At 29.8% G+C, this 62,226-nt stretch overlaps 4 protein-coding genes across 8 annotated transcripts; 3 read left to right on the top strand and 1 right to left on the bottom strand.

The window, feature by feature from the left end:
* The first annotated feature begins 2,725 nt into the window (after window positions 1–2,725).
* Window positions 2,726–4,880, top strand: LOC118035035 (F-box protein At1g80960). The gene is made up of 4 exons (XM_035040508.1): window positions 2,726–3,640; window positions 3,825–3,935; window positions 4,052–4,348; window positions 4,782–4,880. The coding sequence occupies exons 1-4, from the start codon at window positions 2,726–2,728 to the stop codon at window positions 4,878–4,880; spliced, it is 1,422 nt and encodes a 473-aa protein (XP_034896399.1).
* A 3,464-nt stretch (window positions 4,881–8,344) lies between these two features.
* Window positions 8,345–10,407, top strand: LOC118035056 (bifunctional protein FolD 2). Its single transcript, XM_035040540.2, has 5 exons — window positions 8,345–8,596; window positions 8,783–8,966; window positions 9,097–9,254; window positions 9,420–9,632; window positions 9,925–10,407. The coding sequence occupies exons 1-5, from the start codon at window positions 8,483–8,485 to the stop codon at window positions 10,153–10,155; spliced, it is 900 nt and encodes a 299-aa protein (XP_034896431.1). The 5' UTR covers window positions 8,345–8,482; the 3' UTR covers window positions 10,156–10,407.
* Window positions 10,408–19,591: 9,184 nt separating this feature from the next.
* On the bottom strand, window positions 19,592–25,042 carry LOC118035053 (probable ADP-ribosylation factor GTPase-activating protein AGD13). Of its 2 annotated transcripts, XM_035040538.2 has the most exons (10): window positions 24,884–25,042; window positions 24,142–24,231; window positions 22,692–22,773; window positions 22,389–22,464; window positions 21,705–21,868; window positions 21,374–21,512; window positions 21,183–21,299; window positions 20,665–20,760; window positions 19,935–20,212; window positions 19,592–19,736 (listed from the first exon to the last, which is right to left on the bottom strand). In XM_035040538.2, the coding sequence occupies exons 2-10, from the start codon at window positions 24,176–24,178 to the stop codon at window positions 19,730–19,732; spliced, it is 996 nt and encodes a 331-aa protein (XP_034896429.1). In that variant the 5' UTR covers window positions 24,179–24,231; window positions 24,884–25,042; the 3' UTR covers window positions 19,592–19,729. The 2 variants fall into 2 exon arrangements, with proteins under 2 accessions (XP_034896429.1, XP_034896430.1); XM_035040539.2 differs by having other exon boundaries at window positions 19,714–20,212.
* Window positions 25,043–42,020: 16,978 nt separating this feature from the next.
* LOC118035052 (nuclear transcription factor Y subunit A-7) lies at window positions 42,021–48,679 on the top strand. 4 transcript variants are annotated; one of them, XM_073412371.1, is made up of 6 exons: window positions 42,021–42,216; window positions 43,965–44,026; window positions 45,548–45,591; window positions 46,323–46,424; window positions 47,416–47,580; window positions 48,036–48,679. In XM_073412371.1, exons 2-6 carry the CDS (start codon window positions 43,999–44,001, stop codon window positions 48,222–48,224), a joined length of 528 nt encoding a protein of 175 aa, XP_073268472.1. In that variant the 5' UTR covers window positions 42,021–42,216; window positions 43,965–43,998; the 3' UTR covers window positions 48,225–48,679. The 4 variants fall into 4 exon arrangements, with proteins under 4 accessions (XP_073268472.1, XP_073268473.1, XP_034896428.1 ...); XM_035040537.2 differs by lacking the exon at window positions 48,036–48,679 and adding an exon at window positions 47,756–48,029 and having other exon boundaries at window positions 42,033–42,216; window positions 45,548–45,690; XM_035040536.2 differs by having other exon boundaries at window positions 42,036–42,216; window positions 45,548–45,690.
* The last annotated feature ends 13,547 nt before the right edge of the window (window positions 48,680–62,226 follow it).

Below are 62,226 nucleotides of genomic sequence, written 5' to 3'. Positions count from 1 at the left end.
CTTCTATTATTAACTTAAAAATATTATTAAATGCAATTTATCTATCTAGATAGCACAAACTAGATGAGAAGACAAAAACGGATCATTATAAAAACCGGGAAGGTCAACAAAGTGGGAGCACATATACTAGTGAAAGTTTGTCACAGTTGCTCGATGACATTCAATTTATCCCTCAATTCAGCCATCTCAACCCTAAATTGGGTCATCTTAGCTTGAATTTGTTCTCGTATGCACCTGGATGGCGAGTGACTACTAGCTTGATCCGGATTACAGGGTCCAACAGTTAAGATACTATAGCCGCCATCTTTATCCGACCATAATATTGGAGGATACTATAAATCTAATTTCTTATCTGTTCATCAATAAATCCAATCTTCAACAACAAATCCGGATTGAGTTCTAGATGGGTCGAAGGATCCTCAATATATACATCTCTCATGGCAATCAGTTGTTATATGTTTTCTTGAAAAAAAAAAGAGAAAATGTCATCAAATACAAAGAAGAAATGTTCAAATCCTATTTACAATGAGCTTCTCGACTCAGCTATCCATAAGTCACTGCACTTTTTTTTATATGTCCTTTTGTATATTGGTTTAAACAAAAATCTTGGTCGGTCTTAGATTGTGCCCAACCATTGTAGCCTATAAAAGAAAGCTATTGTTAGTTAAAAATTTTCATATAATACAGCAATTTAAAAAAAACATTATCATATAAAACATAAATCTTTATTTTGCTTTACATGTGAAACGAACGGAATGAATCTTCCAATGTGTGTAGTCATGAAAACATGAATCTCATTGGTTTGGTGCTTTGAACCGAGACTATGACTACTCACAAAATGCTCTGACATCACTTGTGTTGGAGATAATAGTCTCAGATAACCTCTGTGACATGTGGAGGTTTCAAATCCTTATACATGACCATGTATTCCCAACCTAAAAGATCTTTATTTTTTTGCATATTTCTTTGCTTTTATTTGGGAATCCTTCTAGAAATCACGCAACTTAGTTCATAAAAAAAAATCCAATAAGATAACAAAACATTAAATTTGAATATTTGTTTATTAAAAAATTCACAATTTGAATTTAATCTTACCTAATGGCCTGTGATTCTCCCACACTCTCTGGTTACATCATTGTCAGCCTCTCCTAATTAAAGTTTTCATTACATGTTAGTTTTCTAAAATAATTAGTTTTTTAAAATTAAAAAACTATATCGGATTGAATATAAAAAAAAAATTGTTTATGTATGTACTAAACCTTAAGCTTTTCGAACCAAGTATCAATCATAGGCTTTTATTGATGATTTCATCACTGAAGTTATTATGTAAGTAGTCTTAATATTTGTAAATCTGAATTTCAATTTGTTCATTAAAATTAATTATTCAAACTTTATTTATTGTTGTTTAATTTCTCTTCGGGCAAGAAAGAAAAACAAACTTACATGTTGTGATCGTGCTTCCACTAAGCAATATACTTGTGTAAACATCTCACTTAGAAGGGACACCCGTTTTGTGAGTCGCACTCACACTCGACAAGCCTATATTGAGAGAGGGTGTTTTGAGGTGTCTCGTCATGGTCGACACCTAAAGACACTATCTACTCATGCTCATTAAAAGCATTGCTAGAAAAACCAATAGCACTCATATTTGGTCTTTTATCTTTACTAACCTTCTTTTTCCTTATCTAAACAAATTTGATGAGGAAAAATAATAACATTATCACTATATTTTAATTTTAAAAAATAAAATTTAGAAGCACATATCCAATATAGTAGCCTACCTAAAATTTTAAAATTTATAAATACACATCAATAACTCATATCGCAAATTAACTGGTTGATTTTTTTTATGAGAATATATTAAACTTATGTATATGTTTAAAAGAAAGAAATTCCACTTGGAATTGGAAAAGAATCCTATTTCCATTCATTCTCAGTGCTTTGAGAACCATATGTATACCCTTACTATTCTAAAAAAAACAAGAAAGACAAATGGGGAAACTTAAAAAAACTAATCTGTGATGCATCTAAAGCAATTCAAGTCATTCAAAATAGAAAGAATTAACCAAAATCTATTGAATGACAAGTCAACAGTTGGCATATTTTTTGGACTCACAATGAGTAGAGGCTGGGCTATCATCATCAATGTCGCTGGAAGAGAAGAGGATGTCGTCGGTCTTCTTTGGCTGGAGCTGCTATCGTTGACTGAAGTTGGACTAATGAGGAAGTTGGCCGTCGTCAGCTGGAGGAGAAAGAGGACATGTAATAAAAAATTTAAATTTAAAAGAGTATATTATTTAAATTTACTCAACTCTATCTATAAACCCATTAAAATTATTTGACTAATTTTGAGCAGTTTACGATCTGACATGTAATAAGGATTTTTTTATGATAGAATAAAATGTAAGGACAAAATAAAGTTTTCAAAACATTGTGGGACCATATTATTTATTAGTGAAAATTCCATGGCGTGAGCATACATGTGCCAATATTTAATTAACAGCTAGATAAAAAAAAAAATTACCTCTTGGAGTTTTGCTCATGTTATGACTCTGGTACTGGTTGGACTCATAAATCTCCAAAGTCATAATAAAGAATAGTAGAAGTTCAGTAAAATTCTACCTCTCGTAGTATTTATCATCCCTTCATTACTCTTTTAAATCCATCCTCAAAATATCGAATCCATATACTTAGGGTTTTTCTTTGTATAATTTGCTTGTCAGCCATGGAGATGGATGTTGAAGGTGTTGATCAAATTAGCAGCCTTCCTGACGCACTTTTATCTCGGATTATCTCACATCTAGGTATCTCAGAAAGCATACGAACAAGCATCTTGTCAAGAAGATGGAAAAACATATGGAAATCTTCGTCCTGCCTTCACTTTGATACAAACTTTCTGACCAAATCCCGCATAGATATTTACGAGAGGGGTGCGAGTTTCAGAAACTATGACAGAAAGAGGCTATATGACGAGATTTCACGAGCCACAGGTTTAGTTGAAAGGGTCATTGATTCTCATGAAACAAAACTTGTATTTTGCAGTATTTCTCACATAGAAGATAATCTTAAATCTGGTCTCGTTGAAAGATTGATCAAAAACCTTAAAGAGAAGAAGCTCATCGAAGAACTCTCCCTCGTGTGCGAAAAACTCTTCGTATCCGATAGGTTTCAGTGCAATTTACCTCCAGGTATATTTTTCTGTAGAACCCTACATGTTTTGGAATTGAAGGGATATAGGCTTAAAGATGCTTCTCCTTTTGAAAGCTGCCGTAATCTTGTCACCTTAAGGCTCGATTCGGTGAATCTTGATGATAAAACCCTCTCTCGGGTTATTTTAAATTGCATGTTCTTGGAGGATTTGTGTCTTTGTTCTTGCACTGGCTTAAAAAAGATAGAGATCCATGATAAGAAGCTCAAGTCTTTGAAACTTAACGACTTGGATTTGGAAGGAGTTGATATCGAGGCCGAGGGCCTCAGCATTCTTGTGCTTAATTCAGTTTCCTGCTCGGTAAATATGAAAATCAATACTCCAACTCTCGTGGAGTTTGGATTTTGTTCTGATGGTACTGGTCGACTCCAAAAAAGCACACAAATCTATTCCAGGATCATAGATATTCTTGAGCGTTGCTGTGGCCTCTTGGTAAGTTTTCCAGGTTCAACTTCATTGATTAATTAATTTGAACTTTTAAGTTTTTAAATATATGGTTTCGTGGATGATGAGAAGAATAATGTTTTTTTTTTTCTTTCTTATTCTTTCTGTTCATTTCAAGCAGCAGCAAAAGCCTAATAATGGTTTTGTGAACTGCTCCAATCCATTTGGGCAGTTGCATACTCTATCTATCAGTTTAGCTTTGGACAGTCAAATGGAACAACACATCTTAGATCACATCTTCAGACTATGCACCCATTTACAGAAACTCTGTATCAGCATTCCAGTAAGTAGGATTTTCTAATGTTCTTTTTTTGTTCTTCGTTTTTTTGGTTACTGGAGAACACACACACACACACACTTGTCCTTACTTCGACGAATCTTTTGTTTCTTTTTCATAAGCCCAACAATACGGGGCCTTCCGACTGGGAACTACCATATCCTACATTCATGTTCTGGGAGAAAAGGGAGCTGCATGATAGCATCACACATAGCCTGAAGTTGGTGAAGATAAAAGGATTCTGTGGGAAAGAGGAGGAGATCGTTTTTGCTAAACATCTCATAAGAAAGGCTCCCATGCTGAGGAGATTTGTGGTTGAATGTGGCGAGAACTGCTCGGAGACAGGAGCAAGGGAAACTTTAGGCTTATCGCTCGAGCCAAGGGCCTCCGTCAATCTCTCTATAGTCTTGAAGCCAGAGGTAGATGGAAGTTTTCAGAATTGGGTGTCAACCTTAAACCAAAATCCCTCTTGTTAATCTGATAGCAGTAGTTTTTCCACTTGAATTTAGAATTCCCTGGATTTTTAATCTCATTAATTTGCTTGAGACAAGAACTTATGAGTGCTGTTGGCATATTGTTTTATTTCGGGTTGTCCCGAAAGAAATCCTGCTCGTTAAACATTTTTCTGTGCATTTTATTCTTAATGTTATTCGTGTGAAAACCCAAGTCCCATATATGCCCTGTTATGACATGGATCATCTAACTCTAGAAGTGAATATTAGGATTGTTTCCCAGTAAATTACTATATTACAATTGAATGTTCACCATTACATATTTGTTAGCTTTGAGACTCCATGACGGTGCGTAAGATCATAAGCTTTTGGGTGATGATGGATTTAGTTCACATCGTAGATGCTTGCTGAAGAGTTTCAATGCCCTCAAATAGATAATGCTACGCAGCTCCGTTCTGCTGTTTTCTTCGCTTCTTATGAACACTCACATAACATGTAACAGTCAAGCTCCTTTTGATATATCTGACGTTTGGAATTTGCTCTTTTAACGTTCAAGTCCATGCCATTGAACTCCGTATTTGTCAAGCTTTGACATGCTATATAGTCCGTTGTCATGTAGCAGTAAATATTCCGGCTAATGTCTAGGTAGCTGTGAGAACTCTCCGGTGTTTCCTGTGTTTAGGTCAGTACTGCCGGTTGTGTTTCTGTGTGATGCAATTCAATTTGTAGAGCTATATTTCTAGCTTGACAACTTTAGATTTTGCCAATTTCCTATTATGAAGGAAAGGAAGAAGAATATTGCATCGGAATCAGCCACGAGAGTCAAAACTAATAGATTCCTGCTAGATACAAGGCTTTCTTCTTTTAGCTTTGGGACATGTTCGTAGCTAGTATCATTAATTCGTTACCTTCATTAACTGTGTTTGTTTTTTCATATAGTTTTTTATAATTCTAATTTAAAAAAAGTAAATTTTAAGAAAATATGGTTATATGTAATTAGTTTGATTTAGATACATGTTTGGTAAAAATTATAATTGAAGTTTATATATAGCAAAAAAAAAAAAAAAATATATATATATATATAATATTTGGTAAAAACATGATTGCAGTTGTTTTTCAAAGTAATTTTTAATTATAAATGCATTAAAATAATATTTTTTATTTTTTAAAAAATTATTTTTAATATCAATCCATCAAAATGATCTGAAAATACCAAAAATATATCAATTTAAAATTTAAAAAAAATAATTTTTTTTTAAAAACGCTTTTAAAACCTAAAAACAAATAGGGTTTCATGAAACTTGGTGAAAAAAACATTTAAAAACTGCTTCACAAAAACTGCAGTTCAAAACAATTTTTTAGCAGGCCACGTATTACAAAACATAATTTGATTTCTCACCAAACACCTTACTGTATTTGTTTCACGACAAACACAAAAACAGATAAAAAACAGCTACAATTTTCAATCATTAACCTGATTTTTGTCACTAGATGCAATTTAATAAATATAAAAAGTACAGATGATATTTTGTTCATGAATGTACATTGAAAGGTGGAGTTACTTCCATTTCTTTTTTCTTCTTTAATTTGATTTTGTTTGGGATTCAAATTTCAGCAGCATAATGGCTGAACTATGAGGAAATATAGCCATGACTTCAATTTTAGAAATGGGACTCAGGATATGTTCTTTATTCAGTTCACGGGAGCTCCTAAAATACATCTTTAATAGTATATGCATATACCTTAAGGATACATAAAAAAAAAAAAAAAAAAAAAAAAAAAAAAAAAAACCAACTAAAAAAACATTTTTTTGAAAAAAAAAACTTCAAAATTAATTCTAATAAATGAAGGTTTTAGTATATAATTGATATATTTTTATTTTCTATAAAAGATGCTCTATTTTGTGTGGACACAGAGCAACTTTTGCCTGACTAAATAACTGTCTGCACTTTGCAGCAGATAAAGTAAAGTTGGAAAAAAAGCAATAAAAATAAATAAATTTTGCAAAAAAATAAATTGTAAAAGGTAATTGCATAAAGAAATAAAGAAGTTGTATATATTAGCATGAATATATTTTCTAGTAATTGAATGACTCATTTATCTTGGTATAGTATTTGAGTTATACCTAAACATATAATTTTAATCCTATCTAGATTGTTTATTTAAAATAAAAGGTTATATATTTAAATTCTAATACAATCTAATTTTTTCTTTATTTATAATTACAGGAATCCTAACTAACCCATAATACTTATCATTTTAATATTTCGAGGAACTTCATTCTAATTGTGATTGAATCTTCTCAACTTCTATAATTAATCACTTTTATTTGGTCGATTATTAATCTTAATTAATTAAAATTCCTTAAATCTTGGTTGACTCAACTATTCATGATCAATTTCAGCTTTTCTTACCCTATTTATATAAGAATAATCACTAATTCATTATGTTTTTTTTGTATTATTATTAACATGGATGTCCGAATCAATTTATGTGTACCTCAACTAATCTCATTAGTCCTAAAGTTAATGACCATATAAGCCTTTAATGATCTTGAGGTTTATAAAACTCAAACCAGTAATTTCTAAAAAACAAATCTAGAACTTAACTAATTAAGTTATAACTTTCGAAGTTCATTCACTATGCTTATTTGATCGCCATGTAGATGTTAAGTTTTAGTACAAAAAATAGCATATGTAACATGAGTTGATTATACATAGATAGTGTTCGTTTACTAGGAATTGTACACCTTGGTTTTCTTGTTTTCCAATGTTTGGCCTTTTTTGTCTTATTTAGAAAAGAGAGGTGGGATGCTCACACTAGTGGGAGCAAAGGATAAAAGGATTTTTATAAGTTAGATATTTTAAAATATTTAATTTTTATTCTTTCAAGTCTTTTTTACTAAAAAGCTACCACAATCTTTATATAGAAAAAAAATAGAAAAGTCTAATGATATTAAATAAGAAAATAAAAATAAATAAAATAAAATTTCAAAACTAAAAAGAAAAAAATTTTATATATATATATTTCTTAAAAAGCTCCTACATCATGTAACTTGTATTAATGTGAATCTACTAGCATTTTTCAAAAATCGAATCCCCTATGCTTTTTAATAAATCAGATCCCATGGTATAAAAAATCCTCAATCAGTCTTTTTTTTCTAAAATCATTATAAAAAAACATTTAATTTATATTTAAGGAGTGTTTATGAGTGTGGTTGTAATTATTTTTTTAAAGTGTTTTTTCTTAGAAATATATCAAGATAATATATATATTTTTTATTTTTTAAAAAAATTATTTTTAACATAAACACATTAAAATGATTCAAAAATATATAAAATAATAATTTTAAGTAGAAGAAAACAAATTTTTTAACCATACAAAATAGGTTAACTAGAAGGGTATTATTAACATATTGGAAGGTCCTGATTAAGAATTTCTGAAATGTGAGAAACTCAATTGAGAAAACATATTCTTTGAGCGTCTAATTGGGCAATTGTGTGTAGGTTGGGGACTAATTCATGGCTAGCTTAAAACTAACTTATTAAACCATATATATGTTAGGAAAATCGAGTAATTAGTGTTATTTTATTAATTAATTTTTAGATTTACATTAAAAATAAAGATAAATACAAAAAAAAAGATAAAACTTATGACCCATAAAAAATGATAAGATCATCTTCACCTAGAATTTATCTCTCCTAATTGTATATATTTATTTTTTAAAATAAATTTATAAAGTAATTAATAAAATATCACTATTTACTCCATAAGTACCATAAAAAAAATTTTATATGCCACAACACACAAGTGAAAACTAATATCATTTAGGGGTGTTTAATCCGTGTTTTAATTAGATTTTTAAAAAAATTTAAATTTTTTTATTTTAAATTAATTTATTTTTTATATTTTTAGATATATGTTTAAAAGTAATTTAAAAAAAATAAAATAAAAAAAAAAACAACCGTTTACAATACCCAAACATCCCCCACCCCTTGTCTCTTCACATCAGCCACCAATCTTCGTGTCAAGCTGATTTCAATTTGCTGATCTTCTACTAGTGAGAAAACCAAGCTCCGACTCCTTTCCAACACTCCTTCAATGGCGTCCCAATCGGAACATAAAGCCACCGTAATCGACGGCAAGCTCATCGCTCAAACAATCCGATCAGAAATCGCCGAGGAAGTCCGTCAACTCTCAGAGAAATACGGCAAGGTTTTCACAAATCTCTTTGCAAAATTTAATTAAAACAGAAATCTGAATGAATTGACACGTATTTTCTACTTTCTTTGCATTTCTAGCTGTAAAAATGTTGCTAAGACTAGTTCCTGTTTTGGGTTTTGTCTGCTTTTCTGTTTATGATGTTAAGAGTTCAATAATTTTATGTTTTGATGTGGTTAGGTTCCTGGGTTAGCTGTAGTAATTGTGGGCAATAGGAAGGATTCTCAAAGCTATGTGGGTATGAAAAGAAAAGCGTGTGCTGAAGTTGGGATTCAGTCCTTTGACATGGACCTTCCGGAGCAAATATCTGAAGATGAACTCGTTTCCAAGGTTCATGAGTTAAACGCAAATCCTGATGTGCATGGTTGGTTTAATCTTCAAGTATTTATTGTTTTGAAAAACTTTTGAAACGTCGCAGAGGTTTTATTGAAGCTGGTTATTGCATCTTTTTGTTACGACGCCACTTTTTGAGCAATCTGTTGTTATATTGGCAGGAATATTGGTTCAGCTGCCACTGCCAAAGCATATAAACGAAGAGAAAGTTTTAAGTGAAATTAGTCTTGCAAAGGATGTAGATGGCTTTCATCCTCTGAACATCGGCAAACTTGCAATGAAAGACAGAGAACCGCTTTTCCAACCCTGCACCCCCAAGGTAATATTATATTTGGTTTTGAACTGCTTTCAATATGTTATATCCAATGTTTATGCATTATGCTATGCGTAAAACTCAATCCTTATACGAGAATGTGTTTGCCAATCGGGCTGATTCTTATAATCCTGTGTTTTCTAAGCAGAACTTTCTTTCCTCTCCCAACAGGGTTGTCTTGAACTTCTACATCGAAGTGGTATAAGTATAAAGGGAAAAAGGGCTGTAGTTGTAGGTCGCAGTAACATAGTTGGATTACCAGTTTCCTTGCTTCTTCTGAAAGCAGATGCCACTGTTACTGTGGTCCATTCACGTTCTAATGATCAAGAAAGCATCATTCGTGAAGCTGACATCATTATTGCAGCAGCAGGGCAACCAATGATGGTAACAGTACTTAATGATTGCTTATAACAACATTGTCAACTTTGAAAATCTCTTCCTGTGATGTTTTTGTTTCCTTTATAAACAATTTGGTTATTAATGCATCTGCTGTGCAGTCAATCAATTTCTGTAAGCTTAGGCTTGTGCCAAGATTACACAAACCATATTCACATGCGAAGCAAATATGATTTATGCTAGCTCATGGTTCCTAGTAGACTAATATGTTGGAATTGGTTTGCTGGCTTTGATTGAGTGAATGTCCTTTTATATGTAAGTTTATTTTCTTAACTTTCAGATAAAAGGAAGTTGGATTAAACCTGGTGCTGCAGTTATTGATGTTGGGACAAATGCTGTAGATGATCCAAGTAGAAAGTCAGGTTATAGGTTAGTGGGAGATGTGGATTTCAAGGAAGCATGTAAGATAGCTGGATGTATTACTCCAGTCCCTGGGGGTGTGGGTCCAATGACTGTTGCAATGCTGCTCAAGAACACTTTGGAAGGTGCAAAGCGGGTTATTGTGCAGTAGTGCTTCAATTTTGTTCAATTATAGTTGATGATTTCGCTCTATCCTAACTCAAGTCTCATAGGAAAACAATGTTTCCGTAAGTTCAGTGGCTAATAAATCATAGCTTTTGTTCTGTATTGTTCTATGTGAGCTTCAGAATTTTCAATCTTTGCAAATTTTTGCAAGAGTATCAAACTGAACAACTTTTATTGTGATTGGGATGAAAATAAATTAAGAAGCTAGTTTTATATGCTAGTGTGATCTTTGCTATCAGTGATTCTCTTAAGTGTTTACAGTATGATATCTTTATCCACTGTAATACTCGGCTTCTGATGCCATCATGAATGTTATCCTTTTGATTTTCCTTTTTACTTTTTGTTATTCTAGCGAACTCTTTTTAGTGCAATGTTGACTTCTATAGGTAACTACTATTGATTTTTATGATATTACTTGCTCCAGCTAAAACCAATCTGAACTAGAAATGGGGCTGTGAGCTGCAGCCCATCCACAGTGTTAAACCCAATTAGTGTTTGTTTGGCATTTTAGCAGTTTTTAATATTGAATTATTTTTTTTTTTACTTCAAATTATTTTTTTGGGTGTTTTTATATCATTTTTTCCGTGTTGATATCAAAAAATAATTTTTTATTAAAAAAATATATATTATTTTAATACAAAACAAAAGGTATTTTAAAAAATAACCAATTCTACACATACTAAATGGGCTCTTAATTTGTTCTAACATGAATGTCATAATACCTTTTAAATGGAAAGCAAGATAAAAAAATATATAAATATAAAAAAAAATAATATTATATGTTCATGGCAAGACAAAAGGTGTAAATAAAAGAAAAAAATAATATTATATGTTCATAATCATAGTGGTGATTATATTAGTTCTAACATAGCTAAAGAATAACAAAGCTAAATTAAAGAAAAATATTGTATATAAAGGATGAGTGCTCTATTAAATTATATTGAAAAATAAAATAAAAAATAAATATTGGTAGATATTATATAGTGAATCATTGGTTTTGCTTGTTAAAAAGTAAGTATTACCTACTTCACCAATAACTAAGGTTCGACCTCAATTATTAATGGGTCTCATATGATGAACCTCTAGTTGGAGAGAAACAAAACACGCTCCACATGTGGTTTACATTAAACATAGAAGCTACCTCATTAACAAATAAGCTCTTAATACCTTGGCCTTTGGAGTTAGAGTGTTAGTGGTGGTGGGAATGGTGAATGTTTTGTTAACAAGTTGGTGGAAATAATGATAATGATAATAGTTATAAGAAGATAATGGTGGCAATAATTGGTAACCAAAAAGTTAATGGTGATGGTGTTTGTTTTCATGAATGAACTTTTGACTAGACGATAATTACTTTTATTCAAAAAAAAAAAAATGAATACTTTTAAAAGCTTCACTATGTAAAGAAAATAAAAAAGTCTCAATAGAGGATAGGTTTATAGGAAACCAAAGTGTAGAAAAATTAAGAGAAAGCAATAAATAAAAAGTTGTAAACAAAACCTTTTTGAAGAAGAAAAACTAGTACACAAATCATTAAAATTGAATAAATAGGGTTGACCATCATTTATAATAGTATCTAGCCCTATTTCTACTATTATAGAGTTTGAATTCTATTTACTTAAGCAATTCTAATTTTATACATATATTTGTATCACACAAAGAGGCCTATTAAATCCTATTACAAGCTAAATTCCTTTTTTAACTATACACATGCGAATCTTACTATAATTTCTAACTTCTTATAAGTTATTATTAGGGATAACAATGGGTATCAACAAGTTAAATTTCTTTGTATTTATACCCATCACATTATCAATCAGGTAAGAAATTTAAGTATTAATAATCTATCTATCGAGATTCGAGTATCTATATGGATATCTATTGTATTATTATTATTTTTTATTCAATAAAAAGTAAAATAGTAATATAAATATTTGAAAAGTGTGTGTGTGTGTGTGTTTATATTAAATGATAAAATTATAAATGTTATACATACATATGTGTATTGTGTCAATATTGAGATATGTATACATTATATTAGATTAAAAAAAAATGAATGTTATATATATCTTGAGTTGGGTTTGGGTTGAGTTTCGAGTTGGGTTTGGTAATATCCATACAACATCCATTACCTATTGGGTAAGGTAACTCGTTCAAAAAAAATTTAAAAATTAGATAGCAACAATGTCCTTAGAAATAATATAAATTTTTTTTTTATCAAAAATCTTTATAATTGTAACTTGTATAAAAGTGCTACTTTGTAGCTTCTCCCTCATCACCCCTTTCACTTCCCTTTCTCCTTCTCCTAAAATATCTTTTAAAATTCAATAAACAATAACTAGATGCTTTGAGCAACAAAAAATTGTATAGCTTTTCCATACATCATTATTATGCATTTTACACCCAACTTAATCCCATTAATCCTCAACTCCATGAGCTTCTTGTAAAAGGAATCCATGTCTTTTTATTTAAAGAAATAAACACTATTAAGTCTAATGCCTTGTCAACCAATGTGTTCATGGATACGAAAAGTGTGATGCTTATAACTTATTTGTAAGATGGAATTGGTTTTCTCTATTTTGTAAGGATAATTGACATGATCAAAATATTAATTTCTTCTCCTAAGTGCAGGAGTGTCGAAGTAATAAATAACCCGGCAAGACCGGGGTCGAACCACAGAAAGGTTAATTGTATAAATTATAAATAACAATAGAACAATAACAAAAACAATAATAACAACAACAATAATAACAATAATAGTAATAGTAATAGTAATAGTAATAATACTCAGTATGTGGCGTTGTTATACCTGAGAATGATCTAAAAGATCGGGTTACAGGTTTCCAGCCTATATATTGAGTTTATGAAAAGATCAAAGAGATATATTATATAATATAAACAGAATGTAAATAGTAGTAGTAGTAGTAGTAGTAGTAGTAGTAGTAGTAGTAGTAGTATTAATAATAAAAAGAAGAGGGGGAAGAAATTAATGAGAACTTTGAGATGGAAGATTAATTTAAAGATTAAACAATGATAAAAACAAATGTCAAGGTTAGAGGATCCACCAATGGTATTTCAAACAAGTATAGTATAAACTCTTATTACTCAATTTGGAAACCACACACGGAGGAGGTTCCAATCGGATGATTTGTCATTAATAGCTCATTATAAATTATTAACATGATCATATTAATTATCTTATTTACATAACACCAAACTTTTAAATATTGTTAGGAATTCATGATGTTAACTGATGTTAACAACAAATCAAGATCCTTTCATAGCCTAGGTGTAGGTAATACCATATGGTTGGGCTATGAGAGTGAGAAGCATTTGTTGTACCAAGTGTTATACAACACAAATCTAGATTAACCATTTAACAAGCAAGGTATTAAGAATTAGTAAGATAAAAAGATAAGACATGTTAATATTAAACATTAAGATCCATGTTGAGTTTATACTATATTTATTCTTACACCATTAGTGTAACATTTTCATCTGGACATAATAAGCTTAGCTAAATATAATGAAGAAGAGAAACATAAATAAACAAAACAAGAACATAAAAAAAATACAAGTTAACTAAGTAAAGGAAAGAAAATGAAAAGCATAAACAAGATATTAATGAAAGCAAAACTTAAAAATTACAAAAAAAATATATAAAGAGAGAAATAAAGAGCATGAACTTGATCTGAACAACCAAGCTCCCAAATATATGGCAAATGCCTCCTTTTATAGGCCAAAATTCGAAATTATTGATTTGATGACTAATTATTGAGTGGGTGGCTAACTATTGACTTTGTGAAAATCCTTATCTTATTGTCTGAATAAAATGAAAAAGCTAACATCATAACTGGGTCCTCTTGAAAACATGAAAGTTGTAGAAAATTGTCTTAACAAATCTGTGTAAAAAGTTAAGGTCATTTGAACTTCTAGAACTCCAGATATGGGCCAAACACTGAACAGTGTTCGGGCTGTAGGACAGATTCGGACTTCTCTATTGTTGCTATCATTTGGACTTGAAAATGGCCTTCTTAGATCTTGATGAAAACATGAAAGTTGTAGGCATATGTCTTACTGAATCTGTGTAAAAATTTGAGGTCATTTGGACATCTATAACTCGAGATATGACCTAATTACCGAACAGTGTTCCAGTTTGGACTGCACCAACATCTCTTTTCTAAGTTTGGCCCTCTCTTTGTCCTTTCAATTTCCATACTTGAGCTCATTAATCAATCCTTTGATTTATGTGATAGGCCTGCATTTAAGATGAACATTTACCATATATTGAGGTATTTTATAGTATTAGACTTGTTATTATAAAACATGCTTTAGTTAAGGAGTTATTGATACTTTAAGTGCAAAATGATGATATAAAGCATTGATAAATATGCATTTTTAAGTACTAATCAATAATCACTTCAATCATGTGGTTTTAAAGGGTTTCTTTGACAATGGAGTTAGGGATTGGAGATGGGTTAAGATTTAGGGTTCTTGTGAAAGAGAAATTTATTCTATAAGTTAAGAGGTATGGGTGATTCAATTTAGAAAAAGAAAAAGGTGTTGGGACCATTGTAATTATTTTTATAATTTTCAAGGCTCTTAGGACATCGACTTTGTAAGCATTGATCCAAGAAAACCTCCCTTCCATGAATTGATTTCAATCACTTAGTAACATGTATAATGGAATCGACATTTTCTCTTTACATATAAAAAGGAACTATATTTAATATTGTAAATATATTTTAAGATCTCATTTAAAAATAAAAATCAGATCTATTTTTTTCTTTAAAATAAAGTTTGGGCATTTGTTGAAAATCTAGGATTTCACATCTACAAGTCCTTTAGCAACGAAAAAGATGAAAAGAAAAAAGGGAAGAAGAAAGGGGAAAGGATTTAAAAAACAAATTAATGTGTGTTTGTGTTATATTGTCTACGAGGGTAAATTTATCATTTTATTTTATTTTAAATTTGAGTTGACCAAGAATGTAAATTGTAATTTAAAAAAAAATAGAGGCAAAATTAAAAAAACAACTAAACTATTTGTTAATTAATATGTTTGTGAGAAGACTACTTAAGATCATAGATAGGGAGGGTGAGCCCAAAGAGATTGAGTTTTAATTTATATTTTTTGTTTAATTTATTTGAATTATTTGTTGAGTTTTATTAATTAGATTGTATTTATGTTAGATGGTTTTATTTAGTGGGTTGAGCCCATTAGTTGGGTTTTTTAGGGTTTATTATTTATTTGTAATATTTTATATTGCGTTTAGTTAATGATGAATTGATAAAAAAAAAAAAAGTTACAAACGTTTGTTTTTTAACCCCTAATTTTTCTCTCTCATTCAACTCATTTCGTTTTCTTTTTTATCTCCTTTTTCTTCTAATTCTTGTCTTTTATTTCTCCCCTCTGACGTCTTCCTAGTTCTCTTTTTTGTCCTGTATCAACACTAGTATCAGAGCACAATCTTTAATTGCTCTTACAATTAAACGATTTATGAGTTTGTTCAAATTATCAAATTTAAAAATCATTCATAAACCCTAGATCTTATGAGAAGCTTTCATGAATAATAATATCAAAAAAAAGTGGTAGTACATAAAAAAAGTGTTTTTTTTCTTTTTACCAATTACAAGCAAGATCTATGTATAAAAAGATCTTGTACCATTCTATTACTATAAGAACAAGAAAATATGCTTTAATAGGATTTGTTTTAAGGTTGTGTACTTTAGTGGGAGACAAAACAAACATTAGTTTAGTGAAATGATGACATAGAAGAACGGCAGTGGCAATGTGACATTATCATGGATGACAATGTGTCTTTTGATTCATATCATTTATTATTGTTTTAATTTTTTGTCAAATTCATTAGAATTATTTTTTGTGTTGCAATTTTTTTCTTTATTCTAATTTAAAAAAATAAGTTAAAAAAGGAGTATAAAAAAGTCAAAAAAATGAAAAGTGATCTTAAGAAAAAAGAGAAAGAGGGGAACTGAAAGTAGTAAAATGAAGTCATTCAAGACATCACGACAACAACTCCATGACATCAATAATAGTGTACATTATCCAAGTAGTCTATCATTAACTTTAAGCAATTTGGTTAGTAAATTACTTAACTCTTTGATTAGTTGAATTTTATTTTTTTTGTAATACATATATTATTCAACTTATCATTAATAGTATTCTTTAGTTCCTAGACCAAAAAAAATCTTGTCTTGCATTACACTCTTATATTTTTGCTCACCTAATATCTTTACGATTAAAATTCAGTCTTTAGTACTTTGTATTAATTGTGAAGCTTATAAAAAACGGTGGAACATTGTAACTTTTATTTGATTAATTGTATGCACTTAAAGGCTCATCATTGCATGCTTACAATTTTTCTCATGTATTCTAGTCTTGCTTAATCTAAAAAAAAAATAGAACTAGTTTTATCTTTTCATCAGATTCCACTTATAAGAATTGAAGTGATCTCATTGAAACTTTACGATAGTGTTACATGTGCTTGTGAATAGTCGTCTAGCATCCAACCTTAAGTTTGCAACTATACCATGTATTTGACCTTGAGTGATATCCTTAGAACCAATTATAAGCAAAATATCATAGTGTTTGGGATAACTAGATTGGATATAGTTAGATGTTTCTTGACACAACCCGAGGGAATTAAAGATTAGAGAAGGAGTAATATTTTTCACGCTTATATTAAATACAAAGATAAAAATTACAAGAAAATTATTGACAATAAGAGTTGTATCAATACAATATCTTCTAGTGTTGTGGCTCGTTTAGGACTAAAACTTGTTTCCCATCATAAGCCATATAGTGTATCATTGGTTAATAATACCTCGATAATAATCTAAGAGACATGTATTTTCCCTTGATGAGATTTGATGTGATGTGATTTTAATGGAAATAGGTCATGTCAATTTGGGTAGGTTATGGACATCTAATTTATATGTCACCATTTCTAGTCAATCAAATTCATATTCTTTCATTTTAAAGGTTGAAAAATCCACCTTATTGAATTACCATCAAGAAATATCAATAAAAACAAGGAAAAAAAAAAGAAAATGAAAGAACAAAGACTTAGTATAATGAGTCCAAATGAGTTTGAGAATGATGTTAAGAAAAAATCTATTATATCTATTAAGTCAAAAAGAAAATTCCAAAAAACTCTCCATTGAAAACACCTAAATAGGTAAATGTGGTTAACACAATAAATCCAAAAGAGTTTGAAAATAAGATTAATAAAAAGGTTATTGAATCTTCTTTAGTTGTAGAAGAAGATTCAATACTCTCTAGTAGAATTGTCTGAAAAAATAAATGTGATGTTGGAAGAGTTTCAAGATAGTTGTCCCTTTAAACTCCATGATTCTTCACACCATGTACTTGACCTCTAGCATGTCATAGATATTAAGCAACCATCTAAGTTCACTAATGTCTTGTCCCCTATATTTGATATCTAACATGTTGTAGATTTTGAGCATTTACTCCATATTCATATAAAGAAGATAAGGATGGCCCTGATTCACTAGATTATATTCAATATATATCCATCCAGGTTTCAAAAAGTGTTAATTCCATTCCACACTCTTAGTTATATGATGTTTATGGTCTTAAACCTAGGATGTCTATAAATCTTCTACCCATGTCTTTTTATATTAGCATGTCTAAATTAACTGAGTTTTTTGCATGTAGAGTTCATGATTTACAAGTTGAGATTTTAAAACGAATTCAAACAAATAATGAACAATGTAAAGTTCAAATTGAATGTTATAATGCATTTAATGTTGAAGATTGTTTTATAATAGATATTAGATATACACGATATTCTCTTGAAACTAGTCAATAATTACGCGAGTAGTAATATACCATATAAAATGTTACAAATATTTATGTCATTAAATTACCATCAAACTTGGTTATTAGCTTTACTTTTAATACAAAGCACTTGATTATATACAAATTGCAACATCATATCCCCAATGAACCTTTTGATACTCCTATCTTATTATCCTTATCATTGGCACAAAAGAAACATATTAATGCTATTTTAGATGTACAAATTTTTTTTACTAAGGATGGTGAGATTCGTGAGTCCTAGTTTACGAGCTAGGTGACTAGATGCAGACTATACTTGAATTATCAAAGAAACATCACAATAGCTTAATCATGATCTTTGAAAGCATTATCGGAGTTGCCTTGAACTACAATCGACAAGGTCGAGTTTCTCCAACCTCAGAAAAGTTGATGAAGACACTAGACTTATGACATAATTTACACACATGTATAATCATAGACAATGAAGGATAACCCAAGAGATTGGGTTTTAGCTTATATTTTTTGTTTAAGTTATTTGAGTTTTATTAATTAGACTTTATTTATGTTAGATATTTTTATTTAATAGGTTAGACTCAATAGTTGATTGTTTTAGAGTTTATTGTTTATATGTAACTTTCTAGACATTATTATCAATTGATGATGAATTAATAAGAAAGAAAAAGTTACGAAACTTTTGTTCTTCGGCTCCTTTCTCTCTCTTCTTCAACTTCTCTTTTTCTAATTCTTGTTTTTTTACTTCTCCCCTCTAACTTCTCTTTTTTTGTCCTAATAAAAGTTTTCTTAAATGAGAAGTGGAAGTAGATCATTTTATTTTGTAATGGATATTTTCAATTTAATCCATATTATTTTATATAAAACCTAAGTTTTTTTTTTAATAAAATTATGTAAATTTATAAACAAACACATAATTTTATGAAATATTTCCTCAAACTACAAGAGCCAACATGAACTTTGGTCCAAGGGAGGAGTGGGGGGCTCCTTCCCTTTATGGGATAGCTCAACAAAAGAGGCATGCGTGGGCTTAAAAAGAAAAAAAATGAAACTATCTAACCTAAATTTTGTTCAGAAATTAAGTGCATACAAATAATTTATTAAGAAATTATTTCTACTTCGTCCAAATAGTTGCAGAGTGGATACTTTTCACCCCTTTTTCAAATTACACCTTCTAAAAATGGGATAACCACTCAAAGCCTCCGAAAATCTAATTGTATTTGATACAAGGTTAAAAATCCCATGAAAAAATATCAAGCGCAACTTTAAGTGTGTAAAAATTGTCAAGGATGAAAATGTGTAAGTATGTTTGGTAATAGTTAATATATATATATATATAAAAAAAAAAACTCCCATCTAATAAAATAATATTAATGGATCTCAATTAAAAAAGTTAAAACATAAGGAGACTTGGGAAATGAGGAGAATAAATAAAAGTGGGACCCATGCTACATTTTTAATTGAAAGGCGATTTTCAACCCTATTCATCTCACCCTCAACTGTTATGTACCAAACAAGAGGAAAGTACCAAACACATCCTTAGTAAGTGTTACCTATACTATGGAATTAAGGAAATAAATAGAAGAGGCCACCATAATTGAAGATAAAATGCTTCCAACTTCAAATCCAAAGATAAATTACAAATATATATGTGTGTGTGTGTGTGTGTGTGTATGAGCACTGAGTTTTCTTTTGTACATGTTGCTCCCTCAATTTTTGAAACAAACATAATTTATACACTGCAAATTTTCAGAGTTAACGAATAAGCTGTTGCCTCTTAGGAGATGTAAGAGGGTAAAAAACAAGGGCAAGAATCAAGGAATAATTGAAAGAAGTTAAATATGCAGTCATTCCATATTAAATAATGGAATCGATATTGCAGGTTTTTATTGAAATGGAAGGGTGGTTTAAAATTTCTGTTTAAAATTTCTACTTACTGGTCAAGAGGCATCCACTCTAGTTCTACTTCTAGTTCACCACACTCAACATTCTGAAGCTTCAATGAGATCTCCTGCATCACCTTCCCATCAACAATGTTTATGATGCTATCATCTACAAGGGCATTGTCATTTGATTTCAGCCATTTCCCAATCTGCATATTTCCAAACATTTCCGGGTCCCCAAATGCCATTGCTGATGTTATCAATGGCTGGATGTCAATCTCTGCTTCCCCCATTATATCATCAGCCGAAAATGTGTCATAATCAAAAACACTCTGCAATCCATAACATCAACAAGAACGACACATAGCTCAGTATGAACCAGTTAAGAAATAACCAGGGATTTGTTCACTAAAGGATAGAGATGAAAAGATTAATCTGGTGAGATGTAGCAAATGAGTTTCAGTAGCAGCAAATTGATAGCAACAGGAAGATATGTATTTTCCTGATTACTCAAGATAACAACAAAAGTAGCTGTGGTTCATAAGAAACCAAAAAGGGCAACAACACAAGTACTTTATCCAATCACTTGTTTTTGTGTTCTAAATGTAACAGCCCTTGCTTAGACATAATATCGGTTAAAAGGAAAAATACTCGGCAAATAATGAATTTTCATCACCATGTAAATAAAGCATCTAAAGAGCTTTACACTTGTAGCTTTGGATCTACAACTGGATGAAAATAAAAGTTGATTGTAACATCATTCAAAAATGAGAAACAAGCTTACCAACTTTATGGGCCCAAAATCCTGTGGAACTGATAGCATGAGTTCTTCATTCCAGACTGGATTCAAGTTGCTCTTCATCACAGTGGTTTGAACAGTCTATTAACTCAAAAACAGATTTTATCATCAGTGACTAGCATAAAAGTCGAAGCAGCCCCTTCACTTGCTTAATAATAATCTCAAATATCTGTTCTATCAATAGAAATTTTTTATATATATATGAAACTCCACACAAGGTGAAAATTACATATATTTGCCACTACAGTAAATAAAGATTTATGAAGCTCCAGTCAAGCTTTGGCAGAGTTCTGACCAGATGGCCAACCAAATGAACCGTATAGTGGTATCAGCCATTTATCAAATGGTGTGATTAGAATTACCCTCAATAAAATTAGAAAGAAAATCTCCACTTGGTGCCAATGATCTACAAATATATACATCATTATATGAACTTGTCTCAACCATGGATTTTGAGAGATAAAATGGGAAAATTTAAAAAGAAAGAGACAAATTCCACTAACCTGTTTCCCAAGAGTAAGGACCACGTAGGGATCACTTGACAACATATCTCTGATAGCTAAATTTGTACCTTTTTTAACTTTAACCTTCACTAATCCAATAAATTCTACCATGCCTTCCTGTAACAATTTTTCAGTATTATCTGCGTATGAAAAGGAAAGTAAGGAAACAAAAAAGGCAAAACAAAACTAACCGAATTCTTTGATACACTCGGAATTCGAAAACTATCAAAAAGCTTCGTGGAAAAACTTGACTTGAGAGAAGATGAGGAAGTCTTCCCTGATGTAATCCGCAAACTAGGTTTCAAAAACTCTTGAAGCTCATACTTTGACCTATGAGAATTGAAATAATAATGTGTAAACACCATTAACATCCAATCTATCAATAATTTTCTTGTGGTGACACCATGCAAGATCTAATCTGCCGTAACAGATTAATCCATCCATGCAAGTGACACATGGTAAGAAAAAAGAATATGAAAAAAAAATGACAGGTTGGGATTTGAAAGGCAAGTCATTTCTAACCTGATGAACCTCATACGCTCCTCATGACTGGAATCTGGTCCTGGCTTTGAAACTCCTTCAGGTAAAAAGGCCTCATAAATTGCATTAGCAGATGAGTTTCCTCCAACTTCAGTCATGGAATCAATTTCATCATCAGACCATTCATCCAACGTCACAGATAAAACCTGGACAATACAAATTAATCATGTTCTAAAGAGAAGAACCACTGGCTTGAACACAGTAAGACCAGCTGTAACCATCATGTAGACATCAACTCTTGTTCATACTTTAAAACACACGTTCATGCATTTACATGCAGGTTTTCCTATCCCAATTGGGATTATGACTTCCAATGTTGGTTTGATGCTAATAAATAAGCACCCTAGAAAAGCATTCAAGTTATGTTATGATGCATTGATTCTACAATGAATTGATTTTCTTAAGAAATTGATTTGTGCTATTTTTTCTGTTCATCAATTGGTTCTACATTAGATATAACAATAAAATACTCATAGAAACTTCACAAGGTTGGGGATAAAGAGATTATATAATTTCATTTCAAAGCTGTAACAAGTTGTTATGTCTATTACTCACTGCAAGCACAAAATGTCACTCAAATTGCAATATATAACTAATTGGATTATACTTCCCTACAGCAGTTCCGTATATTGAAAAAATAAAATCAGAGTAATATGAAATAGATACCTTTGAGATATGTGTGCCAAGGCTTCTGTGTACCCCACAGCATTTTAAGCAAATGAAAACCCCAATATTTGCTGATCTGGACGAAAGAATGTTACCAAATTTCTTAAAATAACACAAGGGCATAAAACAAAACAACTAAAATTTCTCATTCTTAACATCTCTCCAATTTAAGTGGTTAATTCCCTAGAAACATATTCACAAAATGTCACTTTTCAGTTTTCAGTGTGTTAATATGAAGTGTGTATTTCGGTTATGTTAATATGAATATTCACAACCATAAGGCATTCACATTATTGAACTTACGCCCACTTAGGATCGGGAGCACCACAATCAGCACAAAAGCGATTATCACTTTGGAGCAATAAATCTTTTAATCTTCTTTTACCTTTCCAGAAAAAAAAATGCAGCAATTAAGTTTATAGAATAGATAAGAAAATCTTCTTGAAGCAAATGAATAAATAGATAGTGAAAATTGGAGGGTATTACAATCATTAAAAATGATAAAAGATAAGGTACTTATTTGCAGAAGATACAACAAAAAGCATTGAATAATGCATACTTATTGGTCCAGGAAAAAGAAAGGGGTCCATTCCAACAGAAAACAAAAAAAAATGCCAAAAAAGATTTATGTTATTTCATTAACAAAAGTAGGGAGCAGGGTGAAAAAAATTAAAGGAACAGAAGCAATGTGAACAATCTAGGAGCTCTGCTCTCGCTACTCCTCTGATCATTGTTCACATCAAACAACAATACAGTGTTAAATTCACAACATGAGCTAAAGATTTTCAACCAGTAGCATGATTGCACATTTGTTACAGGCTAAACAAACACCAACAAAATTTTCATGCTATGAAGCAATCTAGTTTGTAGAATAAATTCGACTTGGCCAGTCCCATTAAAAAAGCATGTCAAGCAGAGATGCAGTTTGTTCTTCTTTGAGGAAATATATATTAAATTCAGCATCTCATGGGGAGCTTCTCCAACTTGTTGCAAATTGAAGATCCATGATATACCAGATTATTTATTCTCCACAATCTGATAGAGATGCCGATGAGAAATCTACACAGCGCATTTCTGTTTCCAAATAGATAGGGCAGTCCCATTTTATTCAAGCGAAAATGACGTTTCTTCAACAAGGCAGAATAATGAAACTCTTAACCATCAGTAACTGTACAAGTTTCTAGAGAAAGAATTCTCGGAAATAAAATGCATGAAAAGTACATTTCTGCACCTAAGAAGATCTTACAGAAACAAAGTATCATGTCTAAACATATCACAATTAAAAAGGATTTAACATTAGGAGTGAATCGGGTTCTTAGTTTCAGATTCAACAGCAAGAATTTTCAGTTTCGATGGTCAAACTGCGTCCTGAAAGTTGAGCATTTAACAGTTAAATATGTCACTTCAAATGAATATCCACAAAATAATACCAACTTATGACCTTAAGAGCATCATGTCAAGGAAACAGCTCCCACGAGGAATTAAATAGAGTTCCATCAATCAGAGAAATCTCAATTTCTTTTCTTGTAGAGAATCTAGAGCATTAAAGAATTAGGACACGATCCATTTTCACACGATGAAAAACCTCAATGCAAAAGCCTAGAATGCAAAAAATCTCCAAGTATGTTCCTTCCATCTTCTAAATAAAGAATTCAGAGCTACTCCAGAAAACTATAACATTAGAAAGCATTCAAATTACAAGAGTGTAAACCTGTTAAGGGTGTTATACTATATTACTACTTTAACACCATACCTGAGGCAGCATGCTTCAGCTCTGAAAATCGGCTCATTGCTTCAATAATAACAAAAGAACATCCAACAAATCCTGTCTCCACCAAGCTATCTGCACAAAATGACCAGAAGAAAGAGGAGCCCAGTTCAGTAACAATAATACTTAAGGTTAAGACTAAAATCTTTTGAACAAAAATAGAGCACCCTTTCTCTTTTGACCAGAAACCCAATATATCCTCAATTTAGCCAACAAAGATTAAAGAATCCGAAACTAGCCATGTGAAGACATAGCCAGAAATGCACCAAACAAAAAGATGAAACACAACACAATTTGTCTTTTGGTTGCTGATAAAATGGAATTATGTCTGTGACGCTATAATGGCATCCCAGAAAACAGAAGGCGAGAAATTAAATAAAAATGAAGCAAAAGATTAATTTTCGCTATCTTGAGGCAGAACCCAGATGAAAAGAGTTCCAATATGACACATCAAAAGCAATTCCCAGCATCCAGACAACACAATAAAAATTACTGGCATTACTGCTAATGGAAAACAAATAAAAACTCACATCAAGAAATGGAGAAATGAATCAATTAAATGATTCATAAGAAAAGAACACGGAGATAATAGATTTGTAATCATTAAAAAAACTTACGTTAACTGATAACAATTAACAGCAAGGAAAAGAAAAGGTCTTGAATGCAAACTAATTACAAAAGTAGAAAAGAGAAAGATTGAGTGATCTAAATAAAAGAATTTCATTACCAGTGAAACTTTGGGAATGAATTGAATTGAAATCTGATTTCAATCAAATCCAAGGCCTTAAAAGATTGGTTCTCCAGGTGAAGAGAGAGAGAGAGAGAAGAATGTCTGCCTGCAAGCTTTCACACGAATAATAACAACGTAGTGATAAGAACGATGTCAATTTTTATTTATTTATCATTTAATGGCTATAAACAGAAAACTTTCTTTAAATGGTTGGTCGGAGCCTGTAATTATATGTGTCCCCCCTCATCAAAACAATAAAATCGAAGTTTAAACACAATTCTTATTTTTGTGTCTTCTCCTCCTTTGAACACCTGTCAAACGTTGCGGTCGTTGAATACGCGGGGGAGTAGCCTGCTTCTTTTTTATATTAAAAATAATTTTTAAAAAAATAAAAAAATATATTATTTTAATATATTTTTAAATTAAAAATATAAATATACCATAATTCTTTTTAGCAACTGAAAGTTCTTGCCTGTTGACATTAATTTGGTCGGCCTGGATCATTTTCTAGAATTTAAGTGTCTTGTAGATGTTCACTTGCTTCCAACCCACGCTACGCAGGGTCTATCGATTTTTTTTCTTTATGTACATCATGGATATTTAGGTAATTATAGTATTTGTAAAGAAATTTAAAAATATACTCAATATCTGGATTCGTAATATAATAGTCCGATTTAAACCATAGATAATAATAACAAATGAAAACATACAAGGAATATTTGGTACCAATTAATTAAAACAAATAAGACATAAATATCATACCTAGAATGAGATGGAAGAAAAGATTGCTAGAGACTTACCGTCATTCTACTGTGTACAATGCCTTCCATAAAAATATTTTACTAAGATAGTTCAAACTCCACTACAAAGTAGTTTGCATAAAAGAAGCTACATTGATTGCTAAAAAGGCATCACAAAAATAAAAACAAAAGAAAGAGTGAATATTCATCTATATTCAATTAATCAATTCTATTTAACTTAAAAATAAATTGTCATAATTTATTTGAAATAAAGCAAACAATAACAAAAAGAATGTAAACTAAATAAAAAAACAAAAGAAAGAGAAGTTTAATTGCTAATCTGAGAAATTGCATGACATGTGAAAAGATCGAGGAAAAGAGAGGAAAAAAGGAGAAGAAAAAAAAATGATCATCAGCGACAAACCAACAAACTTATCTATGCACTCGCAGCTATTTCATGAAGAACACGCCAAGACATACTAGATGCAACCTCGGAACGACAATTTGGGCCTTTTGAATCACCTACACAGCACGTGGCTAACGCGTGCCCAGCACGTCAACATATTTTTTAATTCTTTTTTTATTTATTAAAATACTTAAATGATCTCACCCCAACTCATTAATTACAAAAAAATATATATATATCAAAAAAATGACAAAAATACCCTTTAACCAAAGGTTAAGTTATTTGAGATAAAGGGCGCTAAGATCTTTTTACTATGCAAAAAAAAAATTAAAATTACAGAAATTTATTATTCAATTAAAACACAAAATATCCATATTGTCCCCAATCAATTTTAGAACATCAAAATTATCCTTATGCAAAGACTATTTTACCCTTAGACATTTAGCTGAGAGGTTTTTTAAGCCAATAAAAAAAAAACACTATTCTTGTCTATAATGAATCATGTCTAGGTAAATATTATTTTTTTTCTTCTTTTTTATATTTTTTTTAAGCTAAAAGAAGCCAAGCCTAGATTCCAAAATAGATAGATGTTCTTAGAAGCATCCTTTTCTTGTTGGTCAATGTACAATTAACTTGTTTACTAAACTTGAGAATTTGTTGGTTGCAATGTGATATAAAAGAAACTAGGATAACATTTGAAAATACGGGCCAACCCATATTTTTAAAAAATTTAAATTTGTTTTTGTTAAAAATTAATTTTTTTATGTTTAGGACCATTTTGATGCACTAATCCCAAAAATAATTTTAAAAAAAAAAAAAACATTGTTTTGATGTATTTCGACATGAAAAACATTTTGAAAAGCAACCGCAATGACACTCCCAAACAAGCCAATTCTACTTTGCAAGGTGCAATAAAATTTCTTTCTAACACAAAAGAATGGAGAAAATGCTTAGCGTGTTTTTAAAAAAGTACAAAAAATAAATGGTCATTGTCTTAGTCTTTAATGGGTTTAGTAAATTTATTTTATTAAATTACATGATAAAAAAAATAACAATAAATAGATTGGATTTTAAAAAGAATGTTTACTTAGAAAATAAATTACAAAGCTCAATTTGCAAACAACTTAATACTAAATGACAAAATATTTTAAAAAATTAAATAAAAAACAACAAAAGAAGCAACCCGATTTAACATAGCAAACTCATGTTATAGGTCATGAGACCAAAATGACTCCATAAAAAAGCAAACAAAAAATATTATGATGCCAAATTCCTAAATGTAAAAGGGCAAAAAAAAATCAATGAACAAAAATAACCCAAATAAACCCAAGCAAATCTATCAAAACCTGTGAGCCAGATCATGTGAACAAGAAAACCTAATAGAAAGCAAAACAATAAAAATGTTGAAGACTAGTTCTTAAACTAATAAACTATTGAAGGACAAAACATAACAAATATTTAATCTCCAAAATAAACTCGAGTCAACCTCAGCTAACCTGTCAAACTCGCAGCCTAAATTATAAGTTTGGAATAACTCCATAGAAACAAAAGTGAAGAAAATCACATAGCTTAATTTTCAATAAATCCAATGTTGAAATATGAGATAGAAAAAGAATGTTATGAAAAAAAGACTAGTGTCAACCAGGGTTAACTTTTCAAGTGACTAGAGTTATGAGAACGAGATAATCTCATTAGAAAAAATTATGAAACTCAATCCCTAACCAACTAAATGTTGAAAGATAAAATTGAAAAAAAATTAAAAATAACATAAAGCAAAAAAAAAAAAAACCATCAAAAGAATAATAATCAAATTTGAAACACAAACAAAATTACAAGACACATTTCTTTCTAATTTTTTTTACAGATCAATGCAAATCCTGAGAAATGAAAAGAGAGAAAATTAGGGAGAAGGAAAAAAATAAAAAAGGATTGTCACGGGACTCTATCTATGACATGCACTGCACAACTTGAAAATTATTTGTTTACTCCTTCCAAAGCCACCAAAGAAGTTGTTGTTTTGCCATTTGAGCAAGCTGCATGCACAACTAGAACACAACGACTTACCTCCACATGCAAGCAAAGTTGCCCTACCTATCTACCCCAGTCCACCATATTTGTTTTAAGTTCAATTTTAGTCCCTTAAGCTTTGATTTTTTTACCTTAATATAACTTTATTTTATTTTTTCAAATCAAGCATCAACTAAGCATCAAAATTTTACCTTGATATTGCGAGAACCAATATATAGGTAACCAAAACAAACCTAAATAAATGCAATGTGAAAGACTCAAATTAAAAAAAAAAAAAAAAAAAAGTTGAGTGAGCGAAACAAATAAGGACATGAACTCTTCCCCTAACCACGCAGACTAGTTCCTGATTTTAGATAAACAAAAGGGATTGAACAATTATTTAAGCTTCAAATTTGATCCCTAAAGCTCTAATTCTTTTAAATTAATAAAATTTAATTTGGTTTATCCAAACCAAATGGCAGAACATTTCCTTGACAATGAAAAATTGTCATTTGCATGATAAAAAATAAATCATCGGGACAAATCTTAAATCAATGTAACATTTAAGGTCGAATAAAAAGAAAACAAAATTAAGGAACCAAAATGAAAAAAATCCATGGGACAAAAAAAAAAAGGGAATCATTGTGCAAATCCACAAGAAATCCCTACTCCTTATTAGTTTTTTTTTTTTTTTTGTTAACTAGTTTTGTTTTCCCACGCATCACTATGGATAGATATTTGAGGTATTAGTAATGTTCTTGTGAATATTTTTTTTGTAAAATAATATGCATAAACTCATAACATACCAAGTTAATCTAATTGAAATTTGATCAAACTAAAAAGAAATATAAAATTATGTTATAAGAAAACAAATAAAAAAAAATCAAGCAATGATAGGCCATGGGGGAGTCTTTCATATTGTTAATAGACTCAACATAGGAGGTCAATATCAAAAACTCTTGACTTGATTGTTTGCCTTACTTGAGCTTCAAATTAAATTGTATAAAAGTTTTTATAACATAACCTAATGAGTTTGATGGGTCTAGAGACAGGATGGATGACTATTAAAAATATGAGTTGGCTTAAAAAAATCATGATGACAACCTTTTTTGTAACATTAAGACAATAATTTATTGGAATGACACTGGTTAACCTAAATTAACCGCAAAATTAAAAAAATAAATGATTTTTGTGTTCGAATCAAAGTTAGGTAAGGGATTCATATCAAGTTTATCTTCTTGTTAGCCTTTGCTTGACTTCTTGTAATTGTAAGAGCTGACCCAGCCAAAAGTCATTTGTTCCTTCCTTTTTTAATGAAGTGGCTGACCTTTCTTTGAGGATCAGAATGAAAATCCTTCTGTAAAATTCAAAGTCTCTTTCTTTTCCCTTAACTTTTTATCTCCATATTTGGACCTTTATTTGGCTCATGCTGGATGCAATTCGAGATAACATTAAGGAGTTATTAAAGAATTAAAGACTGAATTTAAAGAAGACCATGGACTTGGGTGGGATAAAATTCATGAATCAATTTAAATGTTATTATAGAATCAAAGACCAAACCATATGGGAGTTCTCATAACGTACCTGGTTGAATTGACGAGTCAAAAAGAAATTTGAACAATTAGAAGAAATGTGAGTTAGCTTTAACAAATTTTCTAAATGACATTCTTTTTTATATATTGAAATGATGACCTATTATATCGACCCTGATCAACCTAAGTAAACCATTAATGTAACACCCTGAACCTTTTACACAATTATTATTTTACTAAATGGCTCGTGCTTAATTTATATTTCTAGATTCATTAATTTCATGCATACACTTAACTAATGTGTAAATCTGCTTTAGGATTCATTAAACCCATTGTTTGCTAATGTCACACCTTAGTCACACTCATTGGTTCATTTGATCCATTTTTGTACTCAAAACTTTCTAAATAGCATTTTTTTTTTTAATTATGTTAGGTGTGTTTAATTTTTTAGGAGGATAGTATTCATTTGCAATTTTTTTATTTTTTATATGGATTAAATATTTATTTTTTTTATAATATTTTTAGTATATGCAGCCTTGCATATCATTTTTTTTTATTTTATTCAATAAGTCATATCTTGATCTACATTTATCTATTATAAATTGATTTTACACAACCAAGTAAATGATCCATGTTATTATATTAAATATTTTGATCTATATTTATCTCTTAATTTTTTTAATTATGTTTTTATTTATCGTTAATGATGTATTTTTCATTTACTTACACAATGGTTTATAATTTATTTAATTTTTTATGATTTCTTGATGTAAAAAAAACATGCTGCAAATTCTCCTTTTTTGGTTTTTTATAATGTATTGGTGCTTTCAATTTGATCATTATTCTTATAATTTTTTTTATTTTTTATTTTTCCCTTCAATCCAAGTTGATGGTGTTTTTTTTTTTTTTCATTTTGGTTTTTTTTTTCATTTTTTTATTAATGCCTTTTTTATATGTCTTTTTAAAAATAATTTTTAAATTAATACTTTAATTAATACCTCTTCTCTATTATTTTTTTTGGTTTTTTTATCCTTTTTTAAATAGCAATCATTTTTTTAATTATATTGGATGTGTTAATATTTTTAAGAGATTATATGATTTGTCTATAAAAAAAAGTTTATTTTTTGTATAAAAATTTATTTTTATGATATTTTTAATAAGTGTAGTTTTGCATAGTATTGCTTTCTTTAATTTTATTTAATAAATCTCATGCATATGTTAATTTCTATTAAAAATTAATTTTAATAAACAAATTCATTAAACAGATTTAGATAAATGACTTGTTTTTTTTTCTTTTAGATAAAATGTTTTTTTAATGTTATTAATATGATTCAAATAAAATCAATTTATTTAGTTGAGTGGAGCTATAACTGAAGTTGTTGAATTTATTTTTAAAAAAACACTTACAATATTTAAATATTTTATTAAAAAAATAATATGAATATGCAGTATAGCACTGGCACCAATTTAATCGTCGTGAACTATGTAGTGTAAAATTTCTTACATGTATTTGTTCAAAAGAGGCGAGTCAACTGATCTCTCGTTATATTAATTTTGTATTCTTGACCGTGGATTGTGGATTGTGGATTGTGTATTATAAAAGAGGTGATATCTATATGATGTGTTTAAATAAGTTTATCTAAATATTTCTAATATGAAAGCATTTTTTTTATGTCATTACGCAAAGCGGGGAGGGGAAAAAAACTCGTTAGGCTCCATGATCTTTTACTTCATCAACTTGCGCAATCATATCTGTTCTACAGCATGCATATCAATCAATCCTGCAGCATTCCACTTGAGATTCTGACATCTCCATTAGCCATTTAGGCGTCCTTATATTGTGATTCCGAGTGAGGTTTATCAACAATCATAAATATTATTATTTAATAATATTTTTATCGCAACTTTATATTGATGAGTCCCACTATTATGACACAACCATAAGTTTACAAGTGACTCATTAATGTTTTTCATGATGAAAAAACCCATGAACAGTAGAGCATGGCTCCCTGTTCCCGCTAGACTAATTCGGTTTAATATTAAAAATGCATTGAACCATATTTGACCCAATAAAATAAAAAATATATATTTTTTTTATTTTTTTATTGTGTTTTATTTGGAAAATTAATGTTAAACTTTATTCAATGACTATATAAATTAGATGGAAATCGCTTGATGACGCCACATTTACATAAATGAATCGCAATCTCAATTTTGTTCCTGATTATATTTTATCTGATGTTGTTGCGCTCTTAAAAAATTTGTGAAAACTCTAGTTCTTGTCGAATGTATTTCATACGTGATAGAATTGTAGATAGTTTAATAGAACAATAAAAAATATTTTATATAAAATATTATTTATTTCATGATATAATAGCAATAGTTAAATCTACAAAATTTAAATTAAAAAACCATTAATATTAATATATATTTTTTAAAATTATTTTATAATCTCAATTTCAAAAACATTCTTAACCAACATATTAAACTATTTTTTGTTCAACCTTAATTTCAATCACAGTTTTAACTAAATATCTATTTTTTTCAAATCAATCTCAACTAAAAATATTTTTTATAAAATATTTTTTTTCAAACCACAATCTAACAGCTACCGCAATACCAAAAACAAACAGTATCATTATGCAGAATGTCTTGCTGCTGGTAATGATGTGGGTTGGATGACATTTATCCTCTCCTAAACTGTGCCACTCATACAAACTGGACAAGGCACAATGCTCCTAAAAGCAGAGCAGTGGAAGAGATGGAATTTCACAGTACACACTCACAAAATCCATTGAGACGAGGCCTTATTCATTTTACTACTGTAGGGGACAAACTTGAGAGATTTCCATTTCCAGAAAAATGAACAGTGCAATTAACATGAACAGTGCAATTACGTATATTGTTTACTAAAAAATAGTGAACAGTGCAGTTCTCTTGCACTGTTCACTTGCTTGCGGAACTCTTTTTTTTTTTTTTTTTAACATTTAAAAAAAAAATAGTTTAGATTAAATTTTATACCTTAATATTTTATTCAATTTTATTACATGCTAAAAATATTATTAAAGTTATAGTTTTTGTCGGATGTATTTCATATGTAATGAAATTATAAATGGTTTCATGGAATAGTAAAAAATATTTTACAACCTTATTTCGTATGTAATGGAATTATAAATGGTTTCATGATATATATAGTTATATTTTATAAAATAAGCTATGTATGAATATAGGATATAATAAAAAAAATTCATCATTATACATTTTAGATTTCATTTTTTTTTATTGTAAGTGATTAAATATTTTATATATATTAGATAATTTTTTTAAAAAAATAATTTATTAATAAATTATTTTCCAGTTCATTTTCCATAATACAACCAAACACTGGAAAGTGTTTTCCATAACACTACCAAACATCGGAAAATACTTTCCCGGAATTCACTTTCCAAGAATTCACTTTCCCCGGAATTCATTTTCCAAAAGAAATTCACTTTCCTGCAAACAAACGGAGCCTGAGTATCATTTGCAGCCTCGGAGAACAAAATCCATGTTGAATTGAATTTATTTCCATGTATAATTTGAATTCAATTGATAACTTATTATAATTCTTATATTTATGTTTAGAATAAATATTAAATCATATAATTTAATTTAATTATATACCCGTAGAAATAAATTGAATTAACAATCTTGATTTTTTCCCAATTACAGCAACCAAAGCTTCCCCTGCATAGGTCTTCATTTAGAGGATCTAGTAGATCTCTCAAGTACCATATTTAATGGCTCATAATGAAAACATTGATCCATTACAAAATCATACAGTTGATAAAAAAATATGCATGAATATTAACTTATTGGTTGAGTCTGGATCTAAATTTAATGATTTAGGGTTTAAAAGATTAATCTTAAATTACAAAGTTGACACATGTTTCTTTGATTTTTTTAACTTTTTTTTTCCCATCCTTGAGCATTTGTTATTTTTTAATTCAATTTATATTGTATTTTTTAGTCCTTTTAAAAATAACACGAGTTGTCTTAGTTTGTTTTATTTTTTTATCTTTGTTAAATTTAACTCTTTTGAAAGAATTTTGTTTTTAAATTAAATTAAATTGATCGAATTCATCCGCCAATATTTAATTTTTTTAAGTATTGAGTACAGGTCAAGAATTTAATAGATTGCAGATTTGAAAGTTTAACCTAAGTATACAAGGTTTACTCAGGCTTGTTTAATTTTTTTTTTAAGCTTTTTTTTTTATATTTCATCATCGAACATTCTTTTTCACTCTCTCTCTTTCCATAGGATTTATTTTTCTTTTTAAAATAACAAGGGTTGCTTGAGTTTTTTTTTCCAGTTTTTGTTAAATTTCATCTCTTTAAAAAAATAATTTATTTTTTTAATAAAATTAAACTTATTAATTTCATCATTTAACATTTACTTTAATGCAATACCTTAATGAATTTTATTTTTATAATTATGTTTTTTTTTTTAAATTGGTATTCATTACTTTTTTTAATTTTTATTTTTATGGAGCTATTATCATATTATGTCTCATGTTATGGATTCAATAGGTTTACCATGTTTGACTCAAACCTTATGTTTTATTGTTTTTCAATCTGTTTTGATCTTGAATTAGTGATTAAAATCTTAGATTTTTTTTTAAAAATAAATTTATATTTTTTTTATGTCTTTTCTACAATAAAAATAATAATAAACTTGCCGCGTTGCACGGGGCACTATATATAGTCATATTAGTAAATTAACAAAAAGTCAATACAAATAAAATAAAATGATATTATTTACCTGGACAGTTTTTGAAAGGGTAAGATGGGATCTGGATCGAGAAAAATAAAGTTGATTTATCATCTATTTTTATTATATTTATAATACAATAAAACAATATTCAGTTAGTACAGCATGTGACACAACACATATAAAAACAAATTGAAATCATTCAGAGCATGTGACACAACACTCATATAAAAATAAATTGAAATCAATCAGACTCATAAATTAGGATTGGAAACTAAATTTAAAATATAATTATTAAGCTAATTACTCATTTTTTATTCCTTAGATTCGTAAATTAAGATTGCAAACTAAATTTAAAATATAATTACAATTTTATTTGTATTCGTATTGATTAATAACTTGTCTGACCCTATGTTTCTAATTTATACTATTTTTAAAAAGCAAAACACCAAAAAAGTATTCCATAATGATTTTGAAGTCAAGTTTTTAAAGTTGAGAGTGAAAACTAATTTCTATAAAACATGTAAAATGTAAATTAGCTTCCACTACAAAAAGAATGAGAAGTTATGTCTTCTAAGATGAAAGACTTCTTATTTTATTTAAAAAATAAAAATAACATTAAATATTTTAAAAACTAGCTAACTTTATTCATTTTATTTTATATATAATATTTAATTACATAGTTAATAATCTTAAATATTATAAGATTATTATATTAATTTTCAACGTATAGGGGTCTTAATTAAATTATTTAGTTGTTTTATTAACTTAAAGAAACTATCTGATATCTTATCATTGTTTCTTTTAAATTATTTTCTTATGTTATTTGTGTGTTTTCAAAGAAATAATTTATTTATTAAGCAATTCAATTAATTTCTTAAAAAATATTTAATTGGTTAAATTAAAAATATTTAATTTAAGTTGTATTTTTAACTATAATTTTAATTTTTCACTCAAAAACACAACATGATATTGATTAATATGTTTGATATAATAATATAGGCGCATTATAACATATATAATTTCCGCACTACTTTACATGTCATAATAAATTTTTATTAAACATAAAATAAATACTCAAATATTTTTAACATGTTTTCTAGAAAAAAAATTAAATTATGTTAAGGTTAATTCGATGTGATATAGTTGATTTTGCAGGTCCAAAAATAACTCGAACAATCGGTCAAAATATAGTTTGACTAAAAAAAATTCAAGATGATATATTTTCATAAATATTGACATGATAATATATTGTATCTACTTATATGAAGTCAAATTTTCAATCAACACAACATTAAAAGATAAAATTGAAAAAAAAATATTCAATTAAAAAGAAACAAAAAAACCGAGCCAACTTGGCTTATCCACAAAACTCACAATTCGAGTTATGAGACCATGATAACCCCAATAAAGAGTAATAAAAATATGAAGCCAAATTCTAAATTAACCAAATGGTGAAGAATAATGTTGAGGAAAAAAATCAAAATAAAAAAATAATCCGAGTTATCATGAGTTAATATGTTAAACTAGAATCATAAGATTAAGATAACTTTGAAAAAATAAAATTAAAATAAATTATAAATATCTAATACCCATTAAATTAAAATTAAATTATAAAAGACCAAGACATTTTGTCGGTGATTATTACAATAAAATATCAAGTTATTATAGTATACATTAATAATTAATAATAATGAGGTCAAGGTAAAAAGAATACTTTCATACCAAAATTTCTGGAAAGGGTGAAAGGTGTCACACACGGAATAAAGTTCTTGAAGTCCAAATCATCTAATCTCCTACCCTACCCATCCGTACACCTCAAAACAAAAAAACTTAAATATTAATGGTCAAGAGGTCACCTTAAACCATCCACTCACTCGCAGGGGCCCATCCAGCTGCTGGACTTGACTGATTGTCGGTCAACTTCTTGCTCCTACGCGAATCCCAAGTCTTTTTTATAAAAATTTTTAGAGAATATCACGAAATATATATATATATATATATATATATTGGGAAATAGCACAGATTTTACTCCATGCTATTGAAAAATGCAATACGGTTTTATCAACAACCGAATCTCATTCTCCTTTGAATCGGTTTTACTCAATTGATTTAGAGTCTGTTTGGTATTGTGGTAACTTTTATGGTTGTGGTTTTAAAAAAATATATTTTATAAAAAATACTTTTTATTGAGGCTAGTTTGATATTTATATATGTTTGGTTAAAACTATGGTTGAAATTCAAGGTTGAATAAAAAAATAGTTTAATGTGTTTGGTTAAACATGATTTTCAAATTGAGGCTATAAAATAACTAAAAAATATATATAGTAATATTGATATTTTTTTAATTTAAATATTGTAGATTTAACTACCATTATTACATCATTAAATAAATAATATTTTATATCAAATATTTTTTTATTATTCCATTAACTTATCTATAATTTTATCACATAAGAAATTTATCTGATAAGGACTATAGTTTTCTGTGATTTTTTGAGCTTGCAACAAAATTAGGCAAAATATTATCAGAAACAAATTTGAAATTGCATGATCAAATTCCAAAAATGCTACGTCATCGTGCGATGTTCTTCTAATTTATGTAATGTTATTAAATAATATCAAAACACTATTTTTTCACGTGAATAGTGTAAAAAAATTTACCGGGTCGGACGCAAGTCCAATGAACATTATTCACATAAATAGTGTAAAAAAAATTCACCTAGCATTGTTCACGTGAACAGTGCCATGTTAATGCTTCTCGCATTGCTAGGAGAATTATAATTCATCTGGGCACTGCGCTATTGTGAATAGTGTGCCGAGGTGAATTACACGAGAAGCAGCGCCCAACTGCTGTGTGGGAAACGATGATTTGAGGAAAATTTATGGGTCCCACCAGACAGTAAATTGCTTTTTTCATATTACTAAATGCCTAGTTTACGCAATTTGCTTTAAAAGCTAAAGCTACCGCGTAAACAAACACTCACTTACTTTCCATCAAAAACTGCTCGACTTTTAACAACTTAAGCCTTCGTAAACTTTTATGACACAATTTTAGTCTCTAGAGCCCATGACGCCTATAAAAAGAGAGATATGAGAAAAAAATATTTAAGTTGATATATAAACTTTTAAGATATAATTTATATTATTTTTGTAATATATTTTTTTAAATAAATATATTTTGGACTTGAAATTTACATAAACTCACACTATCTTTTACTTAATTTTAAAATAGAATGAAGGTGGTGAAGATTCAAATTCATAATCGCTTAATCAACAAAGCTCTAATACCTTGTCAAATAATCATTTTATTCAAAAACTTAAACTATTAGATGAGGTCTCAATATAATTTATATTATTATCTAAGCATTTGAGTCAAGGACAACAATGTAAATTCATATGAATTGTGAAATTAACGATACAACGAGTGAAACAATTATATTTATTAAAAGGGTGTTTGAGAGTGTAATGGTAATTGGTTTTTAAAGTATATTTTGCTCAGAAATATATCATTTTTTTATTTTTAAAAAGTTATTTTTTTACATCAGCATATCAAAATGATCCTAAAATATAAAAAAAAAATAATTATAAACAAAAACAAAATTTATTTTTTTAGAAAACACCGTTTCAACCGCATTTCCTAACGATCACTAAAAGAAGCTTAAACAACTTAAGAAATCATTGTAGATGCAAGTTGAAAAACACTAATCACATAAACTATGTAATGATGTTCTTTTTTTATTATTATTTTTCATTCATAAAACTTAACATTGGTTTTCAAGATATTGAAGTCTTTCGTATGATTATTTGTCATTTCCAAATTGATGAAGGACAAATATATCTTTTTCTATCCTCATTCGCATGATGAAATGACCAAAATATACTTGAAAACATAAATAAATAAATTTGGAGTAAAGGGATATTTTTGTATTTTCATAATTTTTTGGTTATTTTAATTTTAGTTAAAGGGGTAATTTAGTATTTGATCAAATATAAAAAAAATAATACACAATTAAAATGCATAGCAAAACAAATAAAATGCCCATAAAGTAAAAAAAAAAAACTTTGAGCAAGTGGCTTTTTAGATCTTTTTCAAAATGGTGTTTTAAACTTATAAAGTCATCTTAAAAGGCAATTTATATTTGACTAAATAAAAAAACAAAAAAGTAGGTGTGAGAGATGTTTATGCACTTTGAGTGGCGTATATGGTACCTTTTAGAATTCGAAGATATCCTTTTATCATGTGTGTCACCATTTCATATTTTTTTTCGTGTTGTGCGTGTCTCCGGTAGTAATCTAATTTGTCATTGGTAGGTTTTCCCCCCTTCTTCTCTCTCTAACCTTGAAAATTCTAGTTTTTTCTACTTTATTGTTAATATTTCAACTTTAGTCTTTATTCTTTTGATTTCTAATATTTGATTTTGGTTTTTTTATAGAAGTTTTATTTGTTTTCAATTTCATTCTTTAATTTCAATTCATCAAATATTATATCTTCAAATATTATATCTTCCAATTTAATCTTCATGCTTTTGGTTTTTAATTTTTTTCTTGATCTTTTTATAAAAATTTTATTGGTTTTCAATTTTATTATTCAATTCAAACTAATGGTATTGTGTTTTCTAATTTGGCTTTTCATTGTTTTTATTTTTATTTTTTTTCTTGATCTTTTTCTAAAAGTTATTATTCTTTTCAATCTGAACCTTTAGTCAAAATGTTGCTTTTATTTTTATATCAATTTTGATCCTTATTCTTTTGAATTTTTAGGTTCCTTTTACTAAATGAATTTTTCTTTTTAATTTTACCCTTCAATTAGATATCATTTTTTTTTTCAATTTTGATCCATATTTTTTAATTGTTATTTTAAAAATATTTTTGTATAGTTAAAAATATTTTTTCAATTTCATTGTTTAATATTGGTTGATTGAGAATTGGACTTTATGATTTTTTTTTTTCAAATAGCATGCATGGGGTTTAATAACCCGAGTGTGAATTTAAAAAGTTGATATAATTTTTTTTTTAAAAAAGCTTCATAATCTTTTTTTTTATTGGATTATTTTGATATCATGATTCAGGTTGTGAGTTTAGTGGGATAACTCAAGTTAGCTTATCCTAATTAACATGGATAAAAGTTTGTCATGCTAACTCGGATTGACAAAAATTAATTTTTAATGTCTGATTTTTACCCCATTTCATTCTTTTATTTTTAATGGATTGTAAATCAAGATACATTATTTGTTTTCGTTTTGAAAAAATAATTTTTAGGTTATCCTAATCATTTTTTTAAAAAAATTTATCCATTCATCATTATTTTTTTAATCTAAATTAAATAAAATTAATTTATTCTACTCAAATTTATGATTCAAATCACATATTTTTTTTTCAAAAAAATATTTACAGCAACATAACATCATTTATAAAACAAATAGTCTAGCTCTCTCTCTCTATATATATAAACCGATACAATGAGTGAAAATAAAGTCACTTTTTTTTTTTTTTTTTTTTTTTTTTGATTAACGTGGGTGTGTCCGGAAATCCTGCAAAATAAAGTCACGGTGGTGACATACATATATGCTGAGGCTTGAACCCAGGATTAAGGTGTTACTTCACATAGGCTACAAGTTTGCACTTGATAGTGCGTTACTTCACTTGATGTGACTACATAAATAAATCTAACTGTTTAGCATTTACTGGAATTGCGAGTTTCATATTTTAAATGTTTTTTTTTTTTGAAATAATTCATAAAATTCATCGGAGAAAAAATATCAAGTAAAACCATGGAAGGCAGGTTAGAGAATTATATTTTTTTTTATTTGACCCTAACGGATATCATACACTTTGAAAACAAAGGATAAATTATAACAGATACTAGTTATTTAATTTGTGTTTTGCTGCGACTTATATAACCAATCCAAAAATAAATATAATGGTATTTCATGTGTATTTGTTGACATAAAACGGCTGATTAAAAGTTTATATATATTTTTAATTAAATAAATTAAAAATTATTTGTGCAGCAAAATAAATATAAAAAGTCCAATTTCCAACCAGCCAGAGTTAATTAGCAAAATTCGTGATCCAGGTCATGGGCTGGTCAGGTTCAATATTTTTTTAATAGTTTTTTTTTATTTAACCATATAACAAAAGACCAACGTATATAAAATTAAAAATATTAGAGTATTTGTTTGAGATTGCAATAAATCTATAAATATCAAACCAAAACAAATTATGTTGTCAAAATATAAAATTAAGTAAAATCAATAAAATCCAATTGTGAATCATCAAATTAAAAGAAAAAAACAATTAAAAAAAAAAAAAGAACAACAAGCATAGGTGCGCAAGCCTATGACAGCCCACATCTTGATTCTGTTTATTGTTTTTTTTTTTTTTTTTTTTTTTTTTTTTTTTTATGGGAGAAACATACCTAATTTTTGAAAAAAAAACATATAGACAACAAGTCTTTTGCTTTGTCTAGATTCCGATGATTTCTAGTTGCTGAAAAGTCAAGTTTACACCAAAAATCAAATATTTTGTACAAAACAAATTTAAACAACACTCTAGAGATGTAAATAAAAAAAAATCAACCCAAAACTTAAAATTTTTTTAAGATCAGATATGTTTTTTAAAAAAATTTCTAGATGAATCCTTTCAATTTGTGAAAGGAGATACAAAGTACAAAGTTGAATCCCTATGAGTTGACAAAGTAGTTACAAAGATGCCAAAATAATGATAGAAAAGTGAGAGCTTTGGGCTGGTCATGTCATGACCATAAATGAATTAGTTTTAGAAATGGAAGTTTAATGTAGGTGATTTTAATCTTTAACTATTTTGAAAAAAATAAATTGAAATCTAAATTTATTTTATTTGATTTAATTTTTTATTCTTAAATCAAGTATAAAATGATTTGGGATTGAAAATAAAACTATTAAATTTTCTACAATATTTATTAAGTATTTATATAGGAAAATAGGTTGACAATTGGGTTTTAGAGTTTCAAAACATGGACCCCAATTTTATTCCAGCAAATAATATGTTATATATTCATTTTTTTTTTAAAATACCAAGTAGACAACTTGTCTCCCGCTCATTAAAAAAAAAAAAGAAGCATAGGCCTAGCCTTCTAGGTTTAGGCGCACCTGGGCCTTATTTTTTTAGGCTAAGCATGCTGGGCACGTTTTTAATCAATAATTTTTTTTTTCATAGAATTGTTTAAAAATTATCAAGGTATGATTTTTTTTAAATTTATTTTTAAAATAACAGGGAGAAAATATTTTTTTTAAAAAAAATATTTGAATAAAGGAATGAAGTTTTAATTACACAGACATTTTTTCCTCTTTAATTAGAATTATGAAAATTTCTTATGAATATTTATTTTAATTACTTTTATATTTTATCTAAAAAATCATGCTACTAATATAAAAAATAAATGTTTTGTTAAAAATAATATTATAAGAAAATATAATTTTAGTTAAGAAAATATATTTCTTATTCAGAATTTAAATTGATTTGAAAAAAAACTTTAAACTAAAGAGTTTCAACAATTTTATATTTATGTGCAAAAATTAAAAAATTATGAAAGACAAATGAAAACTACCTTAGCCAAATATGCATAAAAAAGAAGAAGAAAGAGACAGGGGTGTGTTTGGATAGACAACAGTGTGTTTACCCAGGGCCAGGTATGGTGGAAACGGAATTCGATGTTTTTATGATTTCCCCAAACAGAAACAATAACAGAGGAAAAATTTCTCCTTTTTTTTCTTTATTTTTATTAACCTGCAGAAGCAACAGAGAATTGTGAAAAATCAACGGAACAACAATAACCATAAAACTGCCTGCCTCTCTCTCTCTCTCTCTCTCTCTCTCTGCAAAACAAAAACGAAGGGAAGTTTCTCTTTAAGGTAAATTTCGAATCCCTAATTCATTTCCTTTTTCTGTTTTAATTAAATCTTTGCTTGATCGAAACTTCCTTCTCTGTGCTTCTTCATTTGTCATGTTCAATAACTGATGGAATTTGAGTTTTTTTTTTTTTTTTATTGCGTGCGTTTTGTCTGGAACCAAACGGAGAATTATGCTATTTTCTTGGTTTGAATGAGGGGATTGGTAATTATTGTGAAGCATTTGGTTTTTTTTTTGTTTCTTTTCATCTCAAAGACTCTGATTTTTTCTTGGTGTTTAGGCGAGTTTAGTGAGTTCATATTTTGAGAATATGAGTTAATTGAGAGTTCAGTTTGGGGGAGTTTGAGTGAAATGGTTAATTGGATTGATGAGGTACATGAGTTCAATGTGAAGAAATACCGACAAGCAAAGTGTGACAGAAGCTATTCATGATTAGTTCTATATTCAGAGTTTTATTCCTGTAGCTCTTTATATGGTGTGTAACCTTGTCAGCAAGGTGGATGCAGTAGGGGTGGTGTTTTATGGTTTCCTTATAGTCATTTAATCTAATATGAAGGGAAATCATGTAAATTAATGGTTAGACTTTAGTATCTGTTTAGATTGAAAAACACTATGTTATGTTTCTAAGTTATTCACCATGAACATTTTGACGACAATCTTTTATCAGCTTCTCTCATCTGCATATCATCCAGTACTTTAATGGCTTGAGAAAATCTTTGATCAGCTACTTTCTCATCACCATAATTTATGTATCATCTCAATATAAGCATGTGTTATTTGAGAATCCTGTTTTACGATAGCATTAATTCTTCAATTTATGTATTGCTTATGCAAGTGAATGGATATTATGCGTGGTAATCTTCTTTTCATAATGTGAATGTGTGGAAAATATTTGGCAAAATTTCTCTGGTATGGTTTATTTTTGTCATCTTTTCATTCAATGGTCGAGTTAGAATTGCTTTCCTGCAATTCGAGCACTGAATCTTCCCCTTTGGTTGGGAGAGAAGTACCAGTTGTACTGAAGGTCCAGTGGTTTCCTATGCAATTAGGTCATTGCTAAGCTTGAAGTTAACTTCAAAAAATGCTGGTTTAGCAACATTTTGCTCATGCAAATGAAAAGACAAAGCTACTATATAATTATTTTCAGTAGGGAGGATTGCTTTGATAATTATACTTGAATAGCTTAGCTAATAGCTATCAGACCTATTATAGTGTGATCTTGTATTGTATATTCAAATCATTGTTTTCTTAAGCAACAATAATTTTAAGGAATAAACTCTCAAAAATTTGTCCTTATCTTTTTCTGTCTTCTAATGCTTCATATCATCAATGCTGTATTGTTCATCCATCCAAGTTGCATGGTTGATTTGAAGTTGTTGATCACACACACACACACACACACACACAATAGCTTTGCTAATAGCTATTAGACCTATTATAGTGTGATCTTGTCTTGTACATTCAAATCATTGTTTTCTTAAGCAACAATAACTTTAAGGAAGAAACTCTCAAATATTTGTCCTTATCTTTTTCTTTCTTACAATGCTTCATATCATCCAAGCTGTATTGTTCATCCAAGCTGTATTGTTGTTTTAAAGTTGTCAATCACACACACACACACACACACACACACAAAATAATCTTTCAGCCCTAATTGACTAACTGGAATGCCTTATGCTCGACTAGCTTCATAATGCTCTTGTATCCTATTGACCTTGGATCTATTTTTGGGTGTTATCCGTGCTTCCAGATTTGAGCTTAGGGACCGTGGACATAACAGCCTCATGACTTCTTCCGTGCATGATCTTTCTGGTAATTTTTTCAAAATGTTTTTGCAGATTTGTTACCTTGGAGTCACTACTTAGCTATACAATGCTTTCTCTATAAATGGATGGAATGTAAAATTTATTCATGTATATCATTTGCCAGTTTGGATGTTTTATATTATTATGTTTTGACCTTGGACATGGGTTATTAGGGTTCGACAATATTTTGCTCCAGTGGGCAGAATCCTAATTGAGATTTCTGGCTGCATTGCTTGAATCCTCTTGATCCTACTTAAATAATAGTAATAATAAAAGAGCAGGAAAGATGATAAACATTTCCGTATATTCTGGGAATACTATGCATATCAAATTTGGTGAGAAACCTACATTCCTGTATGGAGGGAGTTTTGTAATTGTGAAAAAAGACATCTGAGATATTTGGTTACTCTTGGATGTTGATTCGTAACAAGGAATTGAATGATGAGAATGAGAATGAAAGTTTTATTCATACTTTGCATATGCTTTGTTGAAAGGAATGAAGTGGGAATGAGAATGAAAATTATATATGGTTTCATTCCCTTGGAAAGAGGTGAGAATAAAAACAAGAAATGAGAATTTTTTTTTTTTTTTAAAGAATACTTGTTATTTGTATTCAATGCATATCATATATTTCTACCACCTCCACCACCTCCACCACCACTGCCACTTTTGGTTGTGGTGGTGACATTTTTTTAAATTACATTATTATTGTTGTTGTTCCACCATAAACAGCTCTTTTCTTCCACCGCCACCTCCCATGGTGGTGGCGTTGATTTTTTTTTTTGAAGATATTATTGTTGTTACTATACTACTGTTACTATCTCCACCTCTTTCTCATCCACCACCACCACCACCACCACCACCACAATTACTTCCATTATTTTTACTACCACCATTGTTGATGAAATATTTTTTAATCACTATCCCTTTTCATCTTACAAACCAGATATTAAAACTTTAATTACGATATTATTGTTGTTACTATACTACTGTTACTATCACCACCTCTTCCTTCTCCTCCTCCACCACCACCACCACCACCACGATTACTTTTATTATTTTTACTAATTTTTACTACAACCACTGTTGATGAAATCAATTTTTTAATCATTATTCCCTTTCATCTTACAAACTAGATATTAAAACTTTCATTACAATTCCTTGTTACGATTTGAAATGCAATATTGAAATTAAAATGTTATTATGACTCCTTATTTGCATTCCGGTTCCTCCATCCCAGTTCTAGACCATTTATTCTTGGTAACCAAACAGCACCGCACCCTAGGATTTTCTTGGGATTATTTGATAGGGTGCATTGATTTTAGGTGTCATACATATAGACGGTAAACTTAGAGTGTCTTCGCTTATAATGTTTGACTTGTATGATCAATTTCATAGCGCTCGCTCAAACTATGGCTCTTTTTTATGTTAGCCATCCTTTTCTGAAGCAATCCTCTTTTATTTGAAAATTCCATGCATTTGATATTTAACTATGATAATAATATTATTTTCAAAAGCTGCTTTCCAGATAATAGTGAAGCTGGTGAGCAGGAAAAACACTCAGAACCCCAGGTACAGACTTCTTCTCCTGCAATTGCACTGGCACACCCAGGCATCTCACCTCCAAATTTTCAGTATGCAACTCCACAGCTTGGAGCAGGACATGCTATGGTATTTTCTACAGAACAAAATATTGTTAATAACTGTTGTGTTTTTATTAAGGGATATGTAATTTTACCAAGAGTGGCTTTTTAGTATATACCAAGAGTCTTTTTTGTTTCCTACTTTGGAGTTTAGAAAAAAATTTGCCACTGCCTTTTTGATGTCTGCGTGCTTATAGCTATGTCTCTGTTATGGTATTTAGAGTTTACTTTTGAAAATGGTTTGACAGCTAGAATTTCTTTCAACATATGCCTCTATTTCTCTCTGAATTGAAATTTTTTCTGCTCTATCACTAAGATTTTTAGGAAAATCAATCGATCATGATTTTTCAGTGAAGGTAATCATGGCTGTGAAAGTTTATTGAATTTCAGCTTCCTCCCTGTTTTACAGATAAAATGAATAGAATAACCTATTGAATGAAGCAGGTCATTTCTACTTTGCCTTGCATTCCATTTTTAAGAACAATTTTCATTTTCCATGCCATGACTTTTGATCTTTCTTCAAACTTACATTGAAAAATCAGAACTCTCCCACAACTGTGCAACAAACTTTACCCAATACTTGTTTCCACCAAATAAGAACTAGGCAGTTTGACATACTAAATTTTGTCTTTTATCATTTTTGTTCTTTTTTACTTGAAGGCACCAGCAGCTTACCCATATCCAGATCCTTATTATAGAAGCATCTTTGCTCCATATGATGCCCAGCCATATGCTCCACAGCCCTATGGTGCACAACCGATGGTAATTTCTTTTTTAATGCTCTATGCTGGGTTGTTTAGGAAACATGGCTGTTCTTGTGATTTTTCAATTTGAGACCTCATTTAGTTTAGGCCAAATTTTAAGAAACTTGACCTTCAGCAAATTTTTAAGTCTCCCCTGAACAAAAAAATCCCAATTTTTTACCACCAAACTATGACTCTATTTCATTGTGGTCAATCCATTGACAAATTGTAATGTTTTGTTGATTTTGACCTTATTTAACCAACAATACATGCTCTTTCTTCAATTTTCCAAAATCAACTTCATTCTCATAAAAAAATCTGAGATATATCAAAGATTGAAGCTTTTCATTTGGTTTTTCCAAGGATAGTTGCTGTAGTTTTTATTGGGTCAAGTTTTGATTTTGGTCCTGTGGATTTTGTTGTTTGGGGTCTTGGGTTTGATGGGTCACTTTCTTTTCAGCCATTTTTCAGCAGCGGCGAAGGGGTTTGAGAAAAATTTAAAGTGGAGAAATGAGATTGAAGAGATGAACTTAGAGCCAAAGAAATGCAGGCAGACCCACCATGTGTTGTGGGCAATTGTGGTTATAGGTGTTGGCGAGTGCAATGATGGTGAGTTTTGGGTAGGGAATTATTTTGGAGCTAATCTATAAAGAATGGAAGAGAGATGGCCAAAAGAGAGTGAAGAGAACGAAAGGAGTTGGTTCACTTGGGGTTTAAATAGGGTAATTGGTGTTTTATGTGGAACCCTTTAATGGTCAAATGGTCAAAATCAATGGATGGATGGGATACATTGTAATGGAGTGCTATTTCAGGGTTGAACATCTGGGGTTTTATGTTTATTGAGGTCTTTAAAGATTCACTGAAAGTGTTTACTATGTTGTTTATGAGCAAACATTTTTTTAAGTAACTCTTTAGCCTGTATATCTTTAAAGACTCGTTTATGAGGAAACATTTTCTGTTTTTTTTTTTTTGGTGGCTACAAGTAACTCTTGAAAATATTATCTGATCAGGTCCATCTTCAATTGATGGGAATTCAGCAAGCTGGAGTTCCTTTGCCATCTGATGCTGTGGAGGAACCTGTGTTTGTTAATGCAAAACAGTATCATGGTATCTTGAGACGACGGCAATCTCGTGCAAAAGCTGAATCAGAGAACAAAGCAATCAAGTCTCGGAAGGTACTTTGTTGGTTGTCTGAAGCCAATTTCATTCTACTTGAATTTGATATTGTGTTTTGTTCACCTACTATATTAGAATCTAAATAAAGAAGGCATACATGAATCTCTTGCTGTTATTGTTTCACAACCGCTCCTCCTATATATATTTTCAGACATTTTATTCCTCTTACTTTAGGTCAAGCATGTCCAGGCCACTGGTATAATTTTCAAAGACTGTCTGAATTTAAGCTCAGAGTCATGAAACTTGAAGAACCTAGTTTTTCTGATTTCATTGGAAATATCCCAGAGTATCTTGAATGCTCCGATGCCATATGAATGCCACTCTATGATTACTTGATTGGATGTCTTACAGCCATGTGGCTATACATACTAAGTTTTAGGCTATTATCCTCTTTGTTTACTACCATGTTACACCTGAGTCTTTGTTTCATGACAAGTCAAAAGTAATCTTGCAGCCATACTTGCATGAATCTCGGCATCAGCATGCACTAAAAAGAGCTAGAGGATGTGGGGGTCGGTTTCTCAATTCGAAGAAAAAAGAGAAACAACAACAGAATGACATGGCCCCAGGTGACAAATCACAATCTAATATCACTCTTAATGCCAATAAAAATGATATTGCTTCCTTGGATGACAAGTCTTGATACACTGGAAGCAATGGTGTTGCGTGCGATTAGCTCAGAAAACAGTTATTCGTAGAATGGGGATTCAGGAAACCCATAGCCCTATAGTGCCAGTATTTCTTTATTGTGGCTCTACCTATGCGTCATCAGTATGTATAGCCTTTTCCAGTAGTTGGTTTGTAGGATGTTGCAAAGATGAAGTAGGCAGTGTAATTAAGAGGTGCTCATCATTATATCTTTGCTCCAGTGGATTTTTTCCAGTTGCTGCGCTTTCTTCGTGAGGAGAATGATGGTTAAGTTTGCTTGCTTTTATGAAGCGATGAGGCTTAAGACTTCTCTGCACAAAATTGGATTGATGTTAATTAGCTGGGTGGGTTATGTTTCATTAGCTTAGTGAAAATCTAGATTTGCACAATCAGAGTCCTTTCATTACTTGTTATTTTTGACTTATCGAATAAGATAGATGGTTTGACAGATATTGGTGTGAATTATCTTCTTTCTTTTACTTTTCTGTGGTGAGATGATGATGGTAGAAGTACATGTTTTAACCAGAAAAGAATGGATTGAAGTAGGGGGTGTGGGGTGGGAGCTGCTCGAGCCTCTCCGCCTGGCGAGGATGAAAGCAATGCTGCATTCATGCCTTGCACCATGCTTTCCGTAAACTTCAATATCTTCTGTAAACTTCAATATCTTCTTTTCAGTATATCATGATCGAACTTGAGTCTAAAATCATGGCTGACTTGAGCTTTGATTGTTCGAAAATTTGCAACCTTTTCGAGTGCGAACTCGAGACTGAAAGTGTGCTGCGCTGAGTCTCGGTTTGTGTATGCTTTGATTAGTTTGCAAGGTGAAACAGAGTTTGTTTATCACAGCGCAGCAGTGAGGTGACTTGCTTGTATCGACGATGTTTGTTGTATTGGGCTTTTGTTTTCAAGTTTGAAAACAAATTTAAAAAAATAGAAAATTAAGGTTGTTTGGAAATGTGATTTATACGGTGTTTCTAGAAATTTTATTTTTAAATCGTTTTAATATGTTAATGTTAAAAATATTTTTTTTTATGAAAAATACTTTATATTGTTATTATTACCATAATTTCAAATAGATTTTGAAAAAGACAGGCGGTGAAAATTACAATTCTCTCCAAAAAGAATATTAACAATTGAAAAACGTTGGAAATTTAAGAATATTATTGATGAGAATCTTGATATGAAAATATTGAAACCAGGTTTTGAGAAACAGAATAAAAACAATCAACAAAAACGCATACTAGTTTAAAACTTTGAAAAGAAAAAAAACCAAAATATACCAAATGAGTCTTAGCACAAATCTCTGCCTGATTTTTTTTATTTTTTTAAATATTAAAATGATATATATATTAGGGTTTAAATAAGGTATGCTAACGAAGCTCTCCAAGGTCTCATCTTCAAATTTCCTTTTCCTTTTCCTTTCTTTTATATATATATATAATTTTTTTTTTTTTTGACAATAGACCGTTGAAGAAGCAATTGGGAAATTTGTATATAAATAGCAAAGTCGGAAAAGAAATTTGCAGCATTGGGAAATTTTTGACAAAGAGTACATTTATGGAATCAGTACAACCCGTTAATTTGTTTTTTTAAGTGCTGTGTTGATGGGATCGGTGTAACCCTTTTATTTTTTTGGTTAGGATATTAATTTTTATTTTATTACTCGCATTTAATCTTGGATCAGGTAACTTTTTTCTTATCTGACAATATTTTTTATATGTTTTTTAACATAAAAAATCTTATTCATAAATAAAATTGTTTTATGTACCCATATACTTAAAATAAATGATAACTATTTGTGTAACTAAAAAAATTATAAAAATTTAATTTTTAATTAATTAAAGTTAATTAGTCAAATTTATGATTCGAGTTATAAATTTAAATGGATTAAACAATTTTTTTTTCATTATTTTTTTAATCTAAAATAGACACTTATAATACCAAGAACCAATCAAATATAGATGTAATAAGATCAAAATACCTAACCGAAACAAATTATGTTGCTTAATTAATAATAAATAAAATATTAAATGATAAAATTAAAAAAACAAATTAAGCAACACAAGAATTTCAATTGTTATGAGTAATTTGAAAAACTAAAATAAAAGGAAAAAGACTGGGACATCTTAGCCTAGTTGGTCCAAAGCACATGGGCCTTAAGAAAAAGGCTAAGCATGCAGGTCTAGTTGCCCTAGAGCACATGCACCTCAAGAAAAAAATTGGGACACATAGACCTAGAATAGCCCATAAGCTTGAGTGTTATTACTTTTTTTAATTTTCTTAAGTGGTTACATTTTCAAAGCAAAATAGCAAGTGATGCATCATTTGTCTAACCTGAATTTGGGTGACCCTTAATCCCTGGAAAATCAAGTTGTGATGTTTCAAGATAAAAAAAAAAAAACTTATTTTTTAATTAAAAAAAATACCATAAACATCTTGTAAAACATATTCATGGCCCTCAAACAATCCAAAAAAGTATCTGAAAATCCATAATCGAAATTGTTTTGGGGCTCAAATCTACCATATAAGGCAAGTTAAAGGGAAATCTAAGATAAACTCTTCCCATTGAAAGGAACAATTAACATGAAAATATATATTTTTTTGCCTTAATCGGTGTAAATGATGATTTTTTTTCTTGTTATTACTAGAATCCAGTCATTTTTCCTTTCCTTTTTCAAACTAGAGAAAAAAAAAAAAAGTAAAATGAAGTTTGAAATCAAAATTAACTTTGTTCTTAATTTTTGAAAACGAAAGGGACCATATATTTTACAATTGGGAAAGTTAGGGGATTAAAATGCACATTTCACATAAACCTTGTTAAAGTCATTTATTCTCCCTGTGTTGTTTTTACTTGATCCCCTCTTTTTAAATCCCACTACCTTTTAACAAATTAATCCAAATTGATCTCCAATTTAACAATTTAAGGGAGAGATTAAAAAAAAATACAATAAAAAAAAATCACAGTGAAAATCCACAGTCAATCAACTGTGAGAGAGACTGCACATTGCGTGGGGGAGCAGTAATATCCCCACTCGTTTTAGTTTTGACCTGTACTAGCTTGAAACCAAACAAAGACATGATTATGGTCAAAATGGCTCGTAGGTTTGTCCAATTGATTCTTTGCATCTTTTTTTTAGACCAGTGGCTGGAGCTCTAAGAATATGCTAAGCTAATGAGAATTTAAAATTTGATAGTTGACTTTGGATTCCATTTAAAAGACTTAAATTTTATGATGAATATTTTCATTCTGAATTTTTTATATTTTTATATTTATTTAATATAGGATATATTCACTAACATAGAGACACGTACATATTTAATATAGGATATATTTTCACCTCAGACACATTTGCATCTGCATTGTTCTTGGAAAGGTCATTAAAGAACTTCTTTTGAGGTTTCACTGAATCACTTCTTTGAGATTTAGTACTTGAATCCTGCTTCTGGGTATATTACCTTGGAGAAAATTCTTAAAATCATCTATAAATTTGCTGGCCCTAAGATCTAGCAGATGATCCACCACAACCTAAGTTCAAGCCCATTCCCATCCTGCACATTGTTGGCTCTGTCACCTTCTTCCATTATATAGTATTGGAAGAGCGGTCACTTTTACCTTTGAATTAGGTATTTTTTTTTTAATTTTATCAATTTAATATTGAAATGATTTAAAATTAAATTTAAATCTTTCTTTAACTTTTTTATTGAATTATTTTAGTTTTATAAACAAATTACATGTTTGATGAGTTAATATAAGCTTATTCAGCACATATAAACTTGATTATAATTCTAATTAGTAGTATTTTGAGTTTTTTTATTTTAAAATCACTAGTTTTTTTGTTGAAAAAGAAGACATAGCCTAGATTTAACAAACTTATAATTTGGAATCTAACTTTTCTAAAATGACAGTTTTAAATATATATTAATGTTTATGAGAATTTTATACTACCAATATTTTTTTCACTTTCGAACATATGCTTAATATTAGTTTCATTTTAACATTATTCAGGGGTAATGACTTTTTTTTATTGTTGAACCCTTCAGGTCACATTACTTATTTAAATTTGGAGTTGCCAAGTTTTTGAGTTGTGCTTGTTAGGTCCTCTAGCCTCCAAGTTTGTCAATTTTGAAAAATAACTTGGTTTATAGAAAAATTACATGGTCAATGAATCTTGCTATGTGTTTGCTAATAATGGAATAATGGTGTAGTTCTCTCCAAAGTGTTTTTATTCTTTGAAAGAGAAGTTACTAATTTGTATGTTGAGTGGTTTAGCAACCATAAATTAGATAGATATATAATCTTATTTTAGCTTGTCAGTATTTATTTGTTTAATATGACAATCTTAAGTAATAAATTATTAATCAAATAAATATTTAATAATTGGTTAAAAAAAAAAATTATGACACGTGTTTGTTTGTATGAAAACTTTATTTTTATAATATTACTTGACAATGAAAATAATTATATGTTTTTTTAATAGAATAGTCTAGATTACTAAAGTTGAAGAAAAAAACTGAAGGCAGGAAATAATAAATAGAGCAATTGGCTAGCTATTCTGCTTATATAATTTTACTAATACATAGGACAATCAAAACAACATAATAATGGAAGGAAACGAGGGCTCTGTATAATCAGAAAGAAAAAGAAAATTCGATGTTCTTGAGCCTCTCTTTCAAAATAAAATGCCCTCCTCTCGCCCTTTAATAATCATTTCACTCTTGGTGGCCCATAAAATGACTTCTTCTTCTCTACCGTGTGTGTGATATTTTGTGAAGCTCTCTTAATTGCTCTACCAGCCTTTCTTCACCTTTATTTCATAAGCCTTTTGCTCTCTTTTTTAGGGCTCAACACCAGGGCGGCAGTTCATGATCGTGACCAGGAATAAGTGCCGCCTAATTTGTTGAATGGTGGCAGCCCAACCGGTTCTTGTGTGGAACAAGAACCGGTTGTGGCTAGCTTTTTTTTTTTTTTTTAATAATAATAATAAGAATTTGGCACAACTTGCATATTAGTCTCTAAGTTTTTAGATAATACAAAAGGGTAAATCATGTATTCCACTACTTAATTATACTTCAACTTCATGCAGCATTCCAATGTTGTTCTCTTTTCTTTTATTGCAAGTTTTCATATCTTTCCCTTTTATAATGTATAAGCAAGTTATTAATGAAGTTATTTTGATAATTTATTATATAAAGTGTTAAATATAGATTAAGAAATATATTAAATAATATTCTAAAATTTTATTGGATTTAATTATTTTAATTAGATTAATATGGCCATTGTTGTTTGCTCTAGTTTCGTTAATTTGACAAGTAATTCATAAGTATGAAGCATGATCTAGGAAAGGCTTTGTCCACTTAAATAGTTGATTAATTAGCAAGATGAAAACCATGTGCAAAACATGTTGCATGTTGATTATGCTCACCTATAAAAGAAATGGAAAAGTTCCATAAAAGTTCTAACTCTTGCGCTAATCCAGCACTAATGATGTATTAATTAGATGATCATAAGCTTTTGGCCAAATTTCCAGCTCTAAAAGCCAGCAGGCTCCAATGGTACCTTAATTAATTATAATATTCATAAATATCGGCTTATGGTATAGATTTTTTATTTACTTTTTTTCATCGGTGAGATATGGGAAATTCGAAATGAAGTCAATAAAGCTGGTTTTTTCTTCCCATACATCGACAGCATCAATGATATCTGTCAATTGTCGAGACTGATGTGGAAATGGAATCTCAAAATTCAACGTATCACTGTTGCCTTCCTTTGTTTTACATTATCTGATCCTCCAATTTTCCACCACTGAATTATTTCGATTTTCTGCCACCAAGTTCTCCCAACAATGCTCAATGTATTCGTCTCTTTTAGGGCCCTGCGTGATCCTTTTCACCTCATCTGGAGTAGGAGAACCCTGTTTGCTTGGAGCTTCTGCGAGCTTGCTTTTGTTCACATGTATAGCCAATGATGCTAAACTTTAGACCTACAAGCAGCATGCATGGCCACATATATAAAAAATAAATCCCAACAAAACACAAGTCACATGTATTCCTGCCAGGAGAGACAGGGATGTGCATGCATGCCCAGTATAGGTAAGGTGCCTTGTTTTTTTTTATTTTCCATAAAAAAATTAATGTAATTTGGCATCCATTAACAAACGACACCCAATACAAAAAATGGAAACACATTGGCCCACTGCAACTCTATCTGGTCCTAAAAAAGAAAAAACAAGAATATACAACCGATGCATGCTCAAGAAAAGAAACCAAAAGAATCTCGATCGGTCAACAGAAAAAACCCTAGCTTTTTCGCTCCCTTTTCTCTCTAACAAAGGCCTTCACCTGACAAGTTTCCTTACTGCTGGTTGAATATCATCCAAGGCAACCGCGTCCATTATTCTTCTTTTTGTTTATTGATAAATCTAGACTAGTGTCTAGATTTATATTGTTTTCGATTTTCTCAAACAGTTAGATTCAATTTTCATTTCTGTCATCTTTTATAATTATAATACAAATATATTGATGTATTTGTAACCTTTTTTATATTGATAAAACACTATTTTCTATTCTAAAAGCAATCTTGTTCGCGCGTGCATGAGTCCTCTCCACAACAGTTAGACTATCTCGTCCGCATCACTTCCCATTCCATATCACAATGCGCAAACCTATAATAAATCACATCCATTGTTGTCTTTTCCCATCTTATGATCGCCTTTTCTTTCCTCCGGTGGCTAAGCTTTAATTTATATTATCTCTAAATCATGTGAAAGATAAAATACTGCATTATTCTCTTTTCTTTTCTAGAAACATAAAATATTGTCATTTGCAATGAAAAGTTGAATGTTGCATGAGAATAAAATGTCTATAAATGCAACCCCTGTTGGTATGGGAAATGTGATATGAAAAGAAAGAAAACCCAACAAGAAGTAACGCCAAAAGTGTTGATTATAAGCACAAGAATATAGGTCTTTCTCTATATATTCACAGGGAAATTATATTCCTTAATTTGGCGCAAGAAAAAAAAAAAACCGAAATCGAGTCTTCTTCAGTAAGTTGTCCTTTCATTTCTGGCTAAACAAGCAAACCTAACCATGATATCATGATGTCTAACCTTATATAACTTAAATTAAGGAATCGAAGTAGTTAAAGGAGGAAGAAAAACCACTCAAGGGTACACAATATATACCTTTTTAACAAACATATAGATGCTTCTATTATCTCCATATAGTGACATGAGAAAAGGAGAAATATCAATGCATGGTGATGTTGCTATTATGTCGAGAGATGATTAATGCCATTAAAGCTAACCCTTAACTGTTCAGTCTCACTTATCCTAATGGAACCCTTTTCCTTTCCTCTCCAAGGGTTTTGACATATAAAATTCATACTATACTTTAATACCACTCCTAATCATGGCATGTATTATATATTCTGCTATAATTAGTAGCAAAGGTATCAAGATTTTCCCTCACATGAGCAGCCTATCGAGCGGGGATTCTTGCGCTCTATCCATGTCTACCTTTACACCTCCTATCATGCATGGACCCCCGACACCACCTCAAACCAACGAGAGAGAGAGAGAGGTGTAAAATGGAAGCAAAGCAAAGGAAAACAATTCTAGAGTGAGAAAGGTGCATGGTGGGGCCAAATCTTGTGGAGTCTAAGCACTCTTTTGGTGCATGAGAAAGTATGGGGCCGGCTCTCTTCCACCCAGTAGTAGTTGGGTCCCTCATACGGGGCTGGATGGAGACTACCACCTTTGTAAATTTTGCAAAATCACGCAATGTGACATGGGAAACATGCCTCAGTGGACATGCCCCATTGGTGGGGTTTTACTGTCCCAAAACCCTAATTTTGTATGCCCTTTTCTTCCAAGAGGAGAGATAAAGTGAAAAATAAAACGAGAAACAAAGAGCCCCATTATCATACATATAGCCAGGGAGACAGGAAGACACCAAATGAGTCTGTGTAGCCATTGACTCTTTCCTTGAGAGCCCCCCATCATAAGCCATTAATTATACATGTATAGTGTGTGTGTGAGTGTGTGTGTGTGTGTGTGTGTGAGAGAGAGAGAGAGAGAGAGAGAGAGAGAGAGAGAGAGAGAGAGAGGCGGCATACAGAGAACGATGATGGTGAGAAAAGTACTTGACTTTTAGATTTAAGAGGTTGACATTTGCCATAAAGTGTTTTGTATCTTTATGAAGCATCCAAAGCTTAAAAAACTGTTCCAAAGTTGGCTCTCTCTCCCTATCTTTTTCTCTCCCTCGATCTCTTGGATTCGTGTTAGTGAAGGGAGAGAGCTAGGTGGGAAACACTCTCAGATTGTCACCAAAAGAGATCGATGGTTGGTTGGTGCTGGTCGACCTTAACCTGCACAAAAGTGAGTTTTAGGGTTTAAACCCTACGTTTATTAGGTTCGAAATTGTGTTAACCTAGTTGATTTTGGGAGTTTCTGTTCTACGGTAACGAGAATTATTCGTGCTTCAGCCATGAACATCAAACATCGATGACCTTAGCTCACATGTAAACTGGCACTAAGAGGTCAAAAGGCATCAAACATGCACAAAGTTGAGTTCATGATAGCCCTGCACATGATATTTATCCAAAAGCATCAATCTAGAGATTACTTGAAAATTTTAACTTTGACCACCTAGCCATACATATGCACTACTAGAAAGGGATATGTGTGGATGAGCTATCAATATTTGCCATTATTCTTGCTTCTAACTGTAAACATGAAGCTAGCTAGCAAGACAGGCAGAACTGCACTAACTTGCTGCTCTCTTTTGCTTGCCTATTTCTTGAATTTTAATCAGTGATTCTTATTGGCACGAGCTTCTTTAAATTTATCTCTACCAAATGTAGGTGCTTCTTGGTATCATTGCTAAAATCAACGAATAAACTCATCAACCACTTTTCCAAGAGGAATATATGTATGTGTGTGTGTATACATTAAAAGAAAAAAAAATTATGAGTTTTTCTGAAAAGAAATCCTTTTGTTTTTCACTACAATTGAGAACGAGAGATTTAAATTATTACTTTATGAGTCCATGGCCAGGATGAGACAAACTGAAATCTTACTTATTAAAAAATTATAATTATTGAATAACATTAAAAATACTATAATACTTACAAGTACTTACTACTTAACAAATAGTATTATGGTTACATATACTTATTATCGTGCCTGGTGCAATTATCATTTACAATTTTTTTTCGAATCAAAGTGTCCATTATCTTCAAGACTAGGTGGCTTTTCTATATTTTCTCTATATTATTTATAAATCTTATTACAAGAAACTATGACCTCTATATCAAATATATCCTAATAATCATTACAAGAAATTTGATGAGTACAAACAGAAATACCGACATAATTTTCTATCGATAGATTGCAGTGAATTTACCGATAAAATTTTTCATCGCTATATATGTCGATATATACCAAGGAAATTGTAGTGAAAAACAAAATGTCAAAAAAGTACGATGACATATAACTTTTACTGATGATTTTACCAACAAAATTAATCCAATGGTAAAGTTTGTCCATAAATATATCGACAGAAATAATCCCTCGATATATACCCATGTAATTACGAACAATATTACAGTGAGATTCAAAAAGGCAAATCATATGGTGACATGACACTTTTTACGGACAAAATGACCGATGGAATGCCTGATGAAATAATTTCGTAGGTGAATCCATCAATTTTATTTAATTTATAACTTGGCGATCGACCCTCCTCTTCCCTTTATTCATTTATCCTTCTTCCTTATACATTTTTTTTTTGCAACAAACAACCCCCCTCTCAATCTCAACACAATTCAACCTCCAACAACAAAATATGGCCACTAAAATACTTGATTTGTCAGCATCCGAGTTCTAATTTAAATTTTATTGAGGATTATCCACCTTAAGTAAGTAATTCTACACTTTTTTTTATTTGAACATAATTTTTAATTTTTTTTCATATTATTGTAGTTAATGTATTTTGTTTGGGTGTTTACTTGTTTTATAATTTTTTCTCATATAATTTTGTTGTATAGATTTATGATTTGTACATGTTATAGTTTGTTTTAAATTATATAAAATTATATTTGTTTGTAAATTGATGAAACTTATATCGAATTTCTAACTTTAGTTTTTTGTGATGAAATAAATAATGACTTATTTAAAAAGTTTGTTTTTATATTTTGTCAATTTTATTATCAAGTTGTAACTTTCAGTAAATGTGTCGAAATTTGATTTTATGTAAATATATAATTGATAATAAATTAAGAGAACTATTAAAATAGATTGAATAAGATTAAGCTAAACTAATATTTTTATAAATTTATTTATTTAATGTAGTTAATTAATATATGTTGTCATCATTATTTAAATAGGTTTGATATAAGTAATGGATGATTGTTTATGAATGTATTAAGATTCACTCTAGAGGTTACGAATGATAGATTATTCTAACAGGGTTTAAGGTTTTATTACTTATGCACTATCTAATCCGAGAAATATTAGTGAAGGCGGTATTAAATGTCCATACAAGAGGTGTAAGAATAAAAACTTTATCGATCCAGTTGTTATAACAATGCATCTTTTACAAAAATAGTTCATGGAGAAATCTTTATTGGTATACACATATAGAACCATATGTTACTCATAATACCATGGTAGAGAGGATGGTTGGGTTAACTTCTAGTGCTAGCAACGTGCATGAAGTTGTAGGTGACAATAGTAATCTTTATAGGAATATGGCTATAGATGCGATGAAAATGAATCAAGGTCATGCCAGTCAATTTCCAATCATGGATAAAGAACCTAATGCAAATGTAGCCATATATATATATATATATATATATATATATATATATATATATATACTTTTAAAAGATTTTAATGAACCATTATGGAATGGTTGCAGAAATCACAGTAAATTATCGGTTATTGCATAAATGTTCATCATCAAGTTAGATTATGGGTTGAGTGATTCTAGTTATGACAAAATTGTCGAATGAGCGAAAATCATTTTACTTGAAGAGAACATGCTGAAAGAGAACTTTATGTTGCTAAGTCCATGATAAAACCCCTCATTTTAAGATACCAAAAAATTAACTTGTGTCCAAACTTCTGCATGTTGAAACTACAAAGTTGATCGAGTGTAGAACAAGTGGGCATTCTCATTATAAACCTATATTTGGTAAGGGAAAGACTCTTATCGCACACAAAAAACTTAGAAACTTTTCAATAACACCTAGACTGCAGAGGTTATTAATGTCATTAAAGACTGTTGAGCACATGACATGACACCAATCATATGATGCAGTGAACAGAGTGATGCTGAAGCTTGGAAACACTTTAACAGTGTGCATCCTTGGTTTCCAATGGAATTAAAGAATGTGCATCTTGGGTTCTGTATAGACAAATTAAATTCATTCAGGTCATCTGCTGCTCCTTATTCTTGTTGGCTGGTGGTACTCACAGTTTATAATTTGCCACTAGGGATGTGTATAAGGTCAGAATTCATGTTTTTATCTATTGTCATACTCGATCCTAATAGTCCGAGTCAGAATATAAATGTTTATCTTTGACCGATGATTGATGAGTTGAAGCAGTTATGGTTATCTAAGGCTTTGACTTATGATATATAGAGAAAATATGAATTTCTGATGAAGGCATCTTTAATGTGGACTATCAATAATTTTCCTATGGTTTCTAATTAGAGCATGTATAGAAAACTAGTATGTCCATATCGTATGAAAAATAACAAGGCCTTCACGTTAACAAATAACGATGAAACATTTTTTTTTTATGATCAATCAATTTTTTAGAGATATATGGTCCAATAAGTTGCATGTATAACACATGAAAAGGCTTGAAATGAATATCATCTAGACAATATGCAAACATGAGATGATATTCCCTCCATTGTTTTTAGACTTGATAGAGCATCTACTCATACATTTACCATTTAAGGTAAAATTTTAAAGTCTAGTCCAATATAGATGGATGTATCTATTTAATAGGTTAGGGATTACACATGCATCATAATTTAAAAAAAAAAATTTATCTTTCTTTGCATAATTCAAAACATTCATTTAATTCCATATAGGTACTTGTTTAACTTTAAGAGAAAGTAAAAAATAAGGCGTGTGTTAAGGCTTCGATATGTGAGGTCTATATTGTTAAAAAGATTTCAATATTTATCTTGTACTGTTTTGAGTCTCAATTGAGAACAAAAATCAACCATGTTCTAAGGTATAACGATGGTGGAGAAGTGTCTTCAAGTGGAAACTTGTCAATATTCTCCTATCATGGATAACCCATACCAAAAAAATATTGTGAGAGAGATATTTGTCTAAAATAGAATTCAGACAAGCACATAATTATGTGTTATTTAACTATGATGAACTAAGACATTTTATTTAATAAGTATATATACTACTTAACATGTCATTATTTTTTAACAAATTGTCTCTTATAATATCATAAACTAATACATTGTTGAATTCCTTGTAGGTGACATTGTCAATATTTACTATTTCAAAGCTCACAGTTAACTGAATTTCAAATTTTTTAATTATAAGATGAATAATTTTCCACATGGTTTAGAACACAAGTACGTATTGTTTAATTATTCTTATCTTTTAGGATACTTAATTCCATTATATATTTCTTGTTAATTATTAATGGTTGTACTTCATGTACCAATTTTATCAATTAGGAAGGAATGCTAGTGTCACTTTGTCTTTACTAAGTGTAGGTCCTAAAAGAAATGTGAAGTGCTAAAATAAGTATTTTATCAATGGACATGCGTTTCATACTAAAAAATATAAGCATGATAGAAAGACATATAATAGTGAGGTTTGTGTTAAGGGATCGACTTCTAATGAGTTTGAAGTTGACTGCTATAGAAAGTTAGAATAGGTAATTGAATTGTAATATCATAGTGAACAAAATATAGTTTTTATTCAAATATTATTGGTATGACACCACTGACAGAGGAATCATAGTATATCTCTATCATAGTTTGGTTAAAATTAATTTAAAAGCTAGACTCACCAATGTCGACAATATCTTTATTTTTACCAAGCAATGTCGGCAAGTTTATTACACATACACTTTTTCCTTTATAAAGGATCGTTCAAGAGGTGATTGATTATTCATAGTGATAACCAAACCCAAGGGTTGTGTCGAGGTTGTTTAGGATAGGAACGATGAATTAACCATGGGAGATGATGTATTTTAACTTGATGAATTAGTTGATCCATATTAAGTTACTTTATCTAAGGACTTAGAAGACAATTCAAAATTTTGCATCACCAATAATATTTTTGTTGATGTTGATACTGAGGAATTGAATGATGATTTGAGCTGAAGAGGAGACAATTAATGAAGAAGAAGAAGATTCTGATTAATTTGCACAACACGAGTTTATAATGTCATAAACTATAATATAATATTTATGGGAATTCCAAGGCATTGGTAATTACTTCTTTTTATTATTATTATTGACTATTTACTCTTCTACTATTAAAATCACTGACATAATAAACAATTGTCAGTAATATTTAGAGGGGCTTCTGAAATTAAAAAAAATCTTGTCAACTTGTCTTTTTTAAAAACTATTATCTAACATTTATTTTGATAGTTATCCATACCATGCTCACGATGCTTATTTTAAATCATAAAGGGTTTTTTTAACCTGTATATATGATTAGGAAATAAATGATTAGTAAAACCTTTACGTTGTCCTATATAAACCTCTTCTTGTAGAATTCCATTTAGGAATGCATTCTTTACATACATCTGATATAGCTTGAAATTCAAATGGCAAGCAATTACAATTAGTATTCGAACAGATTCCAAATGAGTTACTGGTGTAAATATTTCATCAAATTCAATCCTTTCAACTTAAGTGTATCTTTGTCCCACCAGTCTTGCTTTATTTTTATAATTACTCTATGCTCATCTAATTTGTTCTTGAAGAACCATTTTGATC

Source organism: Populus alba, chromosome 11 (assembly GCF_005239225.2).
Source record: "Populus alba chromosome 11, ASM523922v2, whole genome shotgun sequence".
Lineage (NCBI taxonomy): Eukaryota > Viridiplantae > Streptophyta > Magnoliopsida > Malpighiales > Salicaceae > Populus > Populus alba.
This window is presented reverse-complemented; position numbering and strand designations above follow the sequence as displayed.

Bases quoted from the DNA above. Each gene is read 5' to 3' on its own strand.
- LOC118035035 (XM_035040508.1), top strand. From the start codon at position 2,726: ATGGAGATGGATGTTGAAGGTGTTGATCAAATTAGCAGCCTTCCTGAC. The intron at 3,936-4,051 runs GTAAGTAGGATT...CTTTTTCATAAG, and splicing joins AACTCTGTATCAGCATTCCA to CCCAACAATACGGGGCCTTC. The intron at 4,349-4,781 runs GTAGATGGAAGT...TTCACATCGTAG, and splicing joins CTATAGTCTTGAAGCCAGAG to ATGCTTGCTGAAGAGTTTCA.
- LOC118035056 (XM_035040540.2), top strand. From the start codon at position 8,483: ATGGCGTCCCAATCGGAACATAAAGCCACCGTAATCGACGGCAAGCTC. The intron at 8,597-8,782 runs GTTTTCACAAAT...TGATGTGGTTAG, and splicing joins TCTCAGAGAAATACGGCAAG to GTTCCTGGGTTAGCTGTAGT. The intron at 9,255-9,419 runs GTAATATTATAT...CTCTCCCAACAG, and splicing joins TCCAACCCTGCACCCCCAAG to GGTTGTCTTGAACTTCTACA.
- LOC118035053 (XM_035040538.2), bottom strand. From the start codon at position 24,178: ATGAGCCGATTTTCAGAGCTGAAGCATGCTGCCTCAG. The intron at 22,465-22,691 runs GTAAGTTCAATA...TCTTTCGTCCAG, and splicing joins GCTCCCGATCCTAAGTGGGC to ATCAGCAAATATTGGGGTTT. The intron at 21,869-22,388 runs GTATCTATTTCA...TGTATTGTCCAG, and splicing joins TTGGCACACATATCTCAAAG to GTTTTATCTGTGACGTTGGA.
- LOC118035052 (XM_035040536.2), top strand. From the start codon at position 43,999: ATGACTTCTTCCGTGCATGATCTTTCTG. The intron at 44,027-45,547 runs GTAATTTTTTCA...GCTGCTTTCCAG, and splicing joins TTCCGTGCATGATCTTTCTG to ATAATAGTGAAGCTGGTGAG. The intron at 46,425-47,415 runs GTAATTTCTTTT...TTATCTGATCAG, and splicing joins CCTATGGTGCACAACCGATG to GTCCATCTTCAATTGATGGG.